Genomic DNA, 72,089 nt, shown 5'->3' with positions numbered 1-72,089 from the left:
TCTTAGTTTTTTATATTATTTTAGACATACCTCTACAATAACACTAGCACATAAGCATTGTACAGCGCAGTACTAAAATGATTTGAATGTATATTTACATATGGTATATTAGGTATAAATTAATAAAGTTTGAATTTTACATTGAATTTTGCGTTGATATTTACTTAATAATATCAAATTAATATGTAATTTTCCTCATTTAATAATATATGTTAAAATTTATAGGTCCATATTTCACAAAATCAGCGCGAGGTCGCCCTGTGATGATATACTGCGGCATGCGGTACAACATGCTCAACAGGCGAGGCGGCAAGGCGGTCTGGCGATGCGTCAAGACCAACTCGGCATTCCACTGTCGCGTCTCTATCACTGCTGTGGATGACTTTATTGTAAAGATTAATAATGAACATAACCATTAAATACACGTGTTGTGCAGTTAAATTACATACATAATACTAGCTAAGTGTCGCTGATGTAATCGTAACATTGTGTTTATTAAATGCAATATTTTTCCTTTACGTACATAATGTCTTAAAAAAACCTTTTTTCAGTTAATAGGGGATACATAATGATATTAGGGATAGAGTCGCGCATTAAGCATAAAAATGCTTGTGTCGGGGATTATGAGCAACAATTAGGTATACCTAATTTTATACATAGTATTTTTTAAGTTAAGAATTAATAAAAGCGTGTTAAAAACATAATGCAAGCGTTTAAATATTTGTGACAATAAACTTTTCACAAGTAATCCAGTGGCTAAAAGTGATTTACAACTTATCCGTTAACTTACCTGAAATAAAAGTTGGAAAAGAAAAAGAAAATATTTATTAATAACATCAGTTACAGGTCAGTTTCTATTTTACATTTTAGTACTATTCTACTTATGACACATGTCATTAGTTAAGCCTAGTCTAGGGATTAAAGGACTCGCCAGCGAACTTATATTACTGGCATTACTGCTGTATCTAGAGCTGTCCTCCGTTTCCGACAGAAGAGAAGATCAATGACTTGTCATCTGTCAAGTGCTAAATAATTATATTTTCCTCGTTGCAATATTACATATTTTAAATAGGTATCTCTGTTCTAGTTCCAATGTTCGTAACGTCTCGAAGCGGTCGGCGGCCTGCGCTGCTTCTGGGTGACAACCGGTTTAACTACCACAAGGAGCATGGCCCCAAGATCGTGTGGCGCTGCGTCAAGTACACGACGTGCGCCTGCCGCGTGTCCGTCACCACCGTCGACGGGGTTGTCATCAGGACCCTCAACGATCATAATCATTAGGTATTTGTCAACATTTTCATTTTTACATATTTAATTTGAAGCAAGTTTCAATTTCAAAAACCAACAAATAGGGGAGATTTTTACAGGGGCTGGTAAAAGAGATGTGCATGAGAAATTTTCTTTGAAGATTTGATTTAGAAAACAGTGTATTTTCACCACAGTCCCAGTTTGTAAGTATTATATTTTTGTAACAAATGTACCTAACACAGCACTTTAAACACGGTGTATTAGATCTGTGGTTTTAACAATTTTGATTAGGTACAGGTACACTGTAACACATATTGGGGAAGTATGTTTTTGAAATAGTGCAAATAAATTTTTTTTTTTTTTTTTTTTTTGTTTAATAACTGAGTAAGTATAGCACTGATAGATAGAGATTAGACGTCCAGGCAGGCAAGCATGGTCGCACGATAAATGCGCACTTACAAATAGTGCGATAGGGACGGCCTGATGTTTTGTCTTTTTTTTTTTACTTGCGTAATTGAAAGTATAATCTGTGTCCCAGTTGAATGATTAAAAGCAGTTTGTTTTTCCGTAGATTCTGAAGTAAACAGAATTATTCGGAGGCAACAAACTCTACCCCGCACGGTGTACAGGAGCGATCAACAGAATGCACTGGAGGAGATCTTCCGCGCCACCAAGTATCTCGATACTAGGAACCGTATGGACTCGTGAAGCAACTGCAGATCCCAGATATAGCTCTGAGAAAATGGTTCCAGAACAGAAGGAAGAAAGAAAAACCGGCCAAGAGCGTGTCGGGCCACGCTCAGTGTAGGGTTCCGTAGTTTTCCGTATTTTTCTCAAAAACTACTGAACCTATCAAGTTCAAAACAATTTTCCTAGAAAGTATTTATAAAGTTCTACTTTTGTGATTTTTTTCATATTTTTTAAACATATGGTTCAAAAGTTAGAGGGGGGGGACGCACTTTTTTTTCCTTTCGGAGCGATTATTTCCGAAAATATTATTATTATCAAAAAACAATCTTAGCAAACCCTTATTCATTTTTCAATACCTATCCAACAATATATCACACGTTGGGGTTGGAATGAAAAAAAATATCAGCCCCCAGTTTACATGTAGGGGGTACCCTAATAAAACATTTTTTTCCATTTTTTATTTTTGCACTTTGTTGGCGTGATTGATATACATATTGGTACCAAATTTCGCTTTCTAGTGCTAACGGTTACTGAGATTATCCGCGGACGGACGGACGGACGGACGGACGGACGGACGGACGGACAGACAGACATGGCGAAACTATAAGGGTTCCTAGTTGACTACGGAACCCTAAAAACGTGGTGTACCAGACTACGGCGACAAGGACAGTCCGAGTTTGAGTTCAAGTGCGTCATCGAAAAGGTTTTCCGTGGATATACAACTACTCGATGGTTAAAAGTGATACCTTATTTTTTTAACGTTCACTTTGTAATTTAAATAGGTATATAATTAATAATACATTTGTTTTAACGTTGATAGTTGTTTAAAATATATTAACTATCGATGTAGGGAACCGAATCACCCCGACCGCCCGTGTAGCGGTCGAATACGTCAGCCGCGATAGCTGGAGACCCGGGTTCGATTCCCGGCTTCGCCACCAGTGGGCTTGATCGCTTTTTCTTTAGTGTATGGTATCTATTTCAGTTTATATATATTAGCTGTGTTAATAATATATTATTTGTCTAGTTTTATCAACAGACTCTCAGTTTACTTACCTCATATCATCCTCCTTGCGTTATCCCGGCATTTGCCACGGCTCATGGGAGCCTGGGGTCCGCTTTGACAACTAATCCCAAGATTTGGCGTAGGCACTAGTTTTTACGAAAGCGACTGCCATCCGACCTTCCAACCCGAAGGGTAAATGTTTACCGTCACCGAAAAGCGACTGGCAAATATCAAATGATATTTCGCACATAAATTCCGAAAAACTCATTGGTGCGAGCCGGGGTTTGAACCCGCGACCTCCGGAACAAAAGTCGCATGTACTTACCGCTACCAGCGCTTGTCTTAGTTTACTTACCTATTACATACTAAATACATGTGGCTTAATCGAAACACTCATAAAACGCAGAAAACTTTGTGCATAAGAAGAACCTTAGGTATATTATGCTGTATAAAATTGTAAACATGTACATATTTAAAGTCTAACATTTAACTAAATAGGAATTAACTTTACAGAACCAATATTCATGGGTCCAACCCGTAAGGGCGGTCGGCGGACAATGTTGCTCAGCGGCTGGCGATTCAGTCTCTTTCGAGAGAACGGTGCAAAGATTGTCTGGCGCTGCGTCAAGACTTCCACTGGTGGCTGCCGGGTCTCCATCACCACCGTGGATGGTCGAGTCGTCAAGATCAATAACCAACATAACCATGGCCATGACTGCTGTGGGAGACAGCTATACTCCGGAGATACAACATATCCTTAAGTAGTAGTCAAACAAAAAATACACAGACTAGAAATAACCACAACTGACGACGACACAGTTATTGATGTTAAATAAAATGCATGAAGATAGTGTTGGTACTGTCGGTTTAGATATTGAATCTGATGGTAATTGTTTCCTAATAAAAAAATATAACTGCAACTGTCAACTGAAATACACTGTATAAGCTAATTACAGCTTAAGTAATTTAATTCTGTAACAAAAATTAGGTATTTAACCAAGAATATTTTCTAATTTTAAATAAATTGAAATTAATTTAGCCTGCAGTCAGTTAATTTTGGGTTATATTTTGTGTACATTTTTAAACTAATGAAAAATTTTCAAATAGAAACAAGTTGTCTAATATGCGTTTATTAATATCGGTTTTGTATTAATAACTTTTTAATAAGACTCCCTCGATGAGGTTCATATAGTAACAATAGGCGGTGCTGCCAAAGAGAGAAAGACTTTACTATAGTTGTACCTCTAGACAAGGTGTATCAATAACAATATTTGCAAATACATAATACATTTGTTTCGATAACATGATCCATTTGTTCTACCTCCATTACAAGTTCGTCGATGTTTTCAATCGTTGAAGAGAAGGTATATACAATTTACGATTTCATGACGATTTCAGTACCTACATTCTTGCAATCACGGAAAGGTTTCCCAGTGTGCCTGTGGAGAGGGTATCGCTACAACTGGACCCGTGGTGATCCCAAACAGAATGTCAGTACTTTTTGGACCTGCAACAAACAGAGAAGCAACAAATGCCGAGCTACTCTAATGATTATAGACGGGCAAGCTATCCTCCGTAGGCAGCATAATCATTGATTTCTTCTTCGTGTGTTTTTTTATAATATAAGTGAATAAGAGTGAATAGGCAGCTTCTGGGTGAGCTCTCTCCATCGTAGGCCACGTCTGCCTTTGGCTAGTCTGTGGCCAAGAGTAAGCCCATTTATAATTTAAAAAATATATTTATAACCTTAATAGTAATTGGTAACAAGATTGTGAATTTAATACACTATTCACTTTTAAAATAGTAACCTTTTAAATAGTAGTAGTATGTATAACTTTATTATCCCTGAAGTACCTATCTGTATAGACTTTTAAAACCAGTCATTCAGTAAAATTTTCGAATTATTGTGCGCTTATTTTTGTAGATGCCTGTTGATTGTGTACATTTTTATTATTTAACTAACTGACGGATTTATTTCAGGACCAATTTTCGTGAAATCCAAGAAGGGTAAGCCGGTGTGTCTCTGGGATGGATATCGTTACAACCACCGCTCGGGCAACCCGCATGATGGCCACAAAATATCCTACACCTGTGTCAAGCGTTGGTCCCACAAGTGTGAAGCCTCTGTTATTACAGTCGCTGGAGAGATTATCAAAAAGAATAACCACAATCATTAGCTAGATGTTCGTTACGAGTTTATACATCTATTTACGATATTATTCATATATGTAATTACAGTACCATACTTGTAGGTCGTCGCGGTAGCTTAAGATAATTGTATATTATTATATCTGTCGTGGCATCACCGAATGGGCCCTACGGAAGACCAGCGCTGGCTTCCTGCTAGCATCTTGCTGAGTTGGGTCCATTTCGTGATGCGCACTTAATGTATAATTAAAATAAAATAAAATAATTTAGTAATTAGTATTAAGTAACTAACTATGTTTGTAACTTGTACTAACACTTTAGCACCTAAGGTTAAGAAACAACAGTAAATGTGATGAAAGGGAGCCTATTCCTGCCAACAAACTGTTCTACAGTTTGGCGGAAAGTTTTATGTAAACTGTTCACTTTTATTGAATAAATAATTTAAAATGGCTTATGTTTAACTGAGCACCTAATTTAGTAACATTTCACACCAAATAAAATCCATTCTAGCACCAATTTTAGTAAATGAGCATCAAAATCAGTGTACCAATTTAATGAAAAATGATAACCAAATATTGTAACTTTTGTTAAAGAAATAATAACTAATTACCCAAAAATTGTAAAATGATCACCAACATTAAAACACCATTTTAATGTAAATGGAAACCAAAATTGTAAGATTTTGCCGTGCTATTAAAGTACATAACACCCAAAATAATCGTTGTCAACCCAAAAATAATTAATGAGCACCAATGTTGTTACCGCATTTTATTACAAAATGATACTCAAATACTATTGGCCTAAAAGTAGTCTGTGTGTGGGGGGGGGGGGTCGCAGTTCTAACCTAACCAATCCCACTTATTGTAGCAGTTCGTCTGTATACGCAGTTCTAAACTAACCTAACCCCCTTTTTGGTAGCAGTTCGTCTGTGTATGGGTCGCAGTTCAAACCTAACCTAACCTACTTTTTGGTAGCAGTTCGTCTGTGTGGGGGTCGCAGTTCTATCCTAACCCACTTTTTGGTAGCAGTTCGTCTGTGTAGGGGTCGCAGTTCTAACCTAACCTAACCCAGTTTTTGGTAGCAGTTCGTCTGAGTAGGGGTCGCAGTTCTAACCTAACCTAACCTAAACCTAACCCACTTTTTGGTAGCAGTTCGTTAGTGTGGGGGTCGCAGTTCTAACCTAACCTAACCCACTTTTTGTTAGCAGTTCGTCTGTGTAGGGGTCGCAGTTCTAACCTAACCTAACCCACTTTTTGGTAGCAGTTCGTCTGTGTGGGTGTCGCAGTTATAACCTAACCTAACCCACTTTTTGTTGCAGTTCGTCTGTGTAGGAGTCGCAGTTCTGACCTAACCTTACCCACTTTTTGGTAACAGTTCGTTTGTATAGGGTCGCAGTTCTAACCTAACCTAACCCAGTTTTTGGTAGCAGTTCGTCTGTGTAGGGGTCACAGTTCTAACCTAACCTAACCCACTTTTTGGTAGCAGTTTGTCTTTGTGTGTGGGTCACAGTTCTAACCTAACCTAACCCACTTTTTGGTAGCAGTTCGTCTGTGTATGGATCGTAGTTCTAATCTAACCTAACCCACTTTTTCGTAGCAGTTCGTCTGTGTAGGGGTCGCAGTTCTAACCTAACCTAACCCACTTTTTGGTAGCAGTTTGTCTTTGTGGGGGGTCGCAGTTCTAACCTAACCTAACCGACTTTTTGGTAGCAGTCCGTCTGTGTGTGGGTCACAGTTCTAACCTAACCTAACCCACTTTTTGGTAGCAGTTCGTCTGTGTAGGGGTCGCAGTTCTAACCTAACCTAACCCACTTTTTGGTAACAGTTCGTCTGTATAGGGGTCGCAGTTCTAACCTAACCTAACCCAGTTTTTGGTAGCAGTTCGTCTGTGTAGGGGTCACAGTTCTAACCTAACCTAACCCACTTTTTGGTAGCAGTTTGTCTTTGTTTGTGGGTCACAGTTCTAACCTAACCTAACCCACTTTTTGGTAGTAGTTCGTCTGTGTATGGATCGTAGTTCTAATCTAACCTAACCCACTTTTTCGTAGCAGTTCGTCTGTGTAGGGGTCGCAGTTCTAACCTAACCTAACCCACTTTTTGGTAGCAGTTTGTCTTTGTGGGGGGTCGCAGTTCTAACCTAACCTAACCGACTTTTTGGTAGCAGTCCGTCTGTGTGTGGGTCACAGTTCTAACCTAACCTAACCCACTTTTTGGTAGCAGTTCGTCTGTGTATGGATCGCAGTTCTAACCTAACCTAACCCACTTTTTAGTAGCAGTTCGTCTGTGTAGGGTCGCAGTTCTAACCTAACCTAACCACTTTTTGGTAGCAGTTCGTTTGTATGCTGGTCACAGTTCTACCCTAACCTAACCACTTTTTAGGAGCAGTTCGTCTGTTTGTGGATCGCTTCGCTGTCTCATGAGACTGGTCAAAAGCGCTGTGCATGAGGTGCGGTGTGCAGGGGGTTTATCGCGAGGAGCTACTAAATTTGGTGTTATTATATTTGGTAATATACCTATATGCATATTTTTTGGTAATCCATTATTTATTTAGGTTACAAAAGTGCATTAATTTGGGGCTCAAAATCTGGTGCTCATTTACTATTTTTGGTGCTACTTTACTATTTAATGTAAACAGTTTACTAAAACTGGTGGCAGTTGTATAATTTTAAGTAACATTATTTTGGTGCTCAACTACTTTTTTTGGTCGCAATGGTGGGGTACCAAAACTTTTTTTTGGTGCTCATTTAAATAGTTGCCATTTAAAATTTAAATTTAAATTTTTTTTTTGTTCTGTTCTCTGTGTTTTTGTTCTATTCTTGTGTGAACAAGTACGTACGTGTTTGTGAGCGTCATGAATAAATATCTTTTATCTTTTTTAGGGTTCCGTAGTCAACTAGGAACCCTTATAGTTTTTTATCTTTATATTTATCTATATTCACAAATAATGTACGTATTACAAAATATCAATAAACATTGAGATAGAGTAAACAAGATGCCTTAATTAATAGATTCTAGTTCTACCTCATATATTCAATGTTTTTTATTATTTTTTGTGATATTTTTACGGAACCTGGAAAGGGCAAGCCTATAATGTTGATGGATGGGTCATCAGAACAACCTGTCGTACAAATACCCCGCAACCAGTGATTTCGAGGTGGCGCTATAAACGAAATGGACAGGAAAATAAGTACCATCGACAACAATACATTTTCAAAGCAAATAAATATTTCCATCCTCATCTACAACAACCACATATATCACAGATACTTCGAGAAAGGCCTGAAGACCCTCTATCGGTGCGTCAAGTGGAGGAAAGGGTACTGCAGGAGCTCCGTCACCACCCTGGACAACGTGGTCATAAATACCAAGAGCGACCAGAATCACTGGCTGCCTTACGGTACTGCTGAAGCGCATATTTAAATACACCCATACTACCTACCTGCCATAAAGCTGTTTTATTAATTTAGGTGTTTCATTCACAACGTCCAAGTACGGCTACCCCGTGCTGGTGTTGGGAAGCAGGCGGTTCAACTGCAACAGCAGGTCCAAGGGCAGGACGCGGGCCACCTGGACCTGCACGCGCTACAGGACCGGCTGCCGCGCCTCCGTCACCACCCTCCACCAGCAGCTCATCAAACTGAGGGGGTTTCATAACCATCTCTGAACATCTCAAACCAAAAATCGACGCCAAAGACTGCTTGTGTATCACTTAAATATGAGAGAACTTTTTTAATCTATGTATAGATTTATTATTAGAAATAAATACATACTACAAATTATACTCGTACTATTAAAATTATACTAGACAGAAAACTAAAACTAAACCTATCTAAAAAATATAAATACCTAAAAGTTTAAACCCTGGCTTCTCTGCAAAGTGCTCATCACGCAGGCAGCATTCCTGCCTTTGAGAGAACTGTAATGTTAAATATGGCATGACTGACATTTGAAGAAAATAAAATGTTGTTTTTTTATACATTTACATAAATAGATAGTGTATTATTTTATTAAATTTGATTTGGCAAAGATTTGACCGACAGGAATGATAATTCTGGGTGTTGTTAAATAAAGTTTGTAACTGGTTATTTTAATTTCAAAAGTTGAAATGGCATGTTAAAAGTTACACATTATCCTGGTTAAACATGAATTTAGTAAGGGTACTGTTTCAGAGGTCATATTCGGGGTATCCAAGTTCGGCAACCCCTTGCTGGTGCTGGGCAACAACCGCTTCAACCAGAACAGCAAGTCCAAGGGCCGCGCCAGGGTGTACTGGACGTGTTCCCGCTACTACAGCGGTTGCCGTGCCTCCGTCACCACGTTCCACCAGGAGATCATCAAGATCAACGGTTTTCACAATCATTAGTGAACGGTGGTGTCAAAATCTTTTAGATGGCCAGGTGGGCAACTATGGTCGCGCGATAAATGATAAAACATCAGACCGTCCCTATCGCACTATTTGTAAGTGCGATAGGGACGGCCCGATGTTTTATCATTTATCGCGCGACCATGATTGCCCTGCAGTCGTAGTTATAATAGTTGCTGTCTAATTTCATAATGTAGTGTTTGATTAGTAGGTAATATTAATTATGAATATATCTGACAAAGTAAACAAGAATATGAATGAATATTGATATGATTACATGTGATTTCATGTATTAATGATTTTACAAAACAATGCCAATTAAAGTTGCGTTAAAAATTGTTGCTTGTTAATAATCCAATCATTTCCTGAATTTGACGCAAACAGGCAATTGGAACCCGTGATTCCTTTGGGAACCTGTCGCTTTAGACTGCAACATGGAACCAAGTCCCATTGGAGCGCTGGGAGAAAAACGGACTGGTCGAGGAACTACCATCAAACGCGTGATTGATTTTGGCCAACCTCACCACATGGGGTAATAAACTGGGCAAGGCATGATGGTTATGCTCATCCATATTTAGTAAAGAGATTATTAATTGATACGCCTTTAACTAATTTTATTATGAAATTATATCTACTACCTCAAATCTATACTCCTCACTATATCAAATCAATACTTTTCCCACATATGGTGTAAGACCGAAATGCTGCAATAATTCTTTCAGAATTGGTGTTAACGACAACTAGAACGGGCAACTACGCAGCTCTGTACCGCGGCCATCGCTACAACCTGAACAACCGCAGCCGCGGCCCCAAGCTGCAGTGGTTCTGCACGCGCGTCGCCTCCGGCTGCAAGGGCTCCATAACCACCCTGGAGGGCCGAGTCATCAAGTCCAACCCTAACCATACACATATTTCCCATCTTTCCACTAAATAGGAGTCATTGCAGAACAAACGTCGCGAAGCATACTGGCTTCAACTCATCTGCACCACGTCTCCTTTAGATTGCATGTTTCATTAACGTTCGGGATGATCAATTCGAGTTTCATATCATAAGAAGAGTTATTGTCCGCTGAGGTAAATTTTTTTTCTATAAATTATGTTTAAGTTCTACTAAACAAAACAAACTTTTCTTATATCTTAACGTCTCATTTGTTATAATATAAATAGTTTTAAAAATAAACTCCAACGACTTATTGAAGATTACATTGATTTCCTCATTTTGGAGTAACGGTTTATGTCCCGTTTAAGTAAAATAATAATCCGTAGATGTTTTAATTGTTCCCTTCTTACTGTTATACTGAGCAGACTAAAATTTATTGTGTTAAATATTCTTGTAATATTTTAATTTTTAATAAACTTTTTTAATAGCAGTATTTTCGTTTAGACCTTACAAATGTCTTTATCAATTAACCTTTCTGACTCATCGACGCCTCTTAACCCAATATCATAATATAGCCATATTCACTGTAGTGTATTCATTTAATTTCAGAGCCGCAGTTCTTAGTGACCAATGGAGGGCGCGAAGTGCTGCAAATGGGTCATTACCGCTACTACAAGAACAACCGAAGCCGCGGGCCCAAGGCGACCTACTTCTGCACCCGCAACAGTATGGGCTGCCGCGCCTCCGCCGTCGTCGTCGACAACATCGTCTTGACCATCAAGAACTACCACAATCATCATTAATTAGGTAGTTGATGCTACAGGCCGTAGGTGAAGTACCTCCGTAACGGGCTTGTAAAGTTCTCTCGCCAACAAAACGGTTTTTAACAACGAGAACTTGCCTAAGCACTTGCTAACAACTTGTCTGATAATTCATTGCGAGAATCTGTTGAGATAATATCACTACTAATGTCTGTGTAATGCCTTGAACCCAAAATGTATCAATGTGATTTTATACTCGTATATTAGGTTGGCGGAAAAGTCTTGCACCAAGATATGACTTAATGAATTTATTGATAACTTTTTTATTTGCAACAATTAATCAGTAATGTAATCCCCAAATAACTCTATTACTCTGCCCACCTAGTTGGTAAATTGTTGATGCCCTGCGCCCATAATTCCGGAGGCTGTGCAGGAAAAAAATTGTCCACTGCCATTTTGAGGTCTTCGTAGTTTTGAAAAATTTTCTCACGCAAATCAAGCTTTAGTGGCCGGAATAAGTGATAGTCGAGATCCGGTGAGTAAGGTGGGTGGGCAACCGGGTGCCACCCAAGCTTTACGATTTTTGTCGAGTCTCCGAAGCGACATAAGGTCGCGCATTCTCAATATTCTCATGGAGTAAGTGAACATTTACACGTCTAGGTCGTTTTTCTCTTATTTTGTCAGCCAGTTTCTGAAGCTGTTCACTAATCAAATCCTCACTAGCGCGCCTTTATATACCTTTGGTGTGATAGCTTCGAGAACCTTCTACAATATTTTTACTTATCCCAGATCAATACTAAATATTCCGAAAAATTCTAGTAATTTTCAATTTCTTGTGCAATATTTTTCCGCCGACCTAATATTTATATACTACGTTGGTGGCAAACAAGCGTACGACCCGCCTAATGGAAAGCAGTCACCGTAACCTATGGACGCCTGCAACTCAAAGAGTGTCACATGCGCGTTGCCACCCCATTAGAAACTTGTACATTCCCTTTTTCTGTATTAAATAGGTACACAGTAAAAAGTAGTGCACAAGTTCCAAGGAGGGTTCGGGTTGCCGACGACTCAAATGACAATTGACGGAATAAGTCAGTTCCGTAAGTCCTCCCGTCATCAGCACACCGCACCTTCGTTGAGCTCTGGCAGCCTTACTCTCCTTGATGATGTTCTTTTAAACCTTTAAGGCAGCTCTAGCCGCCATTCAAATCAGCATCACCCTCTTCTGTTAAATTACATTTTGTGAAATTGTAACCTCTTCACATTTGTGAAGGCAGTAACCGGAGGAAAACCAGATGTAAGAATAATCTGGAAAACTAAATGTAATTGTTTTAAATTGTTCTAGAATTAAAAGACAAGCTGGTATTCACAACGTCTCGGTTCGGAAAGCCTGTAATCCAACTGGGAGAGTACCGTTTCTATTGCCGCAACAAAGGGCTGAGAACTACGTGGGTTTGTATCAAAACGCCTAGCGGCTGCCGCGCGAAGATTGTGACCTTTCAAAATGAATTACTTTCCATTTATAATAATCATTCACATGATTGATTTATGTTTTTCCACATTTCATTGTAAAGCTTAGGTTTGTATTTGCGTGAATAAAGTATTTTTTTATTATGCTTTATTTTTTTTAATATCATACTTTTTTTTAGTCTTATAATATTCCAGCACGGGAAGCATGGTCGCGCGATAGACGATAAAATAGCAGGCCGTCCCTATCGCACTATTGTAAGTGCGAAAGGGACGGCCTGATATTTTATCGTCTATCGCGCGACCATGCTTCCCGTGCAGATGTGTATGTTCGGTATACTCATTACTGATTATACAACTAGGAAAGTTCCGGGTCAACCGATTCGGTCGAACCTACGGATCCATAGTTGGAAATTGCTTACTTACGCCTATAAGAGAAAAGGGTCACGAAAATAATAAAAAAATACTACGTAAAATGACGAAATCATTTGTGTAAATCAATAAATATCACACGCCTAATTGATATCATTTGGGATCTTGAAAATTTTCTAAACTGGTAACTGAGCTCCACCAATTCTGTCCTGACCTTTTTACGGATTACGGACCTTTTTACCTGATTTATACGGAATATAACGAGTCTCACTTCAATGCGTTATTAATTATTACTAGGCAGCAGTTCCATTTCTGACCCTTAATGTGTAATTGTGTATACAATACAATACAATACAAATACTCTTACACCAAAACATCAACAACACATCATCAAAACATCTTTATTGCATTTAATACTCTTGATTGTGTATCCGATGTTGCCTGGCTGAACATGCTGTAGTTACCCCGCTGACTCCTTTCCTCATATTATTGTAATTGTAATTTATAGCCACTATTCACTTTGTTAACATTGATCGAGTTTCATGAAGTCTAGGCTCTCTCTTCTGGCCATCCTGATCTAATAAGTGTTTATACGTATATCATTATCATTCCAGACGGGCCAGTCTTCACAACTTCTCGATTCGGCAAGCCCGTGATTCAGTTGGGTCGCTACCGGTTCAACCGGTACTGCCGCAGCTACGGGCCCAAGGCTGTATGGCTTTGTGCCAAGAAATCGGCTGGTTGTCGAGCCTCCTTGACTACTGTTGAAGATCAGATATTGATAGTTAAAAATGTTCATACACACGATTGATGTAGGTACATATTCGTAGATAAATATAACAAACAAAAAAGTATAGAATTTAACTGTTCGTGAAACATCATCATCCCCCTTGCGTTATCCCGGCATTTGCCGCGCTCATGGGAGCCTGGGTTCCGCTTTGCCAACAGATCCCAAGATTTAGTATTCTTTCGTGACACATATTAACATATTATTTAGATAATTACAATACAATACAATACAAATACTCTTTATTGCACACCTCAATACACGAAACAACATAGCAAGTATAAACAACAACTTAAGACGTAAAACAAGAGGCGGTCTTATCGCTAAAGAGCGATCTCTTCCAGACAACCTAGGTAGTGGAGAATAATAAATTTAACCTTGTAAGTAGGTGTACTAAATGTAGACTTAGAGGAAATCTAGCACAAGCCATACTACGCAAAACAATATACTACACACATAAAAATAAAATACAATACATAAACATACAAATACATATATAACAAATTACATGCCAGCCATAGGGGACATAAGTCTATCAAGGTATCATTGATCAATGATCAGATAAAAAGTGAAGCTTGAGAAGTATCTTAAAAGAAGTAGGAGATTGAGCGCGTCTAATATTTAGGGGTAGGGAATTCCAAAGCCGCACAGCTTGAAATGTAAAGGAGTTGTTATAGAATTATTTACCTACTCACGATAATAAATCTCAATTGACGACATTATTAGTGTTTACTCCATGCACGGGTCAGAAAAAGATGAATTATTCAGAGACAGAGAAATATAAATACTTGTATTTATAGTGAAAGTATACTGTTGTTATTGTAAAACTTTATTAAAAGTCGTTACTTATGATAATATGTACATTAATAAAAAAAATAGCAATAATAAGCGAGTGTTACTTTTCAATTTTGAAGCACTTATTTTATTGTTATTGTTTTACTACTTTCAGAAATTCTGTTTACGACGTCTAAAAACGGCCACCCTATGCTCCTATATGGCTATCACCGTTTCAACAAGGACCGGCGGTCTGCGGGACCGAAAGCCTCTTGGCGTGCGTGAAACAAGGCAATCTCGCATGCAGAGCCCGCATAATAACTCTAGAAGACCGTATCATACACATTTATAATGAACATAATCATTAAGTTGCTTTTCAAGTTGTACTTTTTTGAACGCCCTTTCGCTTCTTTCACTCTCATAAAATTCCTCACACACGCTCGGTTTAAAGTGCTCATGACCTGGCAGAGGTCTACGAGGCTAGCCTTTTGAAATAATCAAGAAATAATAAATAAATATTTTTTTTCCACTATGTAGTTTTTTTTAGAGGTAGTTACATTGATGTATCATAGGGTAGTTATTATGCATAAGTAGTTAAATAAAATTCTACGACAATCTCAATTGTTTATCTTAATTTTTTTTATTGGTAACATGAGATCTGCGAGCGAAAGTACCTTGACGACGCACGGTCGTGTGATATAGCCTATCGCGTCACGAAAGGGACGAACCGACGCGATAAGCTATATAACTCTAGTGTGCTGGGCACAGAAATAGTAAGTAGGTACTAAACTCTCGAATTTTTCCTATAACAATAATTCATTTCTTAATCTGATAAATCTAGAATATACAATTTTCTCTGCTTTAATTCAAGGTATTTTATTCACAACAAGCAAATCTGGCAATCCGGTGATGATTTATGGTGAACATCAGTTTAACAAGGATATCCGGTCTACGGGCTCGAGGGTCACATGGAGATGCAAGAAGAAGAATATCTGCAAAGCCAGGATACTGACTATGAATGAACAAATCATCCACGTTTTCAACGAACACACGCACTATTGAGATCATAGTTTAGTCACTGTTTTTGGAGTCATCATTAATAATATTCTTATAATGATTCAATTACAGATACAATGTCCTCTTAGTGTTGAGTGCCGACTAATAAAGTCCGCTTTGATTATTACCTGACTCAAAATCTACATGAATATCTATGCAAAGATAGAAGTCAAAATTATAATCTTGTAATAATAATTTATTTGCAATTGTGTCCATCATTATTTTTATTTTCCTTCACAACGCCTTTCTTAGGTGGTTAGGTAGGTCCTTGACAGGTCAATTCGTATCTTACGAGTGCCTAAATTTCGATGCGTTCGTTGCCTCGACTTTATCTTTTATTTATTAACATTTTTCAGATACCGTAATATTCACGAAGTCGAAATCTGGTGCGCCAGCGATCTTATACCGCAAGCACCGCTTCAACAAGGATTGCCGGTTTAAGGGTCCCCGGTTCACGTGGAGGTGCTGGCGGCAGAGACGCGGCTGCTCAGCCAAGATCAGGACGGTCAATAATAAAATTATCCACATTTGGGAGCATCATAATCATGGCGATTGATTTGAGACAGGTTTGAGAAAATGCAAGCGACTTCATACACGACGTGGTGAAAACAGTTTATGATCTTTATGCGACGATATCTTCGTTCTATTTGATATCTGCCAACTGTAAATTAACTATGCATCGCTGTACAGGAAATAGACGCTGATAAATACTTTTTAACCGACTTCAAAAAAAGGAGGAGGTTCTCAATTCGACTGAATGTTTTTTTTATTATTTAACTAAATCAGAGTAGCCTGACAGACACCCAAAAAAAATCAAAAATGAGAATCAGATTAATAAGATCATACTTGTCTTGTGTTAGGTAGTCATTATTAATTACTAAATTGTAAATTCTTAAATATTTGTTTTTTTTTCGATTCTTTTTTGTAATACATACGTAATAAATTTCAGTCAGAATTACTGTTTTCATTCTAGTTTTTTCCTTTTCCGTATTTAATTAGTAAAATTTTTCAAGTACGAAACAACATCACTAAAATAGAAAGAAGGACGGACTGGATCGCAACTCAAGCTTATAATCTTGTAATAACTCCAGACTATCTTTGGTTACCTATTTATTATTATTATTATTTTTGGAGCCAGTCGTGTCCCACTGCTGGGCAAAGGCCTCCCCCCAATTTCTCCACTGATCTCTATCCAGTGCTATGTCTGACCATTCCTCCAAGAAGGAGTCCAGTTCATCCCTCCATCGCCGGCGAGGGTCTGCCGGATCCCCGATCAGAGTTTTCGGGCTCCCACACTGTAGTGAGTTTGGCCCACAACTCATTAGGCATTCGGCAGACGTGACCCGCCCAGTCCCATTTTAACTTGACCGCCTTCCGAGCTACATCGACGATTTGAGTTTTAGAGCGTAGCGTTGTGTTCTGAACTCGATCCACCAATTTGACACCTAGTATGCTACGCTCCATGGCTCGTTGGCAAACCCCGAGTTTGGACTTCTGAGCTTTAGTCAAAGACCAAGTCTGTGCACCGTAGGTCAGAACTGGGAGTATGCATATGTCCATGAGCTTCGTTTGAGTGTCATCGGATTACCTTTCATAAGATGTTTCATGGACCAATAGCTCCTCCAGGCGTTTTCAATTCGTCTTTCGATCTCCTTTTCTTGACGTGCCTGGAGGGAACTACCAAATGAAAAGTTGCATTATGATTAAAATAAGTGTCTAAGTCTAAGAACTCCGATAGTTCAAAGAAAACATTCCTTTATTAGTTATTTTCTATATCCTTATACTATATCTACCTACTTACTATTTAATTGCAGACGTATTTGATCCTCTAATTATACATTACAGCAAGTTTTAGCTGATTAAGTATTAGATACAATTGAAATGCGTTTATATAATACACATACTTATCTTATACACAGTAGGTAGGTATCTACTGAACCAGAGTCAAAATTATAATCTTGTAATAATAATTTATTTGCAATTGTGTCCATCATTATTTTTATTTTCCTTCACAGCGCCTTTCTTAGGTGGTTAGGTATAGGTCCTTGACAGGTTAATTCGTATCTTACGAATGCCTAAATTTCGTGGCCTCGACTTTATCTTTTATTTATTAACATTTTTCAGATACCGTAATATTCACGAAGTCGAAATCTGGTGCGCCAGCGATCTTATACGGCAAGCACCGCTTCAACAAGGATTGCCGGTTTAAGGGCCCTCGGTTCACGTGGAGGTGCTGGCGGCGGAGACTCGGCTGCTCAGCCAAGATCAGGACGGTCAATAATAAAATTATCCACATTTGGGGGCATCATAATCATGACGATCACCTATTATAGATCTATCAAACCTATAGCTATGTGGGACGGTGGTGGGAGAAAATGCAAGCGACTTCATACACGACGTGGTGAAAATAGTTTATGATCTTTATGCGACGATATCTTCGTTCTATTTGGTATCTGCCGACTGTCAATTAATTACCTCGCGCTCATTGCAACACCACTGTACAGGAAATAGAAACTGATGAATACTTTTTATTATTTAATTGAATCAGAGTAGAGATCACCAAAAAAAAGATGAAAAATGAGAATCAGAGTAATAAATCATACTTGTCTTGTGTTAGGTAGTCATTATTAATTACTAAATTCAAATTTTTTTTTTAGAATATTAAAAATAGATTGTAATACATTTTTTTTACAAACGTAATAAATTTCAGTCATTTTTGTTTTCAGTTTAGTTTTTTTTCCTTTTCCGGAACTAAAATAAAATAAGCTAAGGAGTAAGGACGGGACTGGATCGCAACTCAAGCAATTATAATTATCTAGTGAACTTGACGCCATACTGCATTTTTTTTATTTAAACGTGAATGTTTTGAATTTCCAGATATCTTATTTATAAAATCCAAATCTGGCGGGCCGGCGATACTATATGGCAAGCACCAGTTCAACAAGGACCGGCGGTACGCGGGCGCCAAGGTGACGTGGCGCTGCTCGCGGATAAGGCTGGGCTGCCGAGCCAGGCTCGTGACTATAACCAGTGCTATGGGCACGGTTGTCTCTGCTTGCAATGAGCATAATCATTAACCATTAAGGTGAACTCTTTCTAATGATACCAAAGTTTATAGAGTCCCAACAAAATGATGTTCGGTTTTGTTGTTTTAAAATCTGCTGTAATAGTACTATCAGCTGCAAAAGTGCATGGAGAAATTATGAATTCATTGATAAATTCGCCATGCACTTTTGCAGCTGATAAAACATTAGGTACAAAGACCTTTTCGGAAGGAACTTTTGAATCGACGCGAGTTACGAATTCCTTCTTCGCACATGTATAGTATAGTACGACGTTTTATAAAACATAATGTCCATTTAAAGTCTTGGTATGACAATTTATACGTAGGTATTATTTTGCGAATTAGTGTGGAAAACCCACCACCCACTATGTACTGTAAATATAAATAATAGGTACCTATTGTATAAGTTTTTGAGTTATCTTGTACAATTTTATCATGACGTATATTTTTATATAGACATTTTTATATAGATATATTCGTTTCACTTTCATATATTTTTATATTTTCCCGCATTCATCCCAACACAAAACCTTCGTTACATAAAGGTAGAAACAAATAAAAAATGGTAAAACTCGATTAATAAAGGATAATGGGGAGTTTTGATCCAGGTACTATCCAGGGAGGAATATTTTAGTTTACATAGTAACGTTTATGACCTACCTGATTTGTATAACCCTTTTGACGTAAATTACACAATGTAACATACTTTGACGAAGCCTGCGCTGTGGGTGTATTTTGCAATGTGCTGTGTTCATGCTTTTTGATTTAAGAATGCAATAAATATATTTTATTAATAAAATTTCTTTATTAAGTACAAATAGTTGTTTATTCACAGGCATAATATTTACGACCTCAAAATTAGGAAAGCCTGTAATCCTGCGCGCTCGTCTCGCCCGGCCTCCGCTACCAGTTCCAACTACACACCCACAGCGTGGCCAAGTCAAGCAAGAACTGCATCTACACCCAAAGGAACTAAGGATGCCTCGAGCGTTTATCACTAAGTTGGGTAGTGAAATCGGCAATATCTCCAGCGATCATAATCATTTGTCCATTCAATCTGATTGCGAACAGTTTGGGCAAGCCAAGGAGCATCTGCACCCATGGTAATGAGGCCAGCAGTTTCTCGAAAAACAAAAACTGCCATCCCTCGGGAGATTTGATATACAATTGATCATATTCATAATCAATAGGATATATTTTTTTTAAATTTTGTGTATGAATGTTATTACGGTCTAATTAGAATTTATCATTCGTTAAACATAGGGTCAAATATTACCTATACTAAGTGACCTTTTTGTTTGAAGGTTCGTTTTTTTATATCGACACAAGACATCGCATCCAGAGCAAATGTTAGACATATCTTAAAATTTGAATCGTGACATTATACAATGAAATTTTATTTTTTTACATTTTATTTTAGCTCTCTTATGTAATGAGTATTTGACTCTCTTTAACAAATTATTATTGATTTATTCTTTCGACATTTTTATTTATGTTCGGTGCAGAGGAACGATGCAAGGTGACATTAAAATTGATAATATCATTATGGACAATGATGTTAATATTCCTAGAAATCATATTTACCACGACCAAGTTCGGGAGGCCAGCGATCATGATCGGGAGCTACAGATTCAACCTGCAGCACTCTTGCATCGGCAAGTCCAGAGGAATATGGGCCTGCACCCGCAGAACCAAAACATGCAGAGCCGCTCTCGTTACGGTAGATAATGTTGTTATTAAGATTAATCAAAATCATAATCATTAAATTAGTAAGACATAATTAATTACTATAAAATATATTTTGTGTTAATTACCTAATTTTTGCCCTACATCGTCTATTATTTCTTCGCGTTGAATGTTTTGGGTTTCTATTCCTACTCGACCAGTAGTAGAAATAACTCGTATTGACTAATTTTAATTCATGTTCTTAAACTGGAAATGTAGCGACTATTTCACACAATTTGGCTACTCTAGACGATGCTGCAGCCGTAGACAATGCTGCTGCTGTAGACGATGCCGCTCCTGTAGACACAGATGCTGTAAATGATGCTACTGCAGTAGATATTCAATGCTGTTCCTGTAGATGATTCCGCTGCTCTAGATGAAGATAGTTAACAGACGATTTCGAGATACGGTCAAACGGTGACCATTGCTGACGGCTACCTACAGCTTTTTAATAAGGGAATCGATAATGGTATGCTGGGAAATAGACTATCCTGCCGAAACAAAGTATTTGTCTACTGATGAAACAAAGTATTTATAATGTATTATATTTTTACTGTTGATTAAGGTAGGTACTTATGTTGATTGAAAGTTTTCGAGAGACGAGTGTTCAACGTGTATGTATTTATGTTTATTTTAGTTGGAACTTTCTTTACCACTTGAAATAGTTACTTAATTTTACGCTTTTGTGCCAATTCACAACTTCAAATGCTTTTTTATGCCTTTTTTTCAAATAAAATCAAATTTGAAATGATTTTGTACGCTATCGTAACATTTTTTAAACCTATGCATGACGTTCACACAATATCAGACATCTCATGACGATAAAATTCTTACCAGGTGTAACATTCACAACCTCCAAGTTTGGCCGACCAGTAATCCAAGTGGGCCACTATCGCTTTAATCTCCACCAGGGCAGCACAGGCAAAGTCAAACAGAACTGGTTCTGTACGAAGAAAAACATTGGCTGCCGGTCGTCTATATGTACCGTCCACCAGGAAATAATTAGGATTTCTCATGACCACAATCACTGAAATTGCAAGCTCATGTGTTTTAAATAACTAAGTAACAAGCTATAACCAGACTGTTATAGGTGCTTGAATATTTTTTTGATTAATAGTCTTATAAATTATATAACTACTGAAATAAATTTATTGTATGTAGTCCAATTTTTTTATATATTTACAAAATAATTATAATTATGTATTTACATTGTGATGGTTAATACAAATGTACACGTGAAGATTACACTGACATACATAAATGGTAATATAACAAATATTAACCTCTGTAAAGAATTCTGTTTTTGCGATTGTTGGAGATATAGCGAGTATGCTTTTTCTAATGATATTATTTTGTACGAAAATACGTAAATTTGTAGTGTATGAAATGTAAACAAGTATTATTCCTACAGATTCATATGTCTTCACAACATCCAAGTACGGAAGACCTGTAATATTGATGGGGAAGTACCGGTTCAACCTGCACAACGGCTGCTCCGGCAAGTCCAAGGGCAAGTGGTTCTGCACGGGCCGCACCCCGTACGGTTGCAAAGCCTCCATCACAACTATTGATAACACTATCATATACGTTGCCAATGAACACGCGCACTAGTCTTCATATGTTGGTGTCATTAGTAATATTGAAGTGAAAATAAATAGTAGTTTGAGGATTTGTGTTTGTCAATAAAATAAGTTTAAACCCCGAAAATAATCCGATTTAATCCGTTTCCATAGTTTTATTTCATGAGTAACTATCGCGGTAACCGAAGACAATACCCCGAAAATAAGTTTAATTATTTTTAATAATACTAATTCTTAACTATTAAGGCGAGAGGCTGGCAACCTGTCACTGCAATGTCACAGTTTCGTTTTCTGTCAACCCCTTATTTGCCAAGAGTGGCACTGAAACATTTTTTTATATTTTTTTGTATTTTCATTTGTACAAAATGACTTAAGTTCCAACTAAAAAGGAGGCGCTTAAGATCGTTTATAAATTGACTGAGCAAAATTTTATTCAAATCGGTCCAAAAAAAGGTGTCTGTTGACGAAAACATAGAATTTGTGCCACCGAAAGCCCAAATCTGAAGTCCATTTTGCTCTATCTCTTATCGTTTCCGAGATATATACGTAAAGTCTTGAAAGTGCGAAACGTTAACTTTGCCATCATAGTCGTTCAGGCGCTCATGAGTTCTTTGTATGGAAAAGTCGAAAACCGACTCGCACTTGACCAATGTTCATAGAACGTTGGGGTTTTTTTTTTATTAGCAAAAATGACTTAAGCGTCTTCAGAAGTGCAGGTGCTTAAGACCATTTGTAAGTTAAAGTTAGCTGTGATGGCTCAACGAAGAAAGAAGATTTCAATATCCTACTTATACATATTTCATTCATTTAACTATACAGTTTTTATTACTCAAGCCAAGCGTTACGTTAGCTATTGCTATTGAAAGGAAAACTTGTGTATAAAGCTTGAAACAAATTATGGGACGCGTCTGACGGACGCGGTAGGACACCATCCGATTCATCCGAACGCTCAAGGCCACGTCCACGGTTTATGTCCAATAGTTTGCACAATTCAGTGTCATATTCATTATCTAGATCGCGGCAGTGGACGGCGTTCGTCGCGTTTTTAGGTGATTATCTGAGTATCGATGGATTATCGCATCGATCTAAACTACCGCGCAGCAGCGCGAACTGAATTAAACTTATGTTGGTTGCAATAAGACGTAGGTACATTTGTTTAAAAATATGCACACCTGCCACCTGCGGTAATAAAATTTTATGGCTTGCGCGATGATCACATTTATTAATGTCATAACCGCCAATTGCTTGCATTTGAAATTGAACTTTAATTGCTAAGAAATAACGTTGTTTTTGTAAAAAAATGAAAGTAGTTTTTACTACATTGCGAAGTTTTCGTTTGTCAACTAGACGCACACATTTGCAACTAAGCGATCGGACACTTTTGACTCTTTTGAGTGTCGAATTTGTAGGTGACAGTGTATCTAGCCTCGTGGCGCCGAATGTACTTTCTAAAGTACATAATGATTTCAATGGAATTTTAACTCTCATGTAAACAAATAAAATATAATTTCTTTTGTTTCTAAAATTTTTCGAATAACTGAAATTAATTTCAATCTCAAGTATAATAAGAATCAAAATTCCCTAGCAAAAATTTTGTATGGTGGGCGCCACGAGGCTAGGGAAGTTTAAATTACTGAGGGGGGCGGTGCCTACAGCAGTTGTAGTTGTATGCATACCTAGCTCACGCACACAGACGCGTCCACTGGCGCCGCGCCGGTGTCCGCGTTCCGCGTGCGCTCTCTGCAATGTCTCTGCAAATTCTATGCACAGCGCAGAATATGCAGAAACCACATGGTATGGTGGTCTGTGGCAGAAACTCAATAGACATTTTTAGGGTTTTTAAAATAAGTACGTGAAGTAACATGGTAGATTAAAAAATATCATTAGATACTTATTTGCGGAGGTGTAAACAATTTCCTTCGTTTTGCCATATATCAATAATTTCATTAATCCGTATACTTACATTACATTTTTAAAATTAAGTGTATGAATTATACTTTTTATCGTACGGTCAGCTACATAAATATCTATACACCTGTATTCATTCAATTTTGAACCTTCTTCTTCAATAATAAGTTTCGATATGTAAAGAAATTGAAGGACGATACACAGGCGGGCGGAGACACCGCGCGCCGCTGCGGGCAGGGTGGGAGGGAGGAGGGGTGTCGATGGACGATGTCACGCGGGATTCGCCGCGCGACGCGAACTCATCATTCGCGCGGTCGGCTCCCTTCGCTGCCTGCACACGTTCGCTGCTCTCGTACGATTTGATATTATACAGGGTGCCCGGTAATTAATGGACAACCTTTTAACCACCAAGAGGGCACCTTATACTGGTCGTGAAAATCTATGGGATATGGGTTAAATTGTGGTGTAGGCGAGAGGCTGGCAACCTGTCACTGCAATGCCATAGTTTCGTTTTCTTTTAACCCCTTATTTGCCAAGGTGCCACCTTATACTGGTCCAGAAAATCGACTTTAAGGTTTAGTAAAAGTCGCCTGGTTTTCGAGATTTTGACAATTTTTAAAATTTTAATACCTACTAGATACCTAAAATTTAAAAAAGTGTGAAAATCTCGAAAACCAGGCGACTTTTACTAAACCTTAATGTCGATTTTCTGTAAGGTGCCCTCTTGGTGGTTAAAAGGTTGTCCATTAATTACCGGGCAGGGGCACCCGGTATATTTGTCAAGCAATTTCTGTCGTAAGAAAGCGCGACTCATTCGTCTCAACTCACGTCTCTCGTTGTCGTACAATCTGACATTATTCAGCTACCTTTTATCGTTCGGCTTTAGTTCGCATATACAAGAGTACCTATAGGTACTACAAGGTCCAAGGCAAAATACAACAATAGATAATGTATTTACTAAATAATATTTATTTAGTAATTTCCCGCTAGAAACTTGCGTTATACTACTTGTACTATTATATATTCTGTGGTTATACATGTATACTTTTTCAGCTACCATAACCAAATTTGGATTAGATTAAAAAAACCTTTAAGTAAAACTTAGAACCTTTCAGATTGTTTTACTCACCCTTTCTGATGTTTACCATACTTACTTACCCCGTTATTCATAAACGTACACTAAAGTTATCAAGCCGATAAATTTCGTTTGTCCCTTTCCGACGTATTGGTGTGATAGAAAGGGACAAACGAACTTTATCGGCTGGATACTTTAGTGTACGTTTATGAATAAGGGTGTTAAAATTTATAGCTACGAAATTTTACATAAAACACCTACTTTAAAATAAAATAAAAAATGTTGAATTTGGTTAACATTATAAAAGACCTCACGCAAGCTGTGCTAATTAGTTCGCGAATTCGTCAAGAGGTGGCGCTAAACACAATTTATTTTTATTATAAACTGGCCAGTGATTGCACGCATCTGATGGAAAGTGACGACAAGGCCGAGGTTGTAGCTCACTGGGTCCTTGAGTAGTTTCATGGGCTCTGCCTACCCCTTCATGGGATACAGGCGTGATTGTATGTATGTATGTGTATGTATGAATGAATGCTACTTATTTACATTCTTCTTATATATGTTAGTTCATCATTTATTAATTTGCTTTTAGAATCAATGTTTGCAACGTCTCATTTCAGCCACTCAGTGATCCTAATAACTACAATATGTTTTTTTTGTAAATCGTATTGTATTCATCATATTCAGGGTGGAAAATGAGGAGCGGAAAACGACGTTTACAGGAAAGTCCTCGTCCGTCTTAAAATAAACGTTCAGGAGTTTTTTTTAAAAGAACCCCATGCAATTATTGAGAACGTGAATGTTTTAGGGGGAGTGGAGTTTCTGCAGACGCGAACAGGCAAGCCGCTGCTGAAGATTGCGCGGCACCGCTTCAACCTGAAGCGGCAGTCGGAGCGGCGCGCTTACTGGGCCTGCAACCAGGCGCCGCGCGGCTGCCGCGTGCACCTCACCACCTACGACGACGCCATCATCAAGATTGCCAATCATCACAATCATCCTTAGCCTCGTTATGCTGCTTACAAATCAGGAAGGAACTAAATCCGTATTTTTCTCAAAAACTACTAAACCTATCAAGTTCAAAACAATTTTCCTAGAAAGTCTTTATAAAGTTCTACTTTTGTGATTTTTTTCATATTTTTTAAACATAATATGGTTTAAAAGTTAGAGGGGGGGGGCACACTTTTTTTTCCTTTAGGAGCGATTATTTCCGAAAATATTAATATTATCAAAAAACTATTTTAGTAAACCCTTATTAATTTTTAAATACCTATCCAACAATATATCACACGTTGGGATTAGAATGAAAAATAAATCAGTCCCCACTTTACATGTAGGGGGGGTACTCTAACAAAACATTTTTTCCACTTTTTATTTTACTATTGTACTTTGTCGACGTGGTTGATATACATATTGATACCAAATTTCAGCTGTCTAGTGCTAACAGTCACTGAGATTATCTGCGGACGGACGGACGGACAGACAGACATGGCGAAACTATAAGGGTTCCTAGTTGACTACGGAACCCTAAAAATGGACATAACGAAATACTTTTTTCCTCTTGGTAGTAATGAGATCTTGTGTTTTTGGGTCTAGAGTTATTATTAAGATAATTTGTATATAATAGGTTTAGTCTTAAATAAAAATTAATTGTATGAATTTGAATTTTATTGGCAACCGTACAGTCAACCAATTGGAACCCTAGGCCACTGTAGAACTGTGCCACAGTGACGTTATAAATCAGATTGTACGAAATCTCTTACTGTTTGTCATTTTGGAACCCTAGGCCACTCTACAACGAAGAAACTGTACATAAGTACCGTTTCTTTGGGAGTAAGCTTTTCACGTTGTTTTTAGATGACAATTAACTACATTGATACAAATTAACAACAGTTGATTCTTAAAAAGCATGTAAAATTGTCTTGATTAAGTTTAATCAATAAATATTGCTAAAGCAGATGATTGTCCGACAGTTCGCTTTGAGGAAGTCCACGGTCACCTCTACCTTTGGTACGGCGGGTATCGGTACTCCAAGAACAGCGGCTACGGGTCCAAGACCTGGTGGAAGTGCAGCCAGCGCCACAGCAGACACTGCTCCGCCTCGCTCGTCACCCACGGAGGGACGCTCTTGAAAGTCTGCCTGTTGCATAATCATTGATGGCGCTACATTCAGATCCGGATGTGTTGAAAGAGACAAAAAGTAGCCTATGTCCCTTCTCATCCCTTCAACTGTCTCCACTTAAAAAAATCACGTCAATTCGTCCCTCCGTTTTGCCGTGAAAGACGGACAAACAAACAGACACACACCCTTTCCTATTTATAATATTATGTATATGTATAATTATGTATATGTGTTAGAGAGATGGGCCGAATATGGACTTTGCCGAATACGAATATTCGGCCGAACATTCGGTTCAGATCTTACCGAACCAAACATTCTGCCGAATATTCGGTGCGCTATATTTTTAAAGCTGATGTAGACTTTAAAACTTTTAAACGAATGGTAATGAAAATAGAACGTTACTAGTGTTACTAAGGCGCCTACTGTTCTTATCAATAGATGGATACTTAAAATTTTGTTTTTTCTTGACCTATATTTTTGTCATAAAATACGAAATGTTATTGATATTTTTAAGCATATATTTAGCTCTATTTTTGTAGTTCCTTGGAATATTGAAATAGGATGGCATTATCCGATGAATTACGAAACAACTTGCGTTATTTAACATTTTGTTTATTCGGTAAATATTCGGCAATATAACCGAACTATTCGGCCGAATACGAACATTGACAAAGTTGCCGAATATGCCGAATACCGAATATTTACCGAATATTCGGCCCATCTCTAGTTAGAGGTTTAATTTATGTCCATAGTATAAACCTTCTTATTGTAATCCTAGCGAGTACAGATGACATGTCAATATTGATTGACATCGTTGTTGATTTTCTATATTCCTGTATCTTGTGTTAAATAAATTCTGCTATACATTTTATAATAAAGTGTGTTTAAATGTAACCCTTATATTAGGTTATGGGCCCAGCACGCTTAAGTACGGATAAGAAGTGGTAAATTTTTTTTTTTTTACTTTTTTTAGGGTTCCCAAAGGCTTCGTTCGAGATGAGCAAATATGGTAACCGTATTCTCATTTTCGAGTGTTACCGGTTCCAAAAGCGGTCAGACAGCCGGGGCCCGAAGTACCGCTGGCTGTGCATGAAGCGCCGCCCGCACAAGTGTCCCGCGACTGCCATCACCCTCGGCGACAAAGTTATATGTACTAAATACGATCATACTCATCCTCCTGAAAAAGACCTTCGGCGACCTAAATAAGCGTTTAGTACAGCTATATTTCTCGCAAAGGTAAATCGTATCCCAAGAAAGATACTTAGCTAAGTTTTTTACCCTAAACTGAAGATGAATGTTTGTGTAGGTATTTGTTGTCGCACAATGAGTACCTGTACCTGACTCCTCGTATACGAGTAGATATCACTATTGAGAATATTAAAATATAATACTTAATATTCGTGTTTTTAAATCCATATTCAAATTATTTATTCATTGATAAACTATGTCCTGCGTCTCGTATAAACAAGAATATAGATACCTATAGTTTACCTCAAAACAGTTCCGAAATGGCCTTCGCATATTGCTAACCAAAAAGTCAGCGCTGACCTTTCGGCATGGCTATTTTGTGGCCCAAATATATGTTCGTAAATACATACACAAATGCACAATCGTACATGTAACATAACATAACATACAATCACGCCTGTGTCCCATGAAGGAGTAGGCAGAGCACATGAAACTACTCAGGTTTCAGTGCCACTCTTGGCAAATAAGGGGTTGAAAGAAAACGAAACTGTGACATTGCAGTGACAGGTTGCCAGCCTCTGGCCTACGCCACAATTTAACCCATATCCCACAGTCGCCTTCTACGACACCCACGGGAAGAAAGGGGATTCAGATTCAGATTCAGATTCAGGGGGTAACTCCAGCCAGCAGATCGCCAAGGACTTTTTGTTACGAAATAGCACTGTAGGCTCACGTGACTCCGGGAAGAAAGGGGATGGTGAAATTCTTAACCCGTCACCACACGGGCCACACACACACACATCACATCGCACATGTACTCGTACTTTATATAACTAAAAAACTAAATATTCTGTTATAAATTCATATTAAAAAACAATATTTTTACAGGTCCTTTTTTCATAGACACCAAGTCGGGTGGGAGGATTCTCGTATATGATGGTCATCGTTTCTACGGACAAAGCCAGAAGGGGTACAAGGTGACCTGGCGATGCAACTTGAAGAGGTTTGGCTGCCGGTGCAGGATTTTGACCGTCGAGAACCAAATCGTGAATTATACTGACGATCACAACCATTAATAAAATTCACGAGACGTTACGGACTTACTACTTAGTAACTTTGTTACGCATAATAATGTTTTGATCATAATCTGTAAGAGGATTTAATATAAATAAATGTGTTTGTGCTATCAAGCTGTATTATTTGCTTTAACTACCTATAATAATTTTATTCTTCACCTACACATGTATGATCGATCTGTTTTATATGATCACTGAAATCGGAACCATAAAATTGTAGCAGTTTTAAATCGATCGGTCCAGGAATTTTACTTATGTCACTACACCTTTATAATGGTGGCAAAATATCGGGGTCTCGGACACCAATACCACTTTATGGCAGTTGTGGGGTCCAAGCGCCCGTGTACTATTGAAAGAGCTGACCGCAAAGCTCATAGAAACTACCGGTGACCAGAGAGCTGGCAGCTTTCTCTCGCAACACATAAGCATTGCTGTTCAGCGAGGGAATGCTGCCAGCATCTTTGTCACAATGCCGCGGGGACCCTATTTAGATATATTTTAGTTTAGATTAGTTTTTAATTTAATTTTAAGTTGTTTTATTATTTTTTATTTATTTGTTATTTAAGCCTTATAATACAAAGTCCCCCGCCACGTACATACATAAGAATGTATCACAAATAAATGATATGATAAGGGAGACACCGCTTCAACAAATCGGTTGTAACTTATAAGTTTAAATAAATTTTTGTCTTCAGATGTCCTGCACACCATTTTAAGAGCTCGCTTTACCAAAGAATCAACAAACATTTACATTGGAGGTCATAAGTTCTTCAGGCACTCGAGGTCGTTGGTGGGGAACCGCATCCGCTGGACGTGCGCCAAGAAGCACAAGCACAAGTGCAAGGCCTCGGCCATCACCATCGACGGCGTCCTCGTCTCCACTACTGGGATGCATTCACCATTATGCTGAAATCATTTTGCTGTATTTATTGCTCCCATTGATAATGATTCAAGTTTCGTTGGGGTATCTGTGATTGTATTTAAATTACATTAGGAAGCTAGTAAGTACATAGGTATGAAACATCATGTAAATCTTCAGATGTATCAGGGGCATGGTTTTTTTAAGTGAATAAACTTTTCATGTAGGGTTTCATGTTTTTTTTCTCTGTTTTCTATCTTAGGCTTTATTAAATTTTTCAGTCGCCCCTTGTACCACTTCATAATCAGCAAAAAACTATAAAAAGTAATCGAGGGCTGAAGCTTGGCTAATGATTTTTGTTCTCTGTACTAAAAGTATCACAATTCACTACTCACATCACAATTTATTAGAAATAACTATCAACCAGGTGCATAGAATTTAATTCAATCGGTCAGGGTATGATTTCTAGTAGAGGTATGCAAATCGTAGAGCTCGTTCGGATGCTACTTAAATCATCTGTCATAGATGTAAAGGCCTATTATTAGGGCAAGCAGATTTATTGTTTAAGTTTTTTTTTTTTTTTTTAGTATGAATAGGCAGACGTTTGACCACGATCACACCTGATGGTAAGTGATGATGCAGTCTACGGTGGATCACGCTTACCTATGAGATACCTATTTACTCTTGCTTTAAAGAGACCTGGATTGTACTCATGTGGGAACACAGACTCAGGCAGGGCATTCCACTCCTTGGCGGTTCGCAAAATAAATGTTGAAGCGAAACGCTTAGTGCCTATTTTTGGAATACTAACCGTGAAGCGATGCCGCATTGCCGATTGTCTGGTGGTCCTAAGGTGAAATGGGGACGGAGGAACAAGGTTGTACAGTTCCTCAGCGCACTCTCCGAAATGTATCCTGTAAAATACCGATAAGCTGGCAACCTTCCGACGATGCTCCAGGCTATGAAGTCGGGAATTGGTTAGCTCGTCGTCATTGATGATTCTCTTGGCCCTCCTCTCGACTGACTCGAGCGCCGCAAGCTGGTATTTCGCTGACCCATCCCACAGGTGAGAACCATATTCTACACACGACCGGACTTGTGCTTGGTAGAGGTCAAGCAGCTGCCTAGGTGTAAAATAATGCCTCACCTTGTTGAGGATGCCCAGCTTTTTTGCAGCTAACTGAGCTTTCGACTCAATGTGTGGGCCGAAGTTAAGTTTAGAAGTCAGTGAGATTCCGAGAAGCTCAAGATGGTCGGTAATCTGAAGGGATACATCTCGGAACGTAGGAGTAAGGTGGAATGGACTCCTTTTAGCAGATATAAGACACGCCTGAATCTTACTAGCATTGAACGTAACCAAATTGGCTTCACCCCAATCGGAGACTGCCTTCAGTGATTCGTTCATGCGTTCGACCATTGCCTCCCTAAGCGACTGAATCTGGACTCCACTAGCTCGTGAGTCGGGTATGTATCTTTCTACAACTGTCGTGTCATCTGCATATCCGAACGTACCTGGCTTCAGCAGGTCGTTTATATGGAGCAGGAAGAGGGTCGCTGAAAGCACAGATCCCTGAGGAACTCCGGCGTTTATTGCCAATTGATCGGACGAGCAGCCATTAATGACAATCCGAATCGATCTATCCCTCCAAACAGAGAAGACCAAAAAAGGTGCGGGATATGTCAGATACCCAGTTACAGAGACTAGTGGGAAGACCGAAGGACGGTAGCTTGCTAATAAGACCCTCATGCCAGACCCGGTCGAAAGCCTTCGATATGTCAAGAGAGACAGCCAAGGCCTCTCCATTTTTGGCCTCACTGTGTGTGTGGCAGATGTGTGTGGCATACGCTAACAGATCTCCAGTGGACCGGCTACGGCGGAAGCCGTACTGTCGGTCATTGAGAAGGTCGTTCGCTTCGAGGTATGCCAGGAGTCGGTTATTTATTTGTTGTTGTAAGTTATTTGTTCCACAAGGGGGCAAAGTTGTTGTTTAACCGCACGTGCCAATTTTGATACCCGAACAGGCGAAAGATTCCAATTCCAAGGTTGAAGGGTAGTGTTAATTTGTTTGTATTATTATTTGAAGTTTTTTTATTGCTAGGTATTGTGTTTTAATTTGTGAGTTTTATCGTGGTTTTACGGATATAAACTAATATATTTTTATATTAATATGTACATTGGTAAATTAATCCATTGTGTTCTCTATTTATTGACATTCCATTATAAACTGTATCAAGTTTAATGGAATTTTTACAATGAAAATAATTGTAAAATATAATAAACTTTGTTACCAAAGAATTATGGTAAATATATCATACTTTAATATTCAACTAAACTGGTGATAGTATGAGACTAAAGAGTTTAATGGAATTTTTGGAATGTAATTCTAAGAGTTTTGAATGATTCACGGTTATTTTCATTAGACTTATATTGACCGGGATATAGACCGTGATCAAAAAGGTAATCACGGTCTATATCCCGGTCAATATAAGTCTAATGTAATTTTAAATTCAAAAAGAACCTTACTAAAATAAGATAGTTATGTGTTTTTTGTTCATTACCTAATGATGTTAGTCAGAGACCACTTTGACATTAAATTAATTGAATGTTTATTGAACATACTTTTATCTATTAAAAAATATTTGTTTGAAATCTATTAAATACGAATGTTTTAATTTATTGTTGCCGCTGTCTGCCGTATTTATGAACTAGGGCCTAATTTGGGTGTTTTCAAAATCAATCGCGAATATCGAATTTAACGGACGTGTTTGGGCTCATTCTTTTCAATCACGAGCTGATTCGATCCCGATGATAAAAAATGTGTCCCAAATTTTCCATACAAAATTCGAGTTTGCAATACGTCACGCTTGTAGTAAGTTCATACTAAAAGTAAAATCGTGACGTAAAGGAAAAATAAAAATGAGGACACATTTTTTTATCGTCCGGATCGAATCAGCTCGTGGTTGTGAGAATAATGACCCAAACACGTCCAGATCTGGTGAAATTCGATAAGTATTCGAGATTGATGTAGGGTTTTTTTTATACTACGTCGGTAACAAGCATATACTTAAATGAGTGTATCTTGTTTCATATAATTTTAGTACTTTGTATTACTTACCTGTGTTTTCTTTTTATATTATTAGCGCTGGTGGCCTAGCGGTAAGAGCGTGCGACTTTCGATCCGGAGGTCGCGGGTTCGAACCCGGCTCGTACCAATGAGTTTTTCTGAACTTATGTGCGAAATGTCATTTGATATTTGCCAGTCGCTTTTCGGTGAAGGAAAACATCGTGAGGAAACCGGACTAATTCCAATAAGGCCTAGTTACCCTTCGGGTTGGAAGGTCAGATGGCAGTCGCTTTCGTAAAAACTAGTGCCTACGCCAAATCTTGGGATTAGTTGTCAAAGCGGACCCCAGGCTCCCATGATCCGTGGCAAATGCCGGGATAACGCGAGGAGGAGGAGGTGGCAAACAAGCATACGACCCGCCTGATGTAAAGCGGTCGCCGTAACCTATGGACGCCTGCAACTCAAACAGTGTCACATGCGCGTTGCCACCCCATTAGAAACTTGTACATTCCCTTTTGCTGTGTAAAGTACACAGCAAAAAGGAGTGTACAAGTTCTAAGGAGGGTTCGGTTCTAGTTACGGCGCTTCTATAACAGTGTTACTATTCCAGCGAGCAGCATTATCCAGATCAACAAGCGCACGTTCCTACTGCACGAGGGGTTCCTGTACAACCGGCCGCACGCGAACCGCAGCGGCACGTCCTGGTACTGCGCGTCGTACCACCGGCGCTGCCGCGTGAGCGTCGTGTCCACCGCCGCGCGCGCCGGCGCCGGCCCCGTCGCCGTGCTGAGCTTCGCCGGCGAGCACAACCATCCGCTGCCGAACTTGTATCGTACCAGGGACGGCACGTATTACAAGTCGGTTGAACGTTAGCCAGCGTCCACACTCATTAGACGCATGTCTTGCGGCGAGGAACGGACGTCTCCGCCACGCCGTGGCGTCTGTTGCGCGCCGCGTGACACGCGACGCCTAAGTGGGGACGCTGCCTTAGGTGCTCAGCTACGGATAATCTAATTTATACTTATGTAATACTTAAATGAGTGTATCTTGTTTCATATAATTTTTAGTACTTTGTATTACTTACCTGTGTTTTCTTTTTATATTATTATAAATGGGCTTACTCTTGGTCTCAGACTAGCCAAAGGCAAAGACGTGGCCTACGATGGAGTGAGCTCGCCCAGAAGATGCCTGCTCACTCTTGATTTCCAGTGTTGAGATTATGTTTCCGTATTGTATGTAGTGTAGTGTAAAACTATACACCTGAACCCTAATGTATCTAAGTATACATTTACATGAACTCGGATTGATTTTTCGTAATTATGAAGTAAATATTGGGTTGGTAAGAAAGTAATGAGCGAATCATAACCAATATTGTAATTTTTATTTAATTTATTATTTTAATCATTTGCCAAAAATATAACGGCCTTCGTTATCTACTACTTGTCTCCATCGTTCTGGTAAAGAATGAATAGCATCGGCGAAGAAGTTCTTAGGTTTAGATTAAAAAAACTCAGCTATGTACTGTCGTAGATGGGCTTGATCATCGAACTTTTTTTCATTCAAGGCATTGCTTAGCGATCTGAACAATGCGTAATCCGTAGGTGCCAAGTCTGGAGAGTACGGTGGATGAGGTATCACTTTCCAACCTAGCTCCAATAGCTTTAGCCGAGTCACTTTTGCAATGTGTGGGCGAGCATTGTCGTGTAAGAAAAAAACTTTAGCATGCTGTGGACGATTCTGACAGATTTTTTGGTTTAAAATTTCAAGCTGATTACAGTATACTGATGCGGTAACAGTCATTCCACTTGGTAGGAGTTCCCAGTGAATAATACCATGAATATCCCACCAAACGGACAGCATATCTTTTTTCGGGTGAGGCTCTGTTTTTGGTGCCTCTATTCCTTTTTCGTTTGGAGCTAGCCACTGACGTTTGCGTGTGTGATTTATATATAAGACCCATTTTTCATCTCCAGTGATAAGATGGTCCAACCAGTTAAATGTGCGGCGAAAAGACAGAAGTTGTATGCAGATATCGGCACGGCGGTTTAGTTGATCTCTATCAAGTTCGTGCGGTATCCAAACACTGTATTTGTAGTTTTTTCCCAACTCGTGTAAATGTGTTTCTATGGTGACATGAGAGCAGCCTTACTCGGTAGCAAGAGTACGACTCGTTAGCCTCGGATCTCCTTCAATTAAGGTTTTTAATTTGGCTACATCAATCTTCACCGGTTGACCAGACTTAGGTTGATCTGATAATGAAAAGTCGCCACTACGAAACCGCTGGAACCATCGTTTCGCCGTGGCCTCAGACACAACTTCAGGAGCAACACGCTGACATATATTACGCACTGCTTCGGCGGCTGAATGGCCAGACTGAAATTCATATAGTAAGCAATGCCTTACATGCACTTTTAATTCGTCCATTTTCTTCCTTATATTAGCTCGGCGACAGCTAGTGAATGACTGACGAGAAACTGTGCGACTCGCCCTTTATATACTTTCGACCGTAGAAGATTCTAGAACTCTCTCAAAAATTTTATGTGGAATTCAATCGATCGCTCATTACTTTCTTACCAACCCAATATATTACGTATTTATAAGATGACAGTCTTTTTACAACCATACTTGAATATAAAAAAGTTACTATTGAACAAAACTGAATGAAGCTTTGGACAACTATTTACGTGTATCGAATTAAGTGTATTGCTATCCGTGTCTTACCGATGTTGACACGGAGATTGATACTTGATGATAAGACAAAATACCTCTAAACATGAATTAAGTAACACTTAGATGTAGTGATTGAAACGATTCTAATACACTTTCCCTACTTTGCAGAATGTAAGCTCATCACATCAGCGAACGGAGCTAATCTTCTGCTGTACCAAAACTTCTCGTACAACCGCAAGCGGTGCACCAACAGTGACAATCTGCGCTGGAGCTGCACGCGCTACCACCGCGGCTGCCGCGCGGCGCTCGTCACCACGCGCGCGCTGCAGGTGCTAGCCACATCAGGCGACCATCCTCATCAACAAGATTCCTTTTATAAAGACGCGAATGGGATATATCACCGTCTTTAGTGTAATAAATTAAGCAAGCCACAATTCTCATTATAATATTTAGGTACTGTATTCCAAGGTATGCAGTTTTTTTATTTCATAATCTAACGCCGTTCTTTTAATGTATGGTTTTACTTCTATTTTTGTTTCGGACCACTTCTGGATAAAGACTCTTATTAGTGCAATACTCAACTTCTACCTTATAAAATCTTCAAATCTTCAGTATTTTAACCATTTCTCACTTATTTTCTAGTGACGTGGGCGATAAACCGGCGCGGCAAGAGGATGATAATCGTCAATGGGTACAGCTTCTGTCACCAACAGACTTACACGCACACCACGCGGTGGGTATGCACCGTCGGCCAAAAGTGCAAGGCCCGTGTCATCATCTCCTCTACAGAAGGAACGATTCTGAAAGCTGATCTGGATCATTGCCATCCGCCGCCGCTGTACTCGATTCGAGATGGAGTTTACCTTAAACTGTAGATTTTTTTATTTAGAATTTATAGCTCAATAAAATCTAATTCCATGCCAGGCAGAAGGCATTCTCTGCCAGTTATTACCATGGTTGTGGCAATTAACGTAACTCGTAATTATTGTAATGAACCACTACTTCGTAAGGGGTCTTTAGATCCCCTTGAATTTGTAAAGTTAGAAGCTTGTCTCTAGATGAGATCTCAAACATGTTTGACTAGATGTCTCGTTCTTACAAGACTATTGTGTGTGATCGTGTAAAAATGGCCAAATTATATCAAACCGAATCAGTACAAAAGACATGGAGTTTATATTTTTCATGGGAAGATAAGGAAGTCAACTCTTTTCATTTACGTTTCGATTTTCGTCCTAGTCTCTATTTTTAGTAACTGGGTCACAGTGGCGGGGCGGGAAAATTTTCGTTGATAAAGCCGGAGGGGTGTTTGGAATCTGTTTTGTATGGACTTCTACAGATATTAAATAATTCTAGGGAACCCGTTGGGAATCGAGTTGTATCGACGCTCCGCCACTGCTGGGTCAGCAAGTGCCCGCGCCAAGCAGATGGTCATCATCAATGGCTACAATTTTTGCCACCAGCACACTTACACCCACACGGAACGGTGGATAGGCACCTCGAGTGCTGGTCACATTATGTGCAAATCGTGTGTCATCATCGATAAGGAAGGATGGATTCTGAAGTCTGATTTGAAACATTCCCACCCAGTCTGCCAGCAGCTTTATCCTCCTGGATCCCCCGGTCCTCACTTGAGGACATAAGATCAAAAAAAATCTCCTGTGAAATGTCAAAGCAGCACAACAAGTTTGTAGGCATAGAACGTTACCGAACGAAACTGTCAACCAAATAAAACAGACACCTGGCCTCAGATGGCCAATCAGCGATCAGTGCGGCTTTGACATCTGTCACTATCGGCTACACGGTGTCCCGCGGTAAGTAAATCCGAATTTATCTCATTGAAAGTTTAATTATATATTTTTATTTGGTTTTATTTAATAAATATATAATGTATTTCATATGCCAGTAAGTAAATTTCATCCATATAGTTAAAAAACTTTGGTTTTATATAGCTCTGAAGTTTATGTACTCGTGTGAGTACTAGCGGATTTAAACAAGTAAGTTATGTTCTCGGACGAGTACAACCGGTCTCAATAATGTAAGATTTTTTATTTCACATAAAAGTTGATAACATTTTAATTCCGATTTTCAGGCTTAAAAAACTGTCGAATAGAGGAAAGAAGAAGATATATATCAGAAGTTATCAGATAGAATAAAATTGTATTAGAGCTACATAAACACCGTCAGCTGTGATGAAGAAGATGTTTCTGAGGGTGAACTGGCTCCAAAAGATAAAGAGACGAAGATGGAGATTGCACATGCATCTTCTTCATTTAGACTTCATCAGCAAAATGGCTCGTCATATGCCTATGATGACTGAAAAGCAAACAAGGATGTCTTCAAACTGGAAAAAGAGTAAAACCACATACTCTAAATTATAGCTAGAGCATTTGGTACTACTTCTTTGGGTATCCGTGTCTAATTATTCAGAGAAACTGTTATGTATACTGAATTCCATACCAAACAACACTCAATATTGTGAGTCTTATTATTTTGTATTGTTAATAAAATTAAGACACAAAATAATTATCTTCACTAGTCACTGATACCGAAAAACACATGTACTAAAAACTAAATTTTAATGTAAGACCAAAGTCCTAATCAATGTAAGGACTGTATCGATAAGTATAAGGACAAAACAAACCTCGTCTAAATGTTGACATGTGCATAATTTTATATTATTATGTTCCGAGAGTATGATCTGAAGGTATTGGTAAGCACTATTTGATATAAGAAGGTCTAATTTTTTTTTTATTTTAGAGACTTTATGGTACTTTCATTAAGGTCTAGCAAATAAATTCCGGACAACCCCTATCTGGCTTAATTTGAAAATATTTCAATGACTGTTTGTACGATTTCAACAAACAAAGGTTAATATGCTGCCAAAATATATTCTTTAAGAGTCCTCTTCATGGTTTTTCAATTGGGTACTTGCAGAATAAATGCGGTGAATTTATATAATTAAAAAAAACGCTATTTTGAGCAACGTTCCGGATTGTCGTAAATTTTTGATGTAAGCAGGATGAGAGAAACAGTTAAAAAAATTTGCCATAGGCCAAAGTCTAACTGACATTCACGGTGTTTGAACAGTGCCTAAACCAAATCGATATAAACAGTGTATGGTAGTTAAATTCGACATCAAAGTCGGAGTTAGAGGAAGCACCATGCCACATTCTCTAAATGGCCGCCATACACAGATCCTGAACTTTATTTCTTAAAAATAACTATGGCTAGACTATGTCCAGATATTCTGCTTTGTGGATCATATGTCGTTGAGGTTCACACAGTACAATTTTTTTTCGCAATCGTATCGTTATTTACGCACTTTGTGAATTTTGTAGTAGCATTTGTCCGGAATCGTAATTGTTACTCGGGAGGATTAAGTCAATACTGTCTAAACCACTTGCTTTACGTCGAGTTTCTAGGACAAAATGTGAACCTTATTATGTGCCTTATTAAGCCTATATCTTGTTTTAAGAAAAAAATATAATAGCAAATAAATACGGCTACTCAAAGTTGTCCTCATACTTAACGATACAGTCTTTAAGACTGAGAATTTAAGTTACTTAATTAAAGCTTAATCTATAAGGTAGGATAAAAATGTCCTATGAAATCTAAAACTGAAGATTAAAGTTAGGTACTGAATTAAAACTAAACTATATGTTAAGATAATATAAAAATGTTCTAAGAAATGTCAGCCATAAAATGTTATTTATTTAGTAAGGAAAATTGTTACTGTAATTTCTAGTTTAGTTTTCATTCAAGTAATTTGCTTAATATGCAACTTACGTACCTTTTTTACACATGTACTAATATACTAATAGTACCTACACAATTTATTCCAGAAGAGTTTAATATCAAACCAAAATTTTATTTTTTGCCTGTACTATTAAGTACCTACAAAAGTATTTTTTTGTGTTTATTATGCAAGATTCATAGAAGCTCGGTTTATTTCAGACTGAAATAATATAGTTTTAAAATAATAAGTATTTTTTTATATTTTTTTATGTAATTAAAGTTGGTTTCTGTAGTATTTTGTTTTATTTGTTTGGTGTCTCGAGTGAGGACAAAGTCCCCATGTACTCGCCTGAGCCCATAAGGAAAAATCGAGTGGAAAACACTATGATTTTTTTTACTATTTTTCCTACGTTACTGGTTACTTATTAAATCGATTTTTCAAAAAAAAAACAGTTTTCCCAGATTTAATACCTTCAGGATCCAGGAGGTTATAGAGTGAAAAATAGCGAACACTCTGAAATACATGCCCTTATCTCGGCTCTTTAATGTTTTTTTCCTCAGTAATTAGGATAATGAACGCCCGACCCGCCAGCCGATGGTTCTTATCGGCGGCTACAACTTCAGTTATCAACAAACTTCAATCCTTATCAAGCGGTGGTTACAAAAGGCGAACTTAATGCCAGAAGGCATCCAACTAAGGTGCTCTTCCAACTAGGTTAACTGTACACAGTTAACCTACGAGTAGTTGGGAGAAACCGATGGCCTTCAGGCCATCATACCTTACTAGTTATAAAGTTACTTAAATTATTTTCATTGTTAGTGATATGAACCACTAACTCGCGTGGCAAGTCGATGGTTGTCGTGAACGGCTTCAGTTTCTGTCACCAGCAGAGCTCTGCGCACACGAAGCGCTGGGTGTACTGTGCACCTCGTCGTCACCTCCGGCCAGCACAGGTGCCGCGAGCGCGTCATCACCTCTTCGCAGGCGAGCTGGTGAAGGCCCACCTCGAACACAATCATTCACCACCACGTTATACGATTAGAGATGGAGTCTACTTTAAAATAGAAACAATTTATAATGTATAACTTTTTAGAGACTACCTAACTTTTAAGTCTGAAATGTATCTTCTTGGCATTTTAAATTGTACTCTTGTCAGAGTATACGCACTTGTATGTACTGTCCAAATTAAATATTTTTCAAGTAGTTGTCCTTTTTACTTCAGGCATACTTTTTTTTTATCTAGCCTATCATGGTGTCCCACTGCTGGGCAAAGGCTTCTCCCCTTAACCTCTGTAACTCGCGGTTTAGTGCCTCTTCCGGCTAGTTAGTGAGGAAGGTATCTAGGTCATCCCTCCATCTTCTTCTGGGCCTGCCGCGTCTGCGCTCTATTTATGGCATCCACTTGGTGGCTACACTAGCCCATCTGTCAAGCGTACCAATGATAAAAAAGCATGCATTTTCTTTATTTATTTTACCTACCTATATGTAAACTTTTCTAGTGAGCTGGGTCAAAAACAAGCGGGACAAGGAGATGTGCATAGTCAACGGCTACACATTCCTCTTGCAGAAGCGGACGGAGAGCTCGCTGCGATGGACCTGCACGTACGGGACGGGCCGCTGTCGAGCCAAGATCCTCACCACAAGCCATGGGAAAGTGTACAAAATGATTTTAGACCACCCTCATCCTGCCCCGAAGTTTGTAGTCAGAGATGGGTACTTACTAAAAATATAGAACAAACTTTTGTGTCTGCTACGAGTGCGTGGAGTACTAACGAGTAAGGACGAACTGTTGTCGCATCAAAAATCGTCGTCGATATGTCGTGTTATTTAAACTATTACTCATCAGACATGCTTGCTACTCGATTGAAGAATTTATGTGTATAATAACAACCAAAGATCGTTGACCCAAAATTGCACTAAAAAAAAGAGCAAATAATTGTGTAAATTATTGTAAATTTTGTATATTATTTTTGACTTGTAAAATGTACTTTTATTTTATCAATAAATTCTGTATTCTGTATTCATCAGTAGACTTTTAGATTATTTCAATCCTGCTTCGGAGTAAGTATTTAATTAAGTTTGGATTATCTAATTTACCTGCACGAATTGTAATCTACTTCATAATTTGTATTTCGACATTTTAAATATTACAGTGAATAAATTTCACTTTCGGTCCATTGTGACAAGATGCAAATACAAACAAAAATGTAATTCCTTGAGTAGATATACTTTTCTGTAATAAACTTTACATGTTGCCTGAATTAAAACCTTTTTAAAACATGTGTCGGTAACGATATTTCATTATTTTATAATACTTATTACCAATATAAAACACATGACTGTCTTTTGCACATTCGTTTTATCATGTTATTGCTGATATGTTCACCATTCCAGTTTCCTGGGTCAGAAACCGTCGCGACAAAGACATGTGCATAGTCAACGGATACACATTCAGCTTGCACAAGCGACAAGCCAACACGCTGCGATGGGTCTGCACACTGGGGACCAATCGGTGTCGCGCCAGAATCCTGACCACGCACGACCGACAAGTGTGCAGTGGCCTTCTAGACCATTCTCATCCTGCTCCGACCTTTATGGTTAAAGATGGCTATTTAGTAAAATTATAGGGCAGATTTGGGTGTACATTTTAAGCGGCAAGTTAGAATCCTGCTTCGAGGTTTTTAGTAGAATAAAAATAAAGTGTATTTAATAAAGTCACATTTCCAATAGTTGCAAAGAACGATAACACTACCCGTTTTCTCGTATTTCAAAAATTATCTCAGAATGGAAGTTTGCATAATAATGAGTATATGCGAGGAAGCCTGAGAGTAGTGCCAGTGACTTGAGAAGTGGAGAGGAAGTAGATTAGCATGGTATGAGCTTGTAATGCGGAGGGATGAAAGCAATGTTATAAAACGAGTGTGGAAAGGATGGATACAATGAAAGTGGAAGGCCTAAGAAAAGATGGATGGAATATATGAACAATGATATAAGAGTGAAAGGATGTATGGAAATGACGGCTGATAGAGTGGAACCCCAATAGAGGAATGCTGCGCCGACCCCAAATAATGGGAAAAGGGCAAGGGAATGATGATGATGATGAAAGTTTGCAAAATAAAACGAAGCTCGATTCGGCAACAACAACAACATACATACAATCACGCCTGTATCCCATGAAGGGGTAGGCAGAGCACATGAAACTACTCAAGTTTCAGTACCACTCTTGGCAAATAAGGGGTTGAAAGAAAACGAAACTGTGATATTGCAGTGACAGGTTGCTCGATTCGGCAAAGTATCATTAATAACAATAATAACTTATTCTCTCTATTTTCAGTGGTTTGGGTAGTGAATAAGCGCGGGAAGCAGATATGCTTGGTGAACGGCTACACGTTCTGTTACCAAGGCAAGACGCAGCGGTCCATGCGCTGGGTGTGCACCTTCGGCGGCGGCTGCCGCGCCTGCCTGGTGACCGACCCCGCGCGCCGTCCGCTGCGCGCCACGCTGCTTCACACACACCCGCCCTTCAAACACATCATCAGGGACGGTGTTTACTACAAATTGTAATGATATCATTTTGTTTGCGAAAGGTATTGTGAACTATCTTACTAGTCTACTAGTCTTAAGTATACCTTAATTGGGTGATTCAACTTTTTCTTGCCTGTTATTGCCATGGTTACGGTCCCATGAGTCACGCTGGTTTTATGCAAAATTATGCTACTGAAATTATGCAAGCATGCATGTAGTCCACGTTTGTAGGTGGCAAATTAAGGAAAGGGCTTGTTAAGTTTAAATAGCATATTTTTGCATAAAACCAGCGTGACTCGGGGGACCGTAACCATGGCAATAACAGGTTGATTCACCCAATTGTGTCTGTAATACATAATTGATTGTCAAAGAAGATGATGTTCCATACATGTAATTGCGCAATATACTAAGATTACTAAGTACTAACGCCATATTTTGTATATATTTTATTAATAATTTTATTTTACATATTTTATAATGATGTACACCCAAATGCAGTTATTATAATTTTAATAATGTGTGTCCATGATACAAATTGAACAAAATAGGTAACAAATACACATGCGTACTCGTAGACCACACTATTAGAAATGGTTTGGTCATCGTTACTACATATAACTCTACCGTTTATTTTCAGTGATGTTCGCCCGAAGTCCCCGAGGCAAAGACCTTTGCATAGTGAATGGGCTTCGGGCCACACGGGGTGTAGCCACACGTTCTACTGCCAGCAAAGAACGCAGCGCTCTCTGCGCTACGTGTGTTCGCTCGGCACGAGCAAGTGCCGCGCCAAGCTGCACACCACACTCGATCACTTCGTTTTCCGATCAAGTCTGGACCACGCGCATCCAGCGCCCAAATTCATTATCAAGGATGGGTTTTATATCAAAATGAAGAAGAACAACCAGTCAGGCCCTTGAATATTACATAAGCGTCGCTGTAGTGTAAAATGCTTGTTAAATCAATCTCGTAGTAATTATGTATATTCTAAATGCGCCAAACTTATAATACCTTAGGTATTTGGCTCGTAGATACTCGATTTTTATCATAGTGACAATAACCTGAGATTCATTGGACAGTCATATTATTATATATTACATGGGTGAGTTCTGCGAAGTATAATGAAATGTTAAAGAAATCAAATTAGGCACTTGACTGCGGAGCTCGCTAAATTTACAGAGTAAGGAAGGTTAGTAGCTGATGGTACAAGTAATCTAAACAACCACGACATCATTTAAAACTGTACGGCGTTTAGGTTATAATTGTACCTATTTATTAATTTATATTCAACTTAATAATTATGTTTATGTAGGTATAAATAATTTAGATAAAGCTATAATAAGTTAAAATTTTGGAATCTTTCGCTTGCTCGGGTATCAATAGGTATTTGCATGTGCGGTTAAACAACAACTGTGCCCCTTGTAATACAAATAACTATTATATTAACCATTTGGCAAATTAATAATTATTTTCATGTTTAAACGTATTTAAATTTTAAATTATGTGATATAATAAATATTATCTCATGATCAAAATGTCTTTTAGAAATATTTGTTTCTGCATTTGATATCAAACAATATTTCAGATTTGTCATTGTTACACTTGTAACTTTTTTGTTGTTATTCTAGTGACTTGGACAAAAAATCACCACGGCAAACAAATGTGCATAGTGAACGGATACACGTTTTGTTGCCACCGTCGGAGCAAGAGCACCGTGCGCTGGGTCTGCACCAGCTTCTCGAAATGCCGCGCCCAGCTGTACACCACGCTAAACAGAGAGCTCATCCGCTACTCACTGGACCACTGTCACCGACCCCCAATGTTTCATATCTTCGACGGTGTATGTATTAAATTGTAAAACATTGTAAACTTATTTTATCGGTACTTGAGCCACCAAACTTAGCCGTACGTCCTGATGGCCTGACCTTAGTACCATGGGAACGGGGGCGGTGTTTGGTATGACACGCTACGTGCGTCAGTAGGTACCTTCGCTGCCATGCGGCGGCTCAAGTGTAATCGGGCTTGAATCGATTAAAATATCTTCCCATTGGCCCAGGCTATATATTTGTCCCTTTCGCGGTAGAGACGGCGGGGAGCTGGGGAACAGGCGTGAAGTGGTTTGTACGCGAATTGGGCCGTCGACTTATTCAGAAAGGAGAAAGTCCCCGCTCCGAGTCTTTCCTGGTGCAAAAGCTGTCCATAGTAATACAACGCGGATATGCTGCGAGCGTCATGGACACTTTTGCACCAGGAACGACAGGGAACAGTTTATTTGGATAATTTCATGTTTATATTTTTATTAGTTATTGGTATCGTTTTGGGTTTGTATAAAATTAGTTAGGTCATTTAGTTTTAGTTTAATTATTATGATTAATCTTTGTTTATTGTCTGTGTGCTTTCGAATGAATCATTATTTTCTTGATAGATATTTTATTAAACGTATGGATATGTGTACACGTAGTTTTGATTATTCGAAAATTAATAATTTGAGAATAAATATTACATTAATATACAACTGAATATGCAGTTACAACATTGTTAATTTTACAGTAACGTGGACTAGAAACTTACACGGGGTTGACGTGTGCGTCGTGGACGGGTTCACGTACAGCCACCTGGCGAGTGAGCAGGACCGCATGCGCTGGGTGTGCTTCTCTGGCACGCGCTGCGGCGCCGAGCTGGCCACCACGGCCGCCCCGCCCCCGCGCCGCCGCCTCCTGTGGGCGCAGGCAGCGCACACGCACCCGCCGCCTAGGTACGCCATCCACAATGGCATCTATTATAAACTGTAGACCACCTGATGACCTGACCCTATCATGCGGTGCGTTAAACCTAAAAGGGAAACACGTACGATGTGAGGAAACAGGTGCCAAGCAAGCATAACAATTACATATAACAAATCAATGGGAACAACTGTTGTATTATAATTTAGAAATGCGATTTAGCACATTGTAACTCCGACGCAATGTGGTAAATTTGTTGGGACTTAGCTTGGTTCTAAACCAGCAATTTTTGTTGTAATTTTCAAAACTGACAGTTTTGCAAATTCTAAACTTGCGCAAATGCGCAATATGTTAATAGGTATTTTTGTAAAGTAAATACAAGTGAAGAATATATTTTTTTGTTATTTTGTTACAAATGTCGCAAATGGAAAAGTACATTGGTATTTAATTAAGGAGCAATTATAATTTAAGCGGAGGAAGTCGCTGCTTATTTTTATTAAATGTCTACTACCGGTGTGAAGATGCCTTAAAGCTTAAAGTTGACTTAAAAAGTCCCTATATTGTTATTCGATACCAAATTTATAGTGTATTTTAACAATAAATATAAGAAATACGATTAGATAGGAACTTATCATTATTTTGTGGAAATATATTTTTGTTTTTAAAGTTTCTAAAGAATCGATATAACACCATTTAATAAAATTACAAATTAAGTAATATATATTTATGATCTTCCTGGGTTTCCTTGCGGTCCATTTTGATATACGTGATGTCGCAACTCGGATATAAGCTAATATTCTTTATTTTATTTGGGCGAAACCACAAATGAGTCTGCTCTAGTTTGCTGATTAACTTTATTAGAAATCTTTAGTACTACGAGGCTTAGAATAAATTTAAAAGTGGAAAATGTCTGCCTTGGGTGAGACTTGAACTCACGGCCTCTGGATCAATATTCCAGCGCTCTGCCAACTGAGCCACCAAGACTTCAACCAAGCCAGCGAAATTTTCCACTACTAAGGTCAATGGGACCCGTAGCGACATCTACCGTAAGAGTGTTAAACTTCTTAAACGGCAACCGTAGTTCCAAGTCATATTGGAAATTCACCAGTTACGATGCGCTAACCATGCTAAATTTTTAACTTCTGATTAGCAGAAACGTCTGCAATCGATGCCACTAGGCTTAGAATAAATTTAAAAGTGGAAAATGTCTGCCTTGGGTGAGACTTGAACTCACGGCCTCTGGATCAATATTCCAGCGCTCTGCCAACTGAGCCACCAAGACTTCAACCAAGCCAGCGAAATTTTCCACTACTAAGGTCAATGGGACCCGTAGCGACATCTACCGTAAGAGTGTTAAACTTCTTAAACGGCAACCGGAGTTCCAAGTCATATTGGAAATTCACTAGTTACGATGCGCTAACCATGCTAAATTTTTAACTTCTGATTAGCAGAAACGTCTGCAATCGATGCCACTAGGCTTAGAATAAATTTAAAAGTGGAAAATGTCTGCCTTGGGTGAGACTTGAACTCACGGCCTCTGGATCAATATTCCAGCGCTCTGCCAACTGAGCCACCAAGACTTCAACCAAGCCAGCGAAATTTTCCACTACTAAGGTCAATGGGACCCGTAGCGACCTCTACCGTAAGAGTGTTAAACTTCTTAAACGGCAACCGGAGTTGCTGGCTGGCTTGGTTGAAGTCTTGGTGGCTCAGTTGGCAGAGCGCTGGAATATTGATCCAGAGGCCGTGAGTTCAAGTCTCACCCAAGGCAGACATTTTCCACTTTTAAATTTATTCTAAGCCTAGTGGCATCGATTGCAGACGTTTCTGCTAATCATAAGTTAAAAATTTAGCATGGTTAGCGCATCGTAACTGGTGAATTTCCAATATGACTTGGAACTCCGGTTGCCGTTTAAGAAGTTTAACACTCTTACGGTAGATGTCGCTACGGGTCCCATTGACCTTAGTAGTGGAAAATTTCGCTGGCTTGGTTGAAGTCTTGGTGGCTCAGTTGGCAGAGCGCTGGAATATTGATCCAGAGGCCGTGAGTTCAAGTCTCACCCAAGGCAGACATTTTCCACTTTTAAATTTATTCTAAGCCTAGTGGCATCGATTGCAGACGTTTCTGCTAATCAGAAGTAAAAAATTTAGTACTACGCTCAGTGAAAGATTCGTTACAGTGTACGAGTATTATAATAGTGTGCTTTGGGTTATGTTCGAGTAGAATATTGTTTTGTGTGTTTATTATGTCATTACTCTGGTAATTTAGACAAAAATCATCTCTTGAGGTAACACTTTAGTAGGAGTAAGTACTTAATGTTTTGTGTTTACTTAAAAATGTAGATACCTCTTATCATTTAATAAAAAAATGTGAAGTTTTACCTACAATTATTATTTACAAAAATAGTAATATCTGTACTTATTTTTACAGGTACATATGAGGTGTCAAAATCAATAAACTGTTATTATTTAAAGTACCTGTTTTATTATTGAAATGTGGTAATTTTATTCCAGTAGTGACTTTATGGCTGCTTTTCTTATTGCAGATATTTTAACAGATGATAGTACCTACTCAGTTAAGTTTAATTTATACCTACTTATAAAATTAAAACTTTTACGATGTTCTTTTTAAGAGAAGTTTGAAAAACAAATTGTCTGTTTAAACCACTAAGGTTATTTAATGAGAACTATTTGAACAGATTAATTGATTGAATAATTATTTTTTTGTTCGGTAAATGGACACAGAAAAAAGAAACACTTTTAAGTATTATCCGTTATAGTATCTGTAATGGATAAAGAAATAGTATATATATAGAAATAGTATAAATATATATATAGTTCAATACCCGTCAAAATAATTATGATGAACTATCGAAAACTTAAAACTGACGACACAAGTTAGAATGTCAATGTAAATGTCAATAATTTGCTTTAAAACTTTCAGTAAGCTGGGCAAAAAATAAAAACGGAAAAAGCATTTGTATCATCAACGGCTACACGTTTTACATCCAGCGAGAGCAGCAGAAGACGAAACGATGGCTCTGCACGTACGGCGCGAGGTGCCGCGCCTTGGTGTACACCACACATGACCTCGAGCTTATTCGAGCCACGTTGGACCACTGTCATGAGGCTCCCAGATTCGTCGTTAAAAACGGCGTCTTCTTTAGAATGTAATGCGATCGCTGTGCACAACTGCACGTACAGCGCCATCTCGCGCTTTAGGTTTTATGAACCATTGTCATCAGCCGCAGCGTGCAGCGTTTATTTCTTAAAGATGGTATCTCCTTTATTATATATATATCGCTGCGGCAGTTCGTTTCGTTTTAATCGTAATTAATGTTTTTTGACCTGATGTCGCCGCAAGCGTGTTAAAATAAAAGTCTGAATAATGGTGTCCTCGAAATGACCAGACGATAAATAATCTTTTATTTAATGTAAAAGTGGAAAATTACTGCCATGGGGAGATTTTAAGTGAACTCACGGGCTTTTGATCTATACTTCAGCGCTCTGCCAACTAACCACCAAGACTCCATCCATGCCATCGATTTCAGAAATTTCTGCTTGTCAAAATGTTAGATTTAATGTTTTAACGCACGATGCTCTCCCATCCTCTCCACATGGCTAGCCATCGCAGACGAGCAGCCTTGCTCACGCCGATAACGTTGGGCTCGCCCACTAGCTCTTCCACCTAGTAGTGCTAGTAAAGATTTTAATTTTTCTCTTCTAGCAACATGGATCAAGAATACACGAGGCAATGTACTCTTGCTACTCCGAGGCTACACTTTCTACCGCAAGCGAGCCGGCAGCAGACTGGTTGAGTGGCGATGTACAGCCAACAATATATGCTCTGCTCGTGTCTTCGTCTCACACCTGAAAGAACTCTCGACACACCGGTTCTGCGCAGAACACACACATCTTCCGCCTAAGTACATTATTAGGGATGGAATATATCATAAATTATAATGACAATGCTGATCACTCAGGATATAACGGATGTCCAGTATTTAATGGGACATCCTTCTAACAAATATCGGGATCCCGCGGGACTAAATATATAAATCCATTATACCGGAATTGACTTCCTGATGCGGGATTGCATGCCCTGTTAGATTATGTATATATATAGTATGACAGTCAAACACTATTACATTTTTAAACGATACCCTTGAACGGCCACTTGCACCTCCGAGTTTAGCGATTAATCCTGGGTTAGTAGATAATCCTGGAACGCGCAAGCAGATGAAATATATTTTTAACACTTGTTGAATTTAAAATATTTTTGATGATACCAGTGTGAGCATTGATTCATCTTAGCATTCTCTTCAAATGTAAATAAATGGTTAATGGCAGAGCATTTGTAAATAAAATTTTTGCTCTTTGAATTTATTATAACAGGCGACCTTGTGATTTCTATTGAACCGTAATCCTGACAATCCATAATCACTGCGATTCCGTTGTGATAAAACACGTCAGACTTGTGCTCGAAGCCGATCATCGACAAATTTATCAATGAAGTTATTTTTTTTTAGTAATTTGGGCCCGGAACAGCCGTGGATACCTCACCATGGTCATAGATGGGTACACGTTCTACAAGCGGCGATGCGGCAAGACGACGGAGGAGTGGCGCTGCAGCACGGGCGGCGGCGCGCTCAACTGCAAGGCTCGCATCATCCGCGTCGCGGGCACCGGCAAATTCAAGAGCATCATCACGGACCATTGTCACCCACCCTCGCAATTTAAACTAATCAAGGAATAAAATCATATACCGATCACAGGACAGCGGGTTTTATTCTAGACCTGCACTCCCAATGCGCTAACCTCATAATATGTAGAAAACCGCAGCCAGTGTTAATACTTTGAAATTATCGATGAGGCTGTTTCGGGGGGTTATTTTATCTTATACGTTTAAACGAGCAATTCTTGTATATTTATTTATTTATTTATTTATTTATATATATATTTATTTACACTGACGATCTCGGAAACCGCTCTAACGATTTCGCAGAAATTTGTTATGTGGGGGTTTTTGGGGTGAAAAATCGGTCTAACTTATCCTTAGGTCCCGGAAAACGCGAATTTTCGAGTTTTCATGCGTTTTTCTTCGCGCGCCATCTCGTGTGCAGTAGTTGTACTGTTAAGACAGAATTCTTTCGGTCGATGTAAGTACTATTTATTGCAAACACTAGATGGCGACACAGGACAAGGCTAAAACGAATAGAAAATACACTATTTGAGTTTTTGTGGCGAAATGCGCGCCATCTCGTGTGCAGTAGTTGTGTTGTTAAGGCTGAGAATTCTTTCGCTCGATGTAGGTACTATTCATTTTTGAACTAGATGGCGACACATGTCAAGGATACGAAACAGAACCGAGCGAAGCTCGGTTGCCCAGATATTAAAACTAATAAACTGAGATTTAGTCCTATATATTTGAATTTTATATTTCTTGGAAACCATGACCCTATCACTTAACATTGAGTTAAAACAACTCCATTTTTGCAGCCGGCTTAACTTAACATGTGTGGTGTAGTCGAGAGGTTAGCCAATGCTCAGGGTTGAAATGTAAGATGTGGCTGGTGACATAGTCATAAGTCACACTTGCAATGGTTAAATTCGCAGTCGTGGATTGCGGAATTGTTGGTAAACGCATTGGACCAACAATTCAACAAGGTGGAGTTCGAGTACCCTGTTATCCAGAGTCGCCCCTCTTGTTGATCACGGTTGATTTTTCATTGCGATTGATATCTCCATTCATAATTTTGCGCATTTGAAATTGACCGAAGATCGATTAGTGGCTCAAGCGTATTTACCTCTATATCATCTTGTTATTCAATATATTCTCAATAATATTCTCATTTCAGTGAGCTACGTCTGCAACGTGCGAGGCAAGGAGCTGTGCTTAGTCAACGGTTACAGTTTCTACCTCCAGAGGTGTATGAAGTCCAGCGTGGCGTGGCTATGCACGGCCAGGTCCAAAAGGTGCAAGGCCCAGGTGATCACAACCCTGGACAAGAAATTTATTAGTGCACATTTAGAGCATGAGCATTCTGCCCCCAAGTATATTATCCGAAATGGATTGTATTTCAAATTGTGAGTTCGTTTGTTTGGTTGTGTTTTACAATGTACCTTCTGATCTATTATCGTAGAGTTGTATGTATGTGTATGTACATATAGCTGTTTGTATGTACGATACTTTACTGATAACATGTATTTTTAAGTTAAAATTTTTGTCCTTTAGAAATTTAATAAACAAAAAAACCCTACAAATAAAAATAATTACAATAATAATCACTCACGCTCCAACGCTTTTGGTGCAAAATGCAAAATTGGATCGCTATGGGCCTGTCTTTCCACCAGAAACGATTTGGTAAGCAGCTCTTCTCCCTTTTGCCTAAGTCGACGACCCATGTCACGCACAAAACGCTTCGCGCCCGCACCCTAGCAGTCTTCCATCTCCATTCCACTCCAAAAGGAATAAAAAAGTTCCCTTGGCCAAGGGGGTGCATACTTTTGTCGCTTTGACGCCGCCTGGAATTCAACCGCAGCCTGGCGCTGTGGGTTGTGCAACTAAAGTTAAAAGCAGCGAAGGTGCTGAAACACCTAAATAAATAAATAAATAAATATTGGGGACACCTTACACAGATCAACTTAGCCCCAAACTAAGCAAAGCTTGTACTATGGGTACATACTTAAATAGATAAATACATACTTATATACATAGAAAACATCCATAACTCAGGAACAAATATCTGTGCTCATCACACAAATAAATGCCCTTACCGGGATTCGAACCCAGGACCGCGGCTTAGCAGGCAGGGTCACTACCGACTGAGCCAGACCTAGCGTCCGACATCAAACATCGCCCCCTCTCCCAACGAGACCAACGTCAGGCCATACGGGCTCTTGCCATCCGTGCAGATAAGACTCGGAGGCTCAAGAACAGAAGGCACGCCAGCCGACCTTAGTGCCTTCTGGACAAGGGCATGGTAACGCGTATGGCTGCCGGTACATCGATGGCAGTTCAAAGCATGATGGCCGTAAGCCTCCACCGTTAAAACGTAGTTGCATAAATGTGCTTGAATACATCGCAGCCTAGGCGAAAAAAAAAATAGCAATCGATGATGTTAATTGATGTGTCTTACTGCAAGACTACATTCTATGTTCGGTTGTTGTTAAGGTCAATGTTATTTTTATTTTAGTTATCTGGACAAAGAATTCCAAAGGCAAGAAGATGTTAATCATCAACGGCTTCAGTTTTTACCTGCACGCCGCACAACAGTATAAGAGCTACTGGCGCTGCACGCTGGGCACTACCAAGTGTAAAGCAAGAGTCACGACAGATTTTCTTAATCAGTTAGAGATTATTAATTTGGAACATAGCCACCCGGCGCCACAGTACTGTATAAGAAATGGGATGTTCTTCAAGCTAGCGTAAATCTAAATAGCTTTTGTTAGGTACATGGTTTTCACCTCAGGCCGAGGAAGCGGCGCACTGAGATGATGATGAGAGATTACTATCAAAATGAGCCCAGTGCAGGTTATTGTGTTCCTGGACTTTACCAAGTTTCCAGTACCTACAAAGTAATATATAACTGAATCTTTTTGCAAGTTTTACTCGTAGTATGACACTTGATCTTTTTCCATGTATAGGGACATTAGGGACTATAGGGTCATCAGGCTTTTTTTTTAAATTTTAATCGTTACTTTTAGTTATTTAGTTCTAACATCTGATATTGTCAAATGAGAATATTCTGTTTGTTATGTTGTAAACTTTTAAAATATTTTGGTAAGTAATTGAATAGATAGGTACAAGACTATTTTAAATCATTTGAATATAACTAAATATATATTTTGACACATCCCTCAAAGTTCTGATTTAGATACTTGTCATCCAAACAAACTTCGTAAATATCATCGGAACGAACTTATCTAAGATAATTAATAAATACCCTCTTTGGTTTACTTTTAGTAATATGGACGAAAAACGTGAGAGGGAATGAGATGGTGGTAGTGAACGGTTATTCGTACTGCAACGACGGCGGCACTCGGCGGGCGACCGTGTCTTGGCGCTGCACCAGTACCTACCACCGGTGCAGGAGCCGCCTGCTGGCCACCCCGGACCGCCGCATCATCCGCGCCAACCTCAACCATAACCATTCCCCTCATAACTTTATCATTAACAATGGAATTTATATCAGAGTTTAGCTTTTGACCGCAAACACCTTTTGACATTGGTTATCATTAAGACACACAATCGAGTATTTTTGTAAATGTACAGTATGTATTATGAATTTAAGGGTGTTGTTTTGAAATAGTTGGCTTCTAAATACCTAAAGCTGATTATTTCAAAAATGACGCGCCGCTTGTGGTTGCGGTTCACATTTTTTATTTATTTATGGACTTTAGGGCGGTGTTGCCCATAGCCAATGTCGAGTAAAAACTAAAAAGGGTAGGAAATTGTAGACGCGAAAAGATAAGGAATATACGGAATTTGTAGAAGTGGTCAGAACAGGCGGTTCACTTCTGGATTAGATTAGCTTGGTATGCTGCAGCTCGTCAGCGAGGAAGTTATGATGATAAGGAATTACACCTACATTAAGTACATGTGTATATACCACATACATTATAACTTAGATTCTCTTTGTATATTTATATTATATTTTAGTACATTCTTACAGTGATTGACTATTTAAGGCCCACGGTAAGCTCAAGAAGGCTTGTGTTGTGGGTACTCAGACAACGATAAGTATATATAATATATCAATACTTATATACAAAGAATAGATATTTGTTCCTGAGTCATGGATGTTGACTCAGGAACAAATATCTGTGCTCATCACACAAATAAATGCCCTTACCGGGATTCGAACCCGGAACCGCGGCGTAGCAGGCAGAATCACTACCGACTGCGCCAAACCGGCCGTCATTACAGACATTTCTTAAATTATACTATAAATATTAACTTAATGAAGGTTTTGTTTAGGTTATGTTGGACAATGTTGTTATGACTTTTTCATAATACTCCTACAGTAAATGTGCAATTGCACGCAAGCGGAGCGGAAATTATAGAAAAATCATTCCCTAGTGAGTTATGAAAAGTTATAGTACCGTATTTAACTTTTTTTTATCTTTTTAGGGTTCCGTAGTCAACTAGGAACCTTTATAGTTTCGCCATGTCTGTCTGTTCGTCCGTCTGTCCGTCCGCGGATAATCTCAGTAACCGTAAGCACTATAAAGCTGAAATTTGGTACCAATATGTATATCAATCACGCCAACAAAGTGCAAAAATAAAAAATGGAAAAAAATGTTTTATTAGGGTACCACCCCTACATGTAAAGTGGGGGCTGATATTTTTTTTTCATTCCAACCCCAACGTGAGATATATTGTTGGATACTAAGTTGGTTTACTAAGATCGTTTTTTGATAATATTAATATTTTCGGAAATAGTCGCTCCTAAAGGAAAAAAAAGTGCGTCCCCCCCCTCTAACTTTTGAACCATATGTTTAAAAAATATGAAAAAAATCACAAAAGTAGAACTTTATAAAGACTTTCTAGAAAAATTATTTTGAACTTGATAGGTTCAGTAGTTTTTGAGAAAAATACGGAAAACTACGGAACCCTACACTGAGCGTGGCCCGACACGCTCTTGGCCGGTTTTTTTTTTTACATATATTTTTATATTGAAAGTGTGATGAAAAACATTGTGTTGCAAAGTTAACAATATTCATTATTCAACTTCCGCCTCACTTGCACGATGTTCTAATATACTATCAGCTGCAGAAGTTCATGGAGAAATTATGAATGATTTCATTGATAAATTCTCCAGGCACTTTTGCAGCTAGTACAAAGAGTACATATTACAGGGCTGAGTGTACATAATTATATTGCTTGCGGCAGTCCGGACCAAACTGTTAAATAAATTTGTAAAAAATAAACGTGCCAATTGGATTTTCATTTCAAATGAGCTTTTTTGCGTTTAAAATTATGACTACCATATTAAAACGGAAATTCGAATAACATCCATGAATATTTTCCTGTTTTCAAACTGCATTGCTTAAATATTTATGTCCACTTGTCAACATAAGCTCACACTTGCTCCATCCGTGAGAATTGTTTTATAAAACGTTATTCAAAATTGGCTTGTCGAATCAAACTTTACACCTTAAATTATTTACTTGGTTTTCACTCTCCTGTTTTATAACCTCTCATAGTCGCCATGACAGATGGATGACACCTAGCAATGGAGTTTGCCACGCTGCCTGTTGTCTTGCTATGTGAACTTCTACTTTACCAACCGAGTCATAAGCTGTAGATTATTCAAAGAAATCTCATTTCTTTACATTTATTGCAGTAATATGGACTAAAAACGCGAGAGGCAACGAGACGGTGGTGGTAAACGGTTACTCCTTCTGCAAGAACGCCACGCGACGGGCGACCGTGTCCTGGCGCTGCACGAATACCTACCACAAGTGCAGGAGCGGCTTCCTGGCCACTCCCGACAGGCGGATTATTCGCGCCAACCTCAACCATAACCACGCCGCCCAAAAGTTCATTATCAAAAATGGAGTTTATATCAGAGTGTAAATCTTTGAATTCCGAGATTCTTACTACACTTGAGTAATTTGTATTATGATGGAGTAATGTGTAAGATTTGCATGGTTTGTTCGTGTTTAGAATACGATAATTTTTTGACTTTTTATTGGTGGTTTAAAAGTAAAAAATATTTTTATATGTACCCAAATATGCGGTAGGATACAGTACAGATGTAGTGCGAAAAGATTTGCCTTCGTATTGTTACGAAAACGTACGAACGTGTCATGCTATTTCAGTCAGTATCAGTACGAGATGTACTGACTTTGACTGCACTAGCATGACAAATACGAACGTTTCCGGAGAAATACGAAGGAAACCCTTTTTGCACCACATCTGTATACTACATACTGATACTATTTGTGAAGAAACATTGCTTGCAACTATGGGTATAATAATATTGCAAAGTAAGCAATATTCAAATACCGCCCCACGTTGCACAATGTCATTTGTATTACAGGGTGTGTACTATCAGCTACAAAAGTGCATGGCGAATTTATCAATGAAGTCATTGACAATTTCACTTTTGCAGGTAATAGTACATAATTAGTGCCCAGTAGTAGTTAGATCCCAGACAAAATGATAATTTTTTTAAAAATAAACGTGGAACTTGGATTTTCATTTTTAATGAATTGTTTTTTGCGTTCACGAGTATACTCTTGAAATATATGAAGACCGTGTTAATAACATAAATTCGAATAACATGAATATTTTCCTGTTTTACAAACTTTATTACATAAATATTCAATCGTACTTAGGTATGATTGCTTGTTTATTTCCAGTAATATGGACTAAAAACGTGAAGGGCAATGAGACGGTGGTGGTGAACGGTTACTCCTTCTGCAACAACGGCACGCGACGGGCGACCGTGTCCTGGCGCTGCACGAATACCTACCACAAGTGCAGGAGCCGTGTCCTGGCCACTCCCGACAGGCGGATTATTCGCGCCAACCTCAACCATAACCACGCCGCCCAAAAGTTCATTATCAAAAATGGAGTTTATATCAGAGTGTAAATCTTTGAATTCCGAGATTCATAGTACACACTTGAGTAATTTGTATTACGATGGAGTAATGTGTATAATTTTGCATGGTTTGTTCGTGTTTAGAATACGATAAATTTTTGAGACTTTTTATTGGCGGTTTAAAAGTTAAAAAAAAAGAAATATTTTTATATGTACATACCTAAATATGCGGTAGAATACAGTACAGATGTAGGTCAAAGTTAGTTTTCTTTAACATTTAAAATGATTGGTACTTACAGCAAATTACATAACTCCTAAGTCCCAATTAGGGCAAAACCTTTTTACTGCAATTGCAACCGCATTGAACTGAGAAACTGTGATGAAATTATGTCGAATAATAATTTCTTACAAAGTCTGAGGTAGAAATTGATTAGGTTATCAAAAATATTATTACTTATTTTTAAGTTTGTACCTATTTGTTAAGTTTGTACATTAATTTGGTACTTTTCAGTGATATGGACAAAAGATGTAAGAGGCAAAGAGTTGATTGTAGTTAACGGCTACAAATTCTATAAAACTGGTGTAAACGGCCTCAACGCAGTATCGTGGCGATGCACGCACACACACAAACAGTGTTCGAGCCATGTCACCTCCCAGGGCCGCAGGATCCTTCGAGCGAAGTTGGATCATACCCACGAGCCTCTCAATTTTGTCATACGCAATGGTGTATACTATAAAGTTTCAAAATGTTCAAATCTGAATAAAAAATAATCAGGATAATCTTAAGATAGCTAAAATAAGAGATTGCTGTTAAAGGACCTAGTTATTTGAAAGACCGTTTATTGTTTGTAGGCACGCTCTTCATATTCCTGTATTTTTTTGCATTGGTGCTTAATAAAGAGTTCTTGTATTGCAATGCATAATCTGCATCTTTTTGTGTCACACGTATTTTGTGATATTTTTAATAAAATAACAAAAAGTACCTATCATAACAAAATAATATACTAAAGTATATAATATACATACATACAGTAGGTATTCGAATATATGTTAACGGTATATAATAGGTGTAAAATAGGTAATATAGATGTAAAATTGATGTCAATTAAAAATATATAATGTATTGGAAATGGGTGCCAACTTTATTTGATTCGTGTAAATATTTTTCCAGTAATCTGGGCAAAAACGGCGCGAGGAAATGATATGGTAGTTGTCGATGGTTTTTCATACCGCTACAGCACCGTGAGGGAGAAAACTATATCGTGGAAATGCAGACAATCGGGTATCGGCTGCGCGAGTAACTTCCTGGCCACGAGGGACGGAAGGGCCATCATCAGAGGTAACTTCGTCCACAACCACACGGCCCCGAAGTTCGCCATACGAGACGGCGTTTACAGACCTGAAGGACTGTCTCAGCGTGTCAATGTCGAAAAATGTGTTACCGTCATGAAGTTATTTAAGGCGGAGTAAACTGTCACTTTTTTGCCGGTACCGTCATATTTAGGAAATAATTATATTTTAAAATATTATTTTGACTAGAAATACAATGTTATAATGCATAATTGCATATACAAGAAAAAAAAGTGTGTCTTGTAAATCTTGTAATAGACAAATACCACTTTCATGGCCCCTGGCAGGGCAAAAAACGCTTTATGGTGATGAGAAAAAGTGGCTTGATTCACAGCAGCAAGTTTGTATGAACACTGGGCTGGGATAGCTTTATTGCTATTCTTTCCAGGTCGCTGTTGGACTTCTGGATTGTTACATATGTTTACTGTATAGTTCCTTAATAAACAACAACATAAAACAACGCATTGTTGATTACTTGTCATTTCATAACCTTGTTTGTACAAAAAACATATCTGTTGGTCGCTCTGAGCTGGTAACTCGGAGTGCATTCGATCCTTGCCGAGAAAGCGTCATTATTTGCACATATACCTTTGCCTAGTAAGTGCCTACCCACTCTTTGTATTATTTTATAAGAATATTTAATATTCATATATGTATTACAGTAATTTTCGCGAAAGGTGTCAAAGGAAAGGAGACATCGATAGTCAACGGCTTCTCATTCCGAGTCAATAAAGCGAATAAGAACACAGTATCATTGCAGAAGTCATTTTCTGGCTAGAAAGAATGGTTTTATTATACGCGGGCAGCTTGGCCACGTCCATTACGCCCCTGGTTTTATCATTCGGGATGGAGTGTATATCAAACTAAGCAGTCGTTTTCAAATTACTGATTGAGCAAGTTTGATCCTGCTCACGTCTCCTGATTTACCTGCTTGAATTAATGCAAGCGAATATCCAAAAGAATTGGAAAGTGATAAAATGCCCCTATCTATACGTACAAAATGGTCTATCTTTTGCATTAGCCTTAATATTAGTTCATTTAGTTTACATATTTTTATGACTTTGTACATCCTAACAACTTTCTCGATGTAATACTATTTTAAAAAACTGTATTACCTACACTTCTAACAATGATAAAATATGTGACATTATCTGGGTAAAGGGACCTTATTGTTGATGTCGAGCGATTTTCGTGTACAAATTCGACGCCGCGGGACGTAACAAGAACCATCGATAATAAGGTCCCTTTATCCAGATAATGACACATAGGTACATAACATAAATAACTACTATGTTTTTTGATAACTCTGTGTCGGGGCAATCATACCTTTCGTCTTAATACGATTTAAGTAGCTATAATCTATAATATAATGTAAGTATATAAGTAGCACTGGTAACAATGCTGGTAATTTTCCTATGGTTCCTGAACCCATCATAGAGCCCTTATGATAATATGGTAGATAAATAGAATAGTTAAAGTAGTGTATGTTTTTCTTTTCAGTGACCGTGGTGAAAAATTCTAAAGGAAAAAATACAGCGATAGTAAATGGCTACTCATTCTACGCCAGAACAATAAATCGCAGCACAGTGTCCTGGGTCTGCACTCAGAACAACATCTGCAGAAGCCATTTTGTAGCCACTAAGGATGGGGTCATCGTTCGTGCCAATCTTGATCATAATCATGCCGCCCCTAATTTTGTTATTCGAAACGGAGTTTATATAAAGCTTTGAGTTACTTATAATACCTAAGATAAAATAGTTTTATTTTCTTTATTTAAATTAACGAATACCTAAAGGAGTAATCTCCAGCTGCGGAAATGATGTACATATTAAATGCAGTGTTTTGTGGTGCGCGTTTTCACATTATCGAGTCCGATATCGGTTGTAGGACCGATATCCTATATATGAAGATTTGCTTTTGTTATCTTTCCTACATCTGATATCGGATCGGATAATGTGAAAACGCTCTGACTTTGCCATGTGTGGTTGCATAAATTTGGATATATTTGAGTATATTAATGTGTAAGTATTGATTTAAACTAACACGATCTTCACTCATATTATTAAATTAAAACGGGACTTAATCGCGTAAAACTTGTCGGGTTAAATATAAAACGTAAGTTTTACGCGATTAAGTCCCGTTTTAATTTAATAATATAAGTATATTATGTTTGTTTAAACATATAATACATTTACATAATAAATATTTACAATTCACTTATTCATCAATTCATCATGCATTTGTGGTGTATGGTGTTGGACATTCGCTGTTTAGTTTTTCAATGGTGTATAAATTAATTATCATTTTTAATATAGTAAATGTAATTTTATGAATATTTTGTAACTACCTACAACAAAATTAAATCAGTGTGTAAACTAGCCTTAAAAATCTATATTATTTATGGTTTATCATTCTTGTATGTTGGTGTAGGTGTAGGTGTAGTTTGTGGACATTGTATATAATTTTTCTTCAGTCACCCGTCGACCACCAACGCTGTAGAGTTCGAAACGTCGGGATGTATTGTAATTAAATATACGCGATAAACCATTTCTATATTTTATTTTGTTTCAAGATGAACCTTTTTTATTTTCGGTCACTCTGCCTGTAGTAGTCAGGTCACTTTGCTAGTAACATGCCCCGCCCAACTCCATTTTAGTTTGGTAATAACGAAACCCACCACGTCTTGTATCTTGGTGCGACTACGGATTTCGGTATTCCTCACTAAATCTTGCATCTTGATACCGAGCGCTCCATGGCTCTCTGTGCTACTCGTATCATATGCACAGCCTTCTTAGTGAGCGTCCATGTCTCAGCACCGTAGGTCATGGGTGGACACATTGATTAAAGAGGCGAGTTATCAGGCATTGTGGAATGTCAGCGGGTTTGAGAATGTTTGCTAGTTTATTGAATGCCGCCCAACCGAGCTGGATTCTCCTGGAAATCTCCTTTTCTTGATGTGTTTTGTCAAAAGATAGAACATGGCCAAGATATACGTATTAGTCGACCATCCCTACTACTTACCTCTAGGTACAATATAAGTAAATGTCAAATGTGGGTCAGCTACTTATAATTTTTCTTCTGTTTCCAGTAACCATAGTAAAAAACATAAGAGGAAAAGAGACAGCTATAGTCAGCGGCTTTACTTTTTGCTACGACAGAGTATACAAAGAGAAGATATATTGGCAGTGCACGCAGAACAACGTGTGCAAGAGCCGGTTCGTCTCCACCAAGGACGGACGTATTCTGCGCGCCCCTTCCGAACATTGTCACGCGCCCCCTAAGTTTGTTATTCGAAACGGAATTTACATCAAAATCTAGCTTGGTTATTTCGTTTCTTAACTAGTACTGAGATAGTTAGCAAGTTCAATGTGTAGGTAATAGAAGTTTAGACTTTAATAGGTGGTAAATAGCAGATATGGACATTTTATATAACAAATACCTACCCCCTTATTCGTTTGTCCCTTTTTGACGTATTGGTGTGATGGAAAGAGACAAACGAACTTAATCGGCTTGATAACTTTAGTGTACGTTTATGAATAAGGGGGATAGTGTTGTTCTAAAATTAAGCAGACACGGCGTAAAAGCGATCCGACCCTAATTCCTGAATTTCAAACCAGGTTCTAATCCTGACTCCGATCGAATTCGGATCGAACGTAGTGTGAAACCGCTCTAAAAGTAAATCGACTTTTCTGTGTTGTTATTCTGGCTCGATGTTCAAGTAACAATAGTAAGTACATACATTAAATAAAAAAATATTTTAAAGTATGAAGCCGTTTGTCTACTTTCGACATGTAAAGTTGTTGCCCTTTCATTTTATTTTTATAAATTTGCCTTATCATTATGCATTGAAACCTTAAACAAATATTGTTCTTATAATACGTGTCAGGCATATCCAATAGATCACGACGAGACGAGTCAAAGCATAGGTACGTATTTAATAGTATAAAGTTTATACCACGCGTGCAAAGTAAACTAAATACATCTTAGGTAAATTAAATAGCATGAATTAATTTCAGTAACATACGTCAAAACCAAAAAGGAGAAGGATATAGCGAAGGAAACGGATTCTCCTTTTGCATCAACCACAATCCAAATAATTTGAATGTGTCGTGGAGGTGCACAGAATACCAGAGCAACTGCAAGAGCCGATTCCTAGTCACTAAAAAAGACGGACGAATAGTGAAACCATACTTTCATTTCGAACATAATCGTGTGGCGCCACCATTTGTTTTAAAAGATGGGGTTTATTCTACTGTGTAAAAAAAAGTGTTAGGTTTCTGTATAGAGTGTCCCACGGCTATGCCACATGGAGGGAATGTTCCTTAAATATTGTAGATAGAACATTTTACTGAAAGAAGACACTGACTGCGTTCATGTATTAATAAATTTATGTGGGTGTGTGTGTGGATTATGAGAATTTCTTAGTACTGTGTTGATCATAATAATTATGTTAATAAAAAATATTGCGAGCATACAGGCTTTTGGTTTCGCCTCCAATTGTTACTCGCGCCACTCAGTTTTTTTACGTCTCTTAAACAACAGTTACATAAAATACTATTTTGATTCAACTTTTTTATATTTTTAGTAATCTTGGCTAAAAACACTAGAGGAAACGAAAACGCAATCGTCAACGGATTTACGTTTTACAACGATCCTAGAAATAAAAAGAATAAGGCATGGAGATGCACAATGGGAAGACTTTGCAAGAGCCATTTCCTGGCCACTCAGGAGGGGAAGGTGATCCGAGGCAACTTCAAGCACACCCATGAAGCTCCGCCGTACATTATACAGGACGGAGTTTATATCAGAATAGACTAAATATTACTATCAGTTAACCCATTAATTCATTTGTATAATTGTTATTATTTCAGAGATTTTTGATAACATTAGGAATAAATTTAAAATGAAAATGAAATTGAATATTAAGAAAAAGCAGACTATGAAATTAAAGACGTGGTTCAATCTAAAGGGCCAAGACTCCGTCACATTGATGGGGCAGAAGCAGCTATAGCTTAACTGACAGAGTTTCAAGCTCAAGTATCGACTAATTTAAATATTTTTCCACGGTTCAATTATTCTTAAGTAATAGGCTATTTAGACCATAATAAATTGACGACTTATCCGTGTACCTAAGTGTTGTTTCAGAAATATATATTTTGTAAATTATAAATGTTAAATGGCGGTTTGTTGTTTCATTTTAGATACATTCTTTAATACTAAATGATGGCGCTATCTAGAATTTGAAACGAAAGGGTGACTAAGACCATTTCTTGTAGGTATTATAAATACAGCTTTTCATTTAAGACTCTGATGGAAAGTTTTACGATTATTACACATTAAGCAGAAAAAATTAAAAAAGAAGCACTAGTTGAATAAAACTGCCGGGGCTGAGCATTAATAATGTACTATTCACTAATTAAAATTAAATCAAATTGATTCACTGATTTATATTTGTCCAAAACATGCAATTTTTTTTGAGAACAAAGGCCTTTATCGACGTAAAGTACAATGCTAAAATATTTTAAATCATACATATTTAATAACTCATGTTTCAGTGATCTGGGCTACAAACACAAAAGGCAAGGAGACGGTGGTGGTCAACGGCTACTCGTTCTGCCTCAGCAAATTCAGTAAGACGACCGAGTCGTGGAAGTGCACGCAGAACAACAGCAGGACCCGGTGCAGGAGCACTTTCCTGGCCACGAGGAATAGGGAAATTATTCGAGCCAGCCTCCAACACAATCATATTGCCCCTGAGTTTATTATTCGTAATGGGGTTTACATTAAAACGTAATATATTCAGTTCTAATATAAGTGCTGTTCATATTTATTTAAAACTACTTTCTAGTATTTTTTTTGTATTTGTTTTATATAATTTCATAATAACATAGGTGTTGAAATTAGATAAATGGAAATGAATTTCTTTGCTATGCCAATTGTTAACCCATTGTACACACAATGTTTACCCCATCATGCAACTCACAAAATATCGCATTATACTGTTCCACTTTTTATGTTTCTGTTGGTTTAACCCTTCAGTAGGCCTAGCACATGATGGCCGCGGGAGTATGTCGCCGCGAGATAGATGCCACGTCTTCTTCTAACTGTATTAATGACATAAGGATGGGTAGTCTATCTCGCGGCGACATACTCCCGCGGCCATCATGTGCTAGGCCTACAGGTGGCGAAATCCGGGAGCCGACCGCACGTAAAGTGGCAGGTAACCGGGAGCCGGACTTGAAATAAAAAGCTGTTGAGTGGCAAGGATACCGATAAAATGACAGAAAAAGTTTACCCTTGAGTGGCGGGGCCCTCACGGGTGGTCATCGCGAATGTCACTTGTGTTACAAAAATTATAATTTCTCAAAAAGTGTAGGGATGTTGTGCATAAACCATATATCACTAGATTCATTATGAAACGGCTGAAATCATTCCATAGCAAAAAAATACATTCCATTTATGTGAATTTTGCTAGACTCGATCAAATATCAGGTGGCTACGTTTTCCACTTCCATGTATTAAAGTAACTTTATTTAGGAAAACAAACAGTAAATTGTATAAAAAAGTAATTCAGGGACTTAAATATACATTTATTTACACTTATATCCCTTTTTTTAACATATTACAGTACAATTTTTGCAATAAAGACGGTTTTTAAACACGTGTCTCAAATATGGCAGGCGGTTGGTCCAATCAAATTGGGTCATATTTCAAGCTGTTTTGAAGTTGAGGGTGTTGGACCTTTACTGAATGCCGTCCTTGTTTAGTGACGAATGGTTCGTGCAAGTGTGAGGAAGCTAGATACAGTTTTAGACGGTTTTATTTATATATTTAGGTATATCGTCGCACGGGGTCCGGGAGCCGGTCCCTGCCACTTATCGGCTTGTTTTTCCCAGAGTCCGGCTCCCGGCGCCTGCCACTTAACGGAATGTTTTATAAAACGACCGTGCCACTTATCCCCTATGCAACTTGTAGCTCCGCCACCTGAAGGGATATTTTGCAATTTACTTTAAAGTTTGATCCATTGCTGCCTTTACCGTATTGTAATTTTGTCTATGTACTTTAAAGGGTCCTTTTTAGGGTTCCGTAGTCAACTAGGAACCCTTATAGTTTCGCCATGTCTGTCTGTCCGTCCGTCCGTCCGGCCGTCCGTCCGCGGATAATCTCAGTAACCGTTAGCACTAGAAAGCTGAAATTTTGTACCAATATGTATATCAATCACGCTAACAAAGTGCAAGAATAAAAAATGGAAAAAAATGTTTTATTAGGGTACCCCCCCTACATGCAAAGTGGGGGCTGTAATTTTTTTTCATTCCAACCCCAACATGTGATATATTGTTGGACAGGTATTTAAAAATGAATAAGGGTTTACTAAGATCGTTTTTTGATAATATTAATATTTCCGGAAATAATCGCTCCTAAAGGAAAAAAAAGAACTTTATAAAGACTTTCTAGGAAAATTGTTTTGAATTTGATAGGTTCAGTAGTTTTTGAGAAAAATACGGAAAACTACGGAACCCTACACTGAGCGTGGCCCGACACGCTCTTGGCCGGTTTTTAAAGAATATATGTATTTTTATTGACTTGCTTGTGTGGTGCATTTATTTTATTAAGTAATACCTACCTCATTTTTTTTAGTGATTTGGACAAAAAACACAAAAGGAAAAGACATGGCGCTGATCGATGGGTTTGCGTTCATCCTCAATAACGTAAATAACATAAATTGCTCCCAATATTACTCCAAAAAGTGCAAGAGCCATTTTCTGGCCACCCAGGACGGGACGATAATGCGCGCCAAACTGGAGCACAATCATGTAGCGCCACATTTTGTTGTACCTACGTGATGGAATTTATATTAAATTGTGATGGAATTTAATATTAAATTGTAATGTACATTTGTATTCTTGTATATATCTACATATTTACATAAAACGTCTTATGGATTAAGTACACTAGGGAATACATACATTAGTACTACATTACATCAGAGGCCGGGAAAATGAGGATTTCCGGCCAAGTGGGTATATAGGCCGGATAGGGATACGAGGCCGGGAATCCGTTTTCACGCCGAGGCATGTATAGTGCTTTTCTCAAACATACAATGAAATAAAAAAAAATGCTCTAAAGGGCAATATTTTACTTATTAAGTGACAAAATACAAATAGACATATGAATACTAGTAATTAAACGAATTTCACGTGCAAACGTCAACGATAAAAAGCTTATTCTAAAATTACATTACAATACATTGTTTGTGAACGATACGCTAGGATCCATTTTGGAACCAAATTGGAATACACTCAAACGTCAAGTGTGACAAGTGTCCAGGTCACACAAAAATTAAGAAAAAAGTGACATGACAGTACTGACAGCTTACTTAAAAAAGTTACTTTGCAGGCCTAGGCCTAAAAAATAATATGAAATCCCTTTACAGTCCTCTCGAGTTGTTGCGCCCAAAAAGCGATACTTCCCAGCCCATTTTAAGGAACGTAAAGACAATATTTCATTGCATGTTTGAGAAAAAACATTATTGTAATTTTAAGTTTGTCTTATTACGTTATCAGATTCAATATTGCCATTATTGGTTGTGTTTTTAAGTTAGATTATGATTATTGTTCTAAGCAAATCTTACAATATTGTTTTTCAGTTATTTTTGCAAAAAACTTGAAGGGAAAGGAGATGGCGCTCATCAACCGTTATACGTTCCGCATTAACAAGCAAAATAATAAAAATATCTCCTGGAAGTGCACGCAATATAGCAACAGCAACATACGGTGTAAGGCCCACTTCTTGGCCGCCCGGGACGGGAACATCATCCGCGGGTACCTAAGCCACAACCACGCCGCCCCCGGGTATATCATACGCGATGGAATTTACATTAAAGTGTAACTTAATATTAAAACCAGTCCAACTATATACTTACATTTTATACCACTAAGACCCACTTTCACCAATCACTTAACTCCGGGTTAGTTGGCTGTCATCTGTCAAATTCCATATAAAATGGAGGGTTAACCCTCGGGTTAACCTTCCATTTTCGTCGGTGCAAGTGGCCCTAACTAATATTATGGATGTGTAAATATAAGTTGATGCTTATGATTATCATTTTTATTATTGTATTTGGTATTACCTACAGTTTAAGTGAGAATTTACTATTATGTAATTTGTTCATTACCAAAATCCCTAACTGCTTAGGCAGCGTCCCCACTTAGGCGTCGCGTGTCTCCCGGCGCGCAACGGACGTCTCCGCCACGCCGCTTGAATGTAATTCAAAAAACGTCTCCTCAGTACATTTTGTACAGGAAGGACGTAAGACGCGCCCCGTGGCGGAGACGTCCGTTGCGCGCCGCAAGACATGCGTCTTAATAAGTGTGGATGGTCCCTTATATTTTTCGAAATATATCAGTCTCACGTTAGTATAAATATTTTAACATGTTTTTCTTGTACCAAATCAGCGTAGGTACCTACATTAAAAAAAGTATGATTATATTTTAGTGTTATGGACCAGAAGTCAGAGGGGAACGGAGCTGGTAGTAATCAACGGGTACCCGTTCGGGCCCCACAGCGTGCGGAAGAACACGGTGTCTTGGATGTGCACTCTGCACCACAAGTGCCGGAGCCGGCTGCTCACCACCCCGGACCGGGTCATACTGCGCGCCGACTTCAACCACACCCACGGGCCTCCCAAGTTCGTTATACGGAACGGGATATATATTAAAGTCTGAAATTGTCTGATTACTTATTCACTTTCTTTGGTGGACGAACACTGAACACCGGCCGACCGACGACCGGTCTGGCCTAGCGCGTACTCTGCCTGATACGCCGCGGTCCCGGGTTCGAATCCCGGTAAGGGCATTTATTTGTGTGATGAACACAGATATTTGTTCCTGAGTCACGGATTTTTTCTATGTATATAAGTATTTGTATATTATGTATATCGTTGTCTGAGTTCCTGCAACACAAGCCTTCTTGAGCTTACCGTGGGACTCAGTCAATCTGTGTAAGAATGTCCTATTATATATGTCGCAGGGAAATGGCCAACCACGCAAGATGCCAGTATAGCGAATCCATTTTGTCATTTATATAGAAAATTTCAGTCATTTGACTAAATCCCTGACTCTGTTTAGTGAAATCACAAAATCGGCCAATAGACACGCCACGTTTCGTCATTTCACTAGTTTTGTTAAGGGATTTGATAAAATCCCTGAACCACGGCAGTAAGTTGACGAAACGAACTCAAAAAGTCAATTTCATTTAACATTTCGCTACACGAATTTCGGGAATGATTAAGTCTTAACTGAAATATGGTATACATATAATAAATAAGGTGATTTGATCAAATCTCTGGACAGGTTTCGTCGCGAAATGATAAAACAAGTTGACTTTATAAGCTCGTTTCGTCAACTTACTGTTGTGGTTCAGGGATTTTATCAAATCGCTAAACAAATCTAGTGAAATGACAAAACGTGCCATCTATTGGCCGATTTTGTGATTTCACTAAACAGAGTCAGGGATTTAGTCAAATGACTGAAATTTTCTAGAGAAATGATGAAATGGATTCGCCATTTTGACATCCTGCGTGATTTGATCATATCCCTCGATCAAATCTCTGTTTTGGCCATTTCCCTGTGACATATATATACTTTTACTGAATAGGTTATAAAACTGTACCATCTTATGGCGCCACAACATGGCCGAGGATGGAGGGAGATCATGCGTTTGCTACTTTAACATGTTACAAACGTTATCAACGTAAAGAAACATTTAGTTGCTTTCACGTGGCCGTATATTATTTTAATGTTGTCACTATGTTCCCAATTTTTCAAGAGTTTCGAAGAGTTGTTTAATATTAAAAAAAAACTCAATTATTCGTAAATTTCATTTGTATTTTTAATTCAGAATATAAGCTGAAGCACATATATTTCCATACTTGTATTTAATTATTATTTCCAGCATCAGAAGGATTTTGACGTAGGCACTTAATAAATAAGTAGAAATAATACATTCTCTGTTCAATCCATACTTGGCGCCGTCCCATTTGGCCTCTACTTCTTTAAGGCCGGGCGGGGCAGCGGCAACGGCTGAAGCACTGAAGCGGCGCAAATGTGGCCAGCATTATGGGCACTTTTCCGCAGGGTTCGGATTTGGGAAATTTATTTGGTAGTTTAGTTTATAAGGGAAATTTTAGATATTAAGAACGAAGACTGATTTATGTATGATTGTATTTAATGCTTTCTGTAATTGCTTTTGTATATGTAAACTGTGTAATAAATTAAATGTGTGTAATAATTCCATATCCATACTAATATTATAAGTGGACAGAAGTGTGTCTGTTTGATTGTCCGTCTTTCACGGCAAAACGGAGCGACGAATTGACGTGACTTTTTAAGTGGAGATAGATGAGGGGATGGAAAGTGACATAGGCTACTTTTTGTCTCTTTCAAACGCGTTCGAAGCCGCGGGAAAAAGGTAGTTTACATATTTGTAGTGAGCTGGACCGTGAACGCGTGAGGGAAAGAGATGGTGATAGTAAACGGGGTGCTGTAAGAACACAGTGAGGAGGAAGACGATATCGTGGAAGTGCACGTCATCTTCGTACAACCGCTGCAAGGGCCACCTGCTCGCCACGCACGACAAGAACATACTCAAGGCCACGTTGGTACACAACCACGCGGCGGAAACTCTATGTCACGGACAACAGGTGCCGTAGCCGAATGGCATTTCTCCGACGCGAAACGAAAACGAAACGCTGTGAAAGGTAGTCTGGCTCTGTCACGCCAATACGCAAGAGCGATAGAGATAGATATCTACGAGCGTTTCATTTCGTTTGCGTTTCGTAAGCGTTTGTGCCATTCGGCTACGCAGCGTTTGTGTCATGAGGATTGTTAACATTAATGCTGATAATACACTATCATATACATTATGTATATGAGCATTGATCTGTATGCGTCCCTTTTTCTCCAACATGGATAAAAAGGACGGCATGTTGTCTATGATCATATTTCTATGATAGTGTAATATCGGCCTAAGCAAATTTTGCGGTAATGTTATTATTAAAGCTCGGCCACTCGCGCGTTTTGATAGCGTAGGCGGAGCGGTAGTGGAGCGTCAGCGGAGCGCAACGATAGCGGTGCGCCGGACGAACACTGGCGTTGCATCCAGCGGACGCTGGCGGGAACTAATGAGCGCGTATTGCGAGCGGAACGCTATCATTGCGCTCCAGTAACGCTACGCTATCAAAATGCTTCATGTGTGGCGGAGGCTTTATGTTATGATTAAGCACTTTCAATTCCATTAAACCTAAAGCTAAATTGAAAAAAATCCATGCGGTGGCAAACTACAGAAAGACAAACAAACAAAAAGAAAACACAAAGAAACAGAAAGAAACAGAAAGGCAAACTAAGAAGAGTATGTAGTGTAGGTACCTGCAATATTTTTTTATAATTCATCATTACTTTAATTTGAACGGCACTGGTTTTTCAGTGGCGTGGTACAAGAACACTCGAGGTCGTCAGCTGCTCTTAGTAAACGGACACACGTTCTACATGAAGAAGCAGCATCGGGCGACCAGCCTGTGGAGATGCACCTACAGCGGCAAGTGCAAGGCCAAACTGACAGTGACGCATCTGCAGGAGGTCGTCACTGGTTTCTTGGAGCATCATCATCCAGCACCGAAGTATATTATACGGAGTGGAATTTATATTAAGCTTTAGATTAAAAGATATTCTGGTAGGCGTAGACTTTGCCTTAAATTAAATATGTACTTCTTAATACCATAGCATTCTCAAAGGTCATAACCATCGCCCACTGGTTTGTACCAGTGCAATCAGTCAACGCAGAGCAGTTTGTGGTTCTGGCGAGCTGTTGCAGAGTAGCGATCTCCGGTTTGTTATCACATAGCCCAGTAGAATCTGCATCACTTTCTAAATTTGTGCTTGTTTACCTACTACTTATTGGGCTACTCTAATCATGCATGTGAAACTATTTACTAAATGGCTACTGTTAAGATCAACTTTTTAAAAACAAGTTCTATTTGCATGTTTTTGATAGTTTTACTTAGTGTGACATTGTATTTATTTTCTTTAATTTAATGTTATAATTATGTAATGGATTTGTAATGAGTTAAAAAAATATTGACCTGAATATGCCACAGTTTCGTTTTCTTTTAACCCCTTATTTGCCAAGAGTGACCCTGAAGCTTTAGTAGTTTCATATGCTCTGCCTACCCCTTTATGGGATACAGGCGTGATTGTATGTTATGTATGTTGTTGTTGTTGACCTGAATATAATGATATTATGTAGATTAGTTATATGTATATATACGAT

General features: G+C 38.5%; 5 non-coding genes across 5 annotated transcripts; 2 read left to right on the top strand and 3 right to left on the bottom strand.

Moving 5' to 3' along the window:
- Nucleotides 1-46,772: 46,772 nt before the first annotated feature.
- Nucleotides 46,773-46,845, bottom strand: Trnan-auu. The gene has a single exon. It is a non-coding gene; the product is annotated as a tRNA-Asn (tRNA).
- A 225-nt stretch (nt 46,846-47,070) lies between these two features.
- Nucleotides 47,071-47,143, bottom strand: Trnan-auu. The gene has a single exon. It is a non-coding gene; the product is annotated as a tRNA-Asn (tRNA).
- Nucleotides 47,144-47,368: 225 nt separating this feature from the next.
- On the bottom strand, nt 47,369-47,441 carry Trnan-auu. Its single transcript has one exon. It is a non-coding gene; the product is annotated as a tRNA-Asn (tRNA).
- A 118-nt stretch (nt 47,442-47,559) lies between these two features.
- On the top strand, nt 47,560-47,632 carry Trnan-auu. Its single transcript has one exon. It is a non-coding gene; the product is annotated as a tRNA-Asn (tRNA).
- Nucleotides 47,633-47,857: 225 nt separating this feature from the next.
- On the top strand, nt 47,858-47,930 carry Trnan-auu. Its single transcript has one exon. It is a non-coding gene; the product is annotated as a tRNA-Asn (tRNA).
- Nucleotides 47,931-72,089: the final 24,159 nt, after the last annotated feature.

This window comes from Leguminivora glycinivorella, chromosome 2, assembly GCF_023078275.1.
Source record: "Leguminivora glycinivorella isolate SPB_JAAS2020 chromosome 2, LegGlyc_1.1, whole genome shotgun sequence".
In the NCBI taxonomy this organism is placed as follows: Eukaryota; Metazoa; Arthropoda; class Insecta; order Lepidoptera; family Tortricidae; genus Leguminivora; species Leguminivora glycinivorella.
Note: the sequence above shows the minus strand (reverse complement) of the source record. Positions and strands in the feature narration are given on the sequence as shown.